We start from the raw sequence: 72,089 nt of genomic DNA, 5'->3' as shown, positions 1-72,089 counted from the left end.
CACACTGTGCGCTTGTGTCACCCTGGCCTGGATGCCACAAATATAATAAAGCTGTGTATGAGAGCAGGGGGGAGGTTCTCTGGTCAGGGGAACATTAGCATGCAATACCTCCTGCCTCAGGCCAGTAGGGGGAGCAGGCTGCCCCTATAAAAGCTGGAACTGGGGGCAGGGTTAGGGAGAACTGGACGACCTGTCTCAGGACTGAGAGGTGTCCCAGAGCAGTGAGGGACAGTTGTATTGCACCCTAAGAGGACGTGTGGCAGTAGGAGAGCCACAAGCCAGGGACAAGAGGTGAAGTACGCCTGTCCTGGCAGATAAAGAACCAAATTTACCAGACTTTGGCGTCTGAGGCTGTGAGGATTCCACGTCCTACAGCAGATAACCAGTCCGCAGGGGACTGTACATTCCTTGGCCTAAGAAGCCCGGAGGTTCCGCCACACCAGAAGGGACCAGCAGAGCCGTACCAGGCCGGGAGTAGAAAGGGACCCACGTTGCAAACCATACGGGCGAGAGGACACGGTGAGCTCGGGACCGTGGGCTGTTACCCTACCAGGAGGAGATAGCCAGAAGGAGTGCAGAGAGCACGGTAGGCCTACACCCTCACCCTGACCAGGGCCAATTTCCCAATTGCTCTAGCCGGGTCTGTTTGTGGGTCAGTTCACCTGTTCTAGTAAAGACCCTGGACTGCAACCTGTTGTCTGTGTGCTCCTTGCTCCTCCAGCACTAACGGTACTGGGACGCCCTACACCATCACCCCCCCCATCCATTGCACTGCCCTGGGGCCGCACTCTTCCTGTGAGGAGTCACACTATCACAGCTGCATACATCATCAGCCCCAGCGGTCTACCTGGCAGCGGCGGTCCACACTGACCGCAATCCATGGGTGGCGTAGTCGGACATTATCAACAGCACATAGCAGAGTATCATTGGTCTGACCACCCTGAGCCACGGAACCAGGTCACCACCACTACCCCCATCGTCTCCCTATTGCCCGGCTCTGAGTGCCCCATGGCCCAGGGGGCGAGTCAGCTTTGGCGTAGTCAGCAGGATAGTAAGCAACCCGCCACAAACGGGTATTGCATGCCTGAAAAAGAATGTACACGTACCTGAAGAAGAGGTTTCCTGCCATCCGGAGCCGTTTCCCGCCATTTTCAGCCAAATCGCGCGAGACTCAAAGCTCCGCCCCACGCACCGACGCTGCGCAAGGTCCTGGAAGGGAGAGAGAGCGACGATGATGTCACCAGGACGCGACGCAAGGTCCTCGTCCAGAGGAGCACGAGCGGAGCCGCGGCCTACAGAAGAGGATCGTCGGAAGGTAGGCCACGCTTAACTTGGGGGGAGGAAGATGTCGGACACAGAGGCGCCCACTACCACCAGCGCAGCTGCAGCAGCGGTGATGCCATTTTCCCTGCCTTACATCCCTGGAGGGGCCTGGCTGCCTAAGTATTCAGGGGAGCCCCATGCCCTAACTGACTTTAAGGAAAGGCTGTACAGTTTGTTCCAAGTTTACCCCCTGACAGAGGAACAGAGGATTAGCATACTGACAGGGCAGTTAACTGGCGCAGCCCAGCAGGAGGTAAAGTCATGGCCCGCTGAGGAGAAAAGAACTGTGAAGGGTAATCTGGCCCGGCTGCGGGGTACCTTTGATACACGTACCTCCGCTGAAATTAAAATGAGGTTCTATGGATGTAAGCAGCGGACACAGGACAGCATCAGAGACTATGCCCTAAATTTGCAGGAAGCCTTGAGGGCCATCCAACAAGCTGTCCCTGGCAGCGTGCAGGATACGGATAAGCTACTAACAGAACAGTTTATAGAAGGTCTGCTGTCTAGCGCCCACAGGACCCAGCTGCGCCTCATGTTCTTTCAGAACCCTGATCTGACCTTTGCCCAATTTAAGGACAGGGCCATAAGGGTGCTCCGTGAACTCGCAACAAGTGGTGCTACAAACCCCGGGCGCCCTGCTCTCACCTACCACCAGGAGGCGGCGCCCTCCTCTATGGACTCTGTGGGGGCCGATGCACAGGCCCTGAACCAAGCCCCATCGAAAGATCTGCATCACCAAGTCCAGGAGCTGACCAGGAGCGTTGCGGCGTTGACCAGGACCGTCCAGGCGTTACAAGTGGACCCGTCAAGACCCATCGAGCTGGCTTCAAGTCCGGAGGATGTCCCGTGGCGTCGACAGAGGAGGATCCCGTCATTCCGAGGGAGGCCCACAGACCGCTGTGCAGAGGATGGACAGCCCATTTGCCATCGATGCAACCAGCCCGGACACATTTCCAGGTACTGTAATTTAAACGGGTCCAACCTGGGGCAGAGGGCCAACCCCCAGGCATAAGATCACCAGGCCCTTACAATTGGTGTAATAAGTATGTTGGGGGGCGCCCGGTTTTACCCGTGGTCCTGGACGGTATCCCCATGAGCGCCTTGCTGGATACCGGGTCGCAAGTAACCACTATCCCTTATGTACTTTTTAAGCAGTACTGGACTGATGCTGATATAACACGGTATCCAGACAGTGACTTGAGCATCATCGCCAGTAATGGCTTGCCCGTGCCGCAGATGGGGTTCAAAGAGATGACCATTAAGATTGGTAAAGTTGAACTACCGGCACAGGGAGTGATTATTGTGGACATTGACCGTCGTGAAAGTCACCCTAAAATAACTGTGGGTACTAACGTGATTGAAAATTGTCTTTCAGAGGTAATTGTAATTCTACAACAGGTGGCGGTGAATGCTAGTTCCAGCCAACAGAGAGTCCTTAACAAGGAGATAAAAGCCCTGATGAGACAGCAGCAGGTAGAACTGTCTGGTGGTGAGATCGGTAGCGTAAGACTGAGTGACCCATTCCCCATTTCCATGCTTCCCAAAAGTGAAATGATGATCTGGTGTCGGACTGCAATCGGGTTGAGAGGTAGAGACTACCAAGCCATGGTAGAACCCGTGTACTCAGACAGCAGGCCCACCATTTTGACAGCCAGGGGGGTGGTTGATGTCCGCCATGGGAGGGTGCCCGTTCGCATTCTCAACATTGGGGAGAGAGAGGTATACTTACCCAGGTATGCTACACTTGCCAAACTGTTTGTTGTCGAACACAAAGCTATCAGGGCCGTGGAGCCTTTGCCTCCATCTCCACAGGCGGAGGGTAATGGCTCCCAGAAACAAAAGGAGGACTGGTGCCAGAAACTCCATGTGGGTGCTGACTCCACTCCCCTGCACCAAAAATTACCGGGTGGTACAGGAGTATGAGAGAGTCTTTAGTAAGCACCCGCTAGACTTCGGCAGAGTAAAAGGGATAGAACACCATATCCCCACAGGGAGCCACCCACCAATAAAAGAGAGACACAGACCTGTACCCCCTGCACATTATCAGAATGCCAAGGGTATGCTGCGGGAAATGAAAGAAGCTGGGGTCATTAGAGATAGCTGTAGCCCCTGGGCAGCCCCCCTGGTTCTGGAAAAAAAGAAAGACGGCACCATGAGAATGTGCGTGGACTATAGACAAATCAACCATATCACCCACAAAGACGCATATCCGCTGCCTAGAATAGATGAGTCTTTAGCCACACTAAAATCAGCTAATTTCTTTTCTACTTTGGACTTTACTAGCGGGTACTGACAGGTTCCTGTGGCAGAGGCTGACAAGGAAAAGACCGCCTTCACCACCCCGATGGGACTGAGCGAGTTCAACTGTATGCCCTTCGGGCTCTGCAACACACCAGGGACCTTCCAGAGGCTGATGGAATGCTGTCTAGGGCACCGAAACTTCGAGACGGTCCTCCTTTACCTGGACGACGTGATCGTCTATTCGAAGACTTACGAGGACCATCTAAAGCACCTGGCCGAGGTGTTCGAAGCCCTGGCAGGCTATGGCCTGAAGGTGAAACCATCAAAGTGTCATCTGTTGAAACCGAAGGTCCAGTACCTAGGGCACGTGGTAAGTGTGGAAGGAGTAGCCCCCGACCCTGACAAGGTCACGGCAATCAAGAGCTGGCCAAGCCCTTCGAACATCAAGGAAGTGAGGCAATTCCTCGGGTTGGTAGGCTACTACCGACGGTTCATCCCCGGGTTCACTAAGATGGCAGCTCCTATGCAGGACCTCCTGATAGGACAGTCTAAGTCCAGAAGCCAAAAGCCACCCTTCAAGTGGGATAAACCGGAAGAGGAGTCCTTCCACCAGTGGAAGATGGCCCTCACAAGGGATGAGATCCTGGCCTACCCTGATTATGGCCAGCCTTTTATTCTCCACACAGACACCAGTAATGTGGGACTGGGAGCCGTACTGTCACAAAACCAACAGGGCAGAGAAAGGGTGATCGCGTACGCCAGCCGGAAGCTGAGGCCCACCGAGAGGAACCCGGAGAATTACAGCTCCTTCAAGCTAGAATTCTTGGCGGTGGTGTGGGCCGTAACGGAACGCTTCAAGCATTACCTGGCCTCCGCAAAGTTCACTGTGTACACGGACAACAACCCGTTAACACACCTAGACAGTGCAAGACTTGGTGCCCTGGAACAGCGGTGGATGGCCCGTCTCTCCAATTATGACTTCGTGATCGAGTACCGGGCAGGCAAAACCAATGCCAACGCTGACGCCCTATCGAGAATGCCTCACTTACCTGAAGCTGATGAAGACCCAGAAGAGCTGGAGGAGGTAGAACTCCCCGCGTTTCACCGGTATGGAGCCACTCAGTACTCCCACCGCATGAAGGAGGAAGATCTAACAACCGTTATGATCAATCCCCTACCTCGCCACAGCTGGGCCGAGACCCAAGGTAGTGACCCTGCAATCCGCCTGGTGAAAGATCTGCTGACCCAGGAAGACGCCTGCTTAGATCCGGATGCCCCAGAGGAAGCCAAGCAGCTATGGAAAGAGAAGAGCAAGCTGTTCCTCTATGAAGGCAAGCTGTGCAGACGACTTGTCAACCACCGGACACACGAGGTGACCTGGCAAGTCGTGGTCCCAAGGCGGGATGCAGCTATGGTCCTGGGGGCTTACCATGACAGAGCGGGGCACTTCGGTTGGAAGAAACTGGAGTTCCTGCTAAGAGGACGGTTCTTTTGGGTCGGCATGAGAGGGGCTGTAGAGAAGTGGTGCCAGGACTGTGGCCCTTGTAACTTAAGGAGAAAAGACCGCACCAGCCAGAAGACACCCTTGAAGCCCATCGTCACCCAGCAGCCTCTTGAGCTGGTAGCTCTGGACCACGTCAAATTGGCTCCAAGCCGGTCAGGGTACATCTACGCCCTGACAATCGTGGACCACTATTCCCATTTTCTAGTGGTGGTCCCTGTAAAGGACTTGACAGCCCAAACGGCGGCCAGAGCCTTCCAGCAATACTTCTGCCGTCCACACGGGTATCCGGAACAGGTCCTGACGGACCAGGGTCCAGCGTTCGAAGCTGAAATCTTCCAAGAGTTTTGCAACCTCTATGGCTGTAAGAAGATTCGGACAACGCCTTACCACCCACAAACCAACGGGATGTGTGAGAAAATGAACAATATAGTCATTGATCTCCTGAAGACGTTGCCCCTGGAGGAACGCAGCCTGTGGCCAGAAAAACTGCCGGATCTAATAGACTTATACAACCATATCCCGGTGAATGCTACAAACTGCACCCCGGCTTACCTGATGCGAGCTAGACCAGGTAAGCTGCCCGTAGACCTGGAGATGGGAGTCCTAACACCTGAGGACACCTCCCCGGATGCGGACTGGGATACGGAAAGGCAACTGCAGTACAAGAAGGTACAGGAGAGTGTGGAGAAGAGCCTGGCCCAGGTGAGAGAGAGGCAAGAAAAACTCTTCAACCAACACACCCCTGCTGGTCCCTAGAACCTGGTGAGCAGGTCCTGAAGTGAAAGAGAAGGCTTCACAAGTTGGACGACCAGTGGGAAAGGGAACCCTACACCATACTGCAGTCTGACCACGACAACCCGAAGGTGTGCGTGATCACCAAGGATGGAGGAGAAACCACTAGTACCGTCTCCAGAGACCACCAAAAAAGGTGCCCCGAGCAACTCTGTAGTGCAGAAGAGGATCAAAGTGACCTTGAACCCGCAGAGGACAAGGAAGAAATGATCAGCACCGTTCTCGGAGAGTTTCCTCAGTCCTGGACTCGAATAAACGATGCCATAGTGGTACCCGTCCTGCATTTCCTGCAACCGGCTCAGCAACAACCTACACCAGAGCCGGAAGGTGAAGAAGAGCAAGCAGCTCCAGAGGCAGAAGAGCCTGAACCAGCAGCCCAGGAGAGTCAACCCTCTGCTGACAGTGAGCCTGCCATGCCTGCGGTAAGCCAAAGGACCCGCAGACAGCTGCCTGCCCTACCTGTACACCCAGCTGGTAGCTGTACCCCTAATGCTAGTGGTGAAAGCCAGGTTGGTCCACCACCAGACAGTGGGTTAAGGAGGTCAACCAGGAGCACAAAGGGGCAGATACCCGCTCGCTGGAGAATATTGGGTGCACTAAAATTGTAAATAACCCTGTTGCCAAATGTTGAAATGTTTGCCAAGTTACCTGCATGATTATTAATAGTGTGTTTCAGTTTCTTGCAGTTACCGTACGGACTCAAAGGTTATGGACTTTTAATAACCAGGACTTTGTATGGACTGCGTTCGGAGCCTAACCAAGGAATGAACTAAGACTGTGAAGGACTTGGGGTAGGACATACCCCACCTGGTTAAGGCTCCCCGTTGTATTGGTGATATGGACACCCGGTCACAGACCACACTGTGACCTTAAGAACTCAATCTGTGCGTCACTTTCCTGATAATGTTTTATGGTCATGCATATTGTCTTTGTTTATTGTTTAGTTCCGGAGTACTAAATTTTACTAGGGGGGAATGTGTCACCCTGGCCTGGATGCCACAAATATAATAAAGCTGTGTCTGAGAGCAGGGGGGAGGTTCTCTGGTCAGGGGAACATTAGCATGCAATACCTCCTGTCTCAGGCCAGTAGGGGGAGCAGGCTGCCCCTATAAAATCTGGAACTGGGGGCAGGGTTAGGGAGAACTGGACAACCTGTCTCAGGATTGAGAGGTGTCCCAGAGCAGTGAGGGACAGTTGTATTGCACCCTAAGAGAACGTGTGGCAGTAGGAGAGCCACAAGCCAGGGACAAGAGGTGAAGTACGCCTGTCCTGGCAGATAAAGAACCAACTTTACCAGACTTTGGCGTCTGAGGCTGTGAGGATTCCACGTCCTACAGCAGATAACCAGTCCGCAGCGGACTGTACGTTCCTTGGCCTAAGAAGCCCGGAGGTTCCGCCACACCAGAAGGGACCAGCAGAGCCATACCAGGCCGGGAGTAGAAAGGGACCCACGTTGCAAACCATACGGGCGAGAGGACACGGTGAGCTCGGGACCGTGGGCTGTTACCCTACCAGGAGGAGATAGCCAGAAGGAGCGCAGAGAGCACGGTAGGCCTACACCCTCACCCTGACCAGGGCCAATTTCCCAATTGCTCTCAGACGTCCAGGCCCCCTCCTAGCCAGGCCTGTTTGTGGGTCAGTTCACCTGTTCTAGTAAAGACCCTGGACTGCAACCTGTTGTCTGTGTGCTCCTTGCTCCTCCAGCACTAACGGTACTGGGACGCCCTACACCATCACCCCCACCATTGCACTGCCCTGGGGCCGCACTCTTCCCGTGGGGACTCACACTATCCCAGCTGCATACATCATCAGCCCCAGCGGTCTACCTGGCAGCGGCGGTCCGCACTGACCGCAATCCACGGGTGGTGTAGTCGGACATTATCAACAGCACATAGCAGACTACCATTGGTCTGACCACCCTGAGACACGGAACCAGGTCGCCACCACTACCCCCATCGTCTCCCTATTGCCCGGCTCCGAGTGCCCCACGGCCCAGGGGGCGAGTCACGCTCACTTTCATTTTGGAGCAGAGCAGCAGCGTGCTACATGTGCATTGGGACCCTGGACAGGCAGGTTGACTTCAGCAGCGGCGGCAGGAGGAGGTAGGCAGACTGTGTGTCAGTGTCTGTCTGTGTCTGTGTGTGTGTCAGTGTATGTCTGTGTCAGTGTCTGTCTGTGTGTGTGTCAGTGTCTGTCTGCATGTGTGTCACCCAGGGGGATATAGGGGGCTCGGTACCCGAGCTTTTTACCTTGCTTAGGATGTCACGGCAGTCGGCTCCCGGGCCCGTACTCTGGGCTCTCTCTTGAAAAAGGGGATTTTTAGTGTATGGTTTGTTTCGTGACGCCACCTGTGGTTTCCAGTAACGGTTACCGGCGCTGCTGCAGACCTCCGGGGGTGATGAAATGGCAGCTGGGATGTTTCTGCTCCCCACAGGTGGAGCGAGCCCCCGGGGCAGTGTAGTATAGATGATGGTGGTGCTGGGGCTTGTGGTGCAGGAGAGATGGCGCAGTTGAAATAACTGTCGGAGGCAGTGGAGTGCAGTCATCTGAGTTTACTCACAGTTCTGTTCAAGTTCCTCAGGTACACTGTACAGGTGTCAGCCTCCCGCGTCGCACTGCGTCTACCAGATAAGGGGTCCAGCACTTTCTCAAGTATATCAGGAGCCCTTGACGGAACCCCACTTTCTTTATGTTCCTTACTAGACCGACTTCTCGCACCGGTCTTCTCCCTCCTGCCCTGCGCTTTCCCACACACAGTCCCGATCGGGTGCTCCGAAGTCCCTCTGGGCAACCTGGAGTTCCCGGACCTACTTGATGCCCTTCACGGTGACTAGGGTGAGACTGTGGCAACTGCACCATGGAAGTGCAGAAGCCTCCGGTTTTCCAGCCGAGACCTGGAGTAACACGGCTGGTCCAGGGACCGGTTCCCTTCTTGTGGCCTGATTCCTCTGACACCTGGCAGATTCGGGCATATGGGTGCCGTCCTGCACTCACCGTACCCCCTGTGATCCCTTCTGTCGATGGAGCCTTCCATCTCTGCTCCCCTCCTGGGCCTCTATTACTAGGCCCCTTATGGAGCAGAGCTCCTAAAGAGACTCTGCTCCCCTCCTCTCCTTGCTACTCACTCTCTGTCCTCTGCACTACTACTCTCTTGCCACCCTAAGATGGCTTCCCTTATATAGACCTATTATGGTGCTCCCCTACTCTACATCCTCCACCCACACCCACTGCTGGTTCTCCCTCTTTTTGGTTCCCCCCCACTCCAGCCAGGGTCAGGGCTCAGCGGAAACACAGTGCATCTTGCCCTTCCAGCCGGCCTGGAGTAGTGTAGTGTTGAATGCGGGTGTTGGGGTTCCGGGCAGCACTCCCTCCTTACCTGAGAGAAGGAGACACCACACCTCTGGGTGAGGTGCCGTACCTCTCCGGCGACTGAACCCTCAGGGGCGCCACACATGTCAGTGAGGAGGCCACAGCGGCAGCAGCAGGCAGTGCATGTATAAGGACTGGGGGAGGCTACTGGGGGGTTTCTGGCCCTGTGAGGGGACTATTTCTGGCCTTGTGAGTGGGCTATTTCTGGCCCAGTGAGGGGGCTATTTCTGGCCCAGTGAGGGGGCTATTTCTTGCCCTGTGAGGTGGCTATTTCAGGCCCTGTGAGGGGGCTGTTTCTGGCCCTGTGAGGGGGCTATTTCTAGCCCGGTGAGGGGGCTATTTCTGAACTGGGGACGGGGTTGTGAGGGGGCTATTTCGGGCCCGATGAGGGGGCTATTGCTGGCCCGGTGAGGGGGCTGTGAGGGGGTTATTTCTGGCCCTGTAAGGGGGCTATTTCTGGCTGCAGAGTAGGGGGTGGAGCCTGGGCGGATTCTCAAGGGGACCCCAAAATGTTACCAGTATGGGTCCTGAAATTCCTAGTGGCAGCCTGGGAAAATGTGATACACTCTGCTATAAGTCAGCTACTACGTTAGTGGCGGTGAACTTCAGCTGTTTTCAGAGTAAAAAAATATATTTTTTCTGTTGCTAGTCACAGTCCACCAAAGATTTTTTTGCGTCACAAACGTGATACACTCTGCTAAAAGCCACCTACTATTTTAGTGCTGTTGAAGTTGGGCTGTTTTCAGAGTTAAAAAAAGATTTTTTCTGTTGCTAGGCAGAGTCAAAAAAATTTTTTTTTTGTCGCAAACGTGTTACACTCTGCTATAAGCCACTTAGTCCTTTAGTGGCGGTGAAATTCAGCTGTATGCAGAGATTATGCAGAGTAAAAAAATCAGTTTTTTTGCTGTTCCTAACGTGATACAGCAGGCTAGATCTGAGTTTGAAATAGTTTGGAGAATATCTCGTATGTTATACAGGCCTCATCCGCACTAAAAAAATACTTTCTTCTGTTAGCAACGTTATACAACAAGCCATATCTTACATTGTCATTTAGTGCCGCTGAAATTCAGGTGTGTGTAGAGCTGTTGCAGAGGAAAAAATCTAATTTTGTTTTGCTAATAGCGTGCTCCTACCACAGTATCTGAGCAACATGAGTGGGTAAAAAAGAGGTCGTGGTGGAAGGGGGAATAGGCTTGGTGTTCAAGGTATACGTGGGTTAGGTGGTAATGTTAGTGAAAGCACTAATGAACCAACACCATCATGTCCTATTCGAAAATAACGGATAACTTCTGTTACTGGACGGGCTACTCCACTTCCTTTCCTTGACAGCCGTACAGCGATACGAATTGTTGATAAGGGCCAGAAAGAGCAAGTGCTCCAGTGGATGGCAAGCGCTACTTCAAGTGGCCTCTCCTCTTCTTCCTCCATCTCAACATCACACACAGTACAGTCCACAGAGGTGGCACCCCATTTACCCTTGCTTCCCCCCACGTCACAACTGTCCAACTGCCCAACTGACTGTAGAGAACCACAGATGGGTGAGTCTGTAGAACTGTTCACCCATTCTATACCATGGGCATCAGAAGTGTGCTCCAAACATTCACAGAGTCAAGAGGAGGAAAATATCTGGACTGATACCCAACATTTTTTTAGGTTGGATTCGGGGCAGGACGAAGTAGGGTTGGAGCAGGTTCCTCCTGACCCTCGTCACCAGATGTTAACCACCGAGGAGCGAGGTGATCCTGATGAGACTCAGATACCTGAGGCTTATGTGGACTGTACTGTGCTGTCAGGACAACAAGAGGAGAAGGTTCACTCTGAGGGAAAGGAATGGGATAACACATTAGATGATGATGAGGTTGAAGATCCTACTTGGTGTGAACCCAGAGTCACGCAGCTGAGCAGCTCATATAAGGAGGTGGAGGAGGAAGACAAGGAGGTTAGATTTCGTCCTACGGCGCAGACACAGAGCAGCACTGCATCCTTAGCCACTATGTGGCCAGCAGCGGTCGCGGCTCTGCAGCTCACAGGGGCGGCAAGGGTTGCCTAGCCTGGGCCGTTTTTGTCACAGCAAAGGATGAGCCAACTCACGTTATCTGCAAACTTTGTGATAAAGATCTCAATAGAGGGAAAAACTGCAATAATTTGACTACTACATGCATGAACGTTCACATGCGCAAACAACATGCGTTACACTGGGAATCTCACCGCACTGAAATGCGGACCAGCGGACCTCAACAACCATCAGCTGCCCCATCAACCGCATCTGCAGCTTCTTCCTCTTCCTCTGTTACCATGCCTAGTATTGTCACGCAGGTCTCCCACCTCAGAACATCTGGTTTTCTACCCTCTCCAGTCAGGCTGAGTGAGAGCCCGTCCGCTGTAACAGACATGCCTGCTGTGTTTGTTTCACCAAGCACACCACATGTTTCTCAATCCACCGTAACATCTGCACCTCACTGACGGTCCCGCAGTTTGTCCGTTTCACCGTACTCCGCGCTCTCTCAGCACTGCAGCCAGCCCTCGGTCCTATAGCTGTGGTCACGTAAAAGATTGTTTCCTCCTATTCCTGACAAAGCTAAGAGGTTGAACTCCACCATCTCCAATCTGTTGGCCACAGAAATGTTGGTGACAGGCCCTAATTTTTTTGAACTGTGAACAGTCCTGTATGGCTGCTTTTTCACTGAGGAGGAAACCGGAGAACCTGGGGGAAACCCCCGCAAACACAGGGAGAACATACAAGCTCCTGGAAGCTTACTGTGATTTAGGCTCTCAGCAGATTTGTCCCGTGCATCTCCCCTACTGTGATAACGCTGTACCAAAACACATTAGACTGTCGCCTACCGTGGAAACCTTGAAAGGAAGCTGAAGATCCACTTCTTGTGACAAGCGTACAATCTGCGGTAAGCCTCGCTCCAGCATACCGCTGCACGACTAGCTGTACCCTGACCTACTGTATCCTCATCCATCCCTTGTAGATTGTTTGTGCACCCTCGCAGGCAGGGTTCTCTCTCCTCTTGTACCAGTTGGTGACCCTTTTCACATGTAAAGCACCACAGAATAAATGTTGCTGTAATAATAATAATAATAATAATAATTATAGTATTTGTACTCTGGGTCAATTGATGGCACTTTCCTGGTGTCTACCCCTAATTTTATGTGTTTTGGCAGCTTTTGGGCCCGTTTGAAGGTGTATATGCGTTTTTATTTGTCCCCCATTGAATCCTATGGTGGTCGGAAATGTCCAACGAACATTCGGTGAATAAATTCGGCGAATGTTTAAATATTCGACGAACATTTCCGAACCGAACATTAAAATGTTCGCTCATCTCTAGTAAGGGACACATACAGTTATCTAATCAGGCTCTTTTCCACTATATCATGATGTTCTCAGATTACATAGCATAAACCTGTTTACAGATTCTCTATAACTCCACTGACAATTCTCTAGATCCCCCATAAACAGTAGACTTTCATCCAAACCCATTGAGTGGGCTCGGATGACATTAGTCTTAGTCTTATGGATGATGGTTTGGGATTAGTCTTATATGCATGGGGGTTTTGGCGAACAAAAGGATCTGTAGTCTGAAATTGGCCATACTGGATCCTTATTTTCCACAAATATCACTTGTCAGGGGTCCACATACACATTAGACTGTCGGCCAAACCAGTTGATATACTGTATGTGAGTTTGGCTAATGTTAGTTTTAGGCTAAGTGCCCACGATGCAGAAATGCTGCAGAGCGTTTCTGCATCTCCCTGGCAGAAAAAACGCATGCGGATTTTACATGTGTTTTTTCTGCCAGGTAGAAGCGTAAGTGAAGCGTTTTCAACATACGATTTCGCATGCAGGTTGTCAAGTGCTTTTCCAAGTGATTTTAGCATCACTTGGAAAAGTGCTTGACAACTTGGTCACACTATATAAATCCATGCAACCAGCATGGATTTATATAGTGTGACCAAGTTATGATGCTGCAAATGCAGCATCAATAGTAAAAAAAAGAATAAAAATGATGAAAAATAAAAAAAAAACATTATACTCACCTTCCGATGGCCCCTGGTCTCCTTCTCCGGTATCTTCGGCAGCTCGCGGTGGTGTAAAAGGACCTTCCATGACGTCATTTAGTCATGTGACAGGTCACGCGACCGTCAACGTTAGTGGTCGTGTGACCTGTTACATGACTAAATGACGTCAGGGAAGGTCCTTTTACCACCGCGAGCAGCCGAAGAGCCAGCAGCACCATCGGGAGCAGACAGGGGGCCATCAGAAGATAAGTATATGTTTTTTTTTTTTATTAGAATTTTTTTTGAACTACAGGTACTATGGTACCTGGGTCTGGAGGAGAGTCTCCTCTTCTCCAGACCCGGGTACCATCCATGCATTGAACCGCATAATATCCGCATGTGCAAGTGTAGTCATGTGGATGTTATGCGGTCCAATACAAGTCAATGGCAGCTAGAACTCCGCGATTCTGCAAAATTAATGGACGTGCTGTGGATTTTTCCACAATGATAATCCGCAGCGGAAATTTCTGCAGCATGTGCACAGCACATGCGGATTATCATTGGGGACCATTGCAGACCTATTAACAAGCATTTTTAAGCGTTTCCGCGGCTGAAATTACGCTGCAGAAACGCTTAAAAAATGCATAGTGGGCACGCAGCCTTATTGTGTATGGGGGCCTTACCTGCTAAAATGGCTCTGGTGAGGATGCCTGAGTGACTGACACTAAAAACAATGAAACAACAAAAAAAACAGTGCAAACAAGTAGAGATGAATGTATTGATTTAATGAGAATCAAATAAATTTTGCATTAGTAGGAATTTGCTCAATCCGGCGATTTCAAAGAATTTGCTATTTACTTAGTATGTATCACCTAAATTGGCAACCTTCATTTTACGTATTGAAAAAGATTGCATCAGCTAGAGAAGGCTCACTTGACCTTGAGCAATGCCAAGTGGACTTCCGCATAATGATTTACAGCAACACTTCACATGGTGTAGCACAGCCAATCAGGAGGGATTATAGGCTGTATAAAAGCAGAAGCAGGGAATGCAGCAGCCAATATGGGCTGAATCTGGATAGTGAATGATTTCTCCACATCCCACAATACAGATAATGTGTGACAGCACAGCAGTAAGGAACAGTTACCATTTATTTATATTACTAAATCTATATTTGCATTAAAGTGCTTGTAAGTGGTTGGATACAATCCTATGAAATTTCTTTTCAGCGTAATTGGTATTGATGTCAAATCCATTCACAACAAATTGATTTGTTGCAAATCACTTTTTTTTAAATTTGATGAAGCTGGCAAATATGATTTTCAAAAAAATTGGTCATCTTTACATCGTAGAACCAGAACTGTGTCATATTCAACTGTCCTACTATCACGCAGTACCTAGAGACTGTGGGCACTAACCAGGTCCCTAGAACTAGGGGTGGTCTAGTCTATCCCTGCCTCTGGATTACTCCTGAAGGTGAAGAGACCGGGTTCATGTGCCTTACAAAGCTCCTAAATTAACCCATATCTGCCCCCCCCACCCCAGAGATATGGGAAGGTGAAGTGCATAGGAATACACTATCCAGACAAAGAAAGTAAGATGGACAGGGATGAATGAGAATAACAATCATACAAAATACACTCACCAAACAACAGAGTGGAACACAGGGGAGTAAAAGGAAGTATAAACTAAATAGAAGAGGATAGGGATGTGCACACAAACAAAACTCCAGGCAATAATCTCCTCAACAAATCTCCAAACGCCAACTTCTACCACAAACTAGACCTCCAACTCCACACCAGGCAGAAAGAACTAACACTGCCAATTCCTAAGTGCCAGAGGCGACCATATATAGCAGACTGGAGTGGCCAACATTGAACAGCCAAGACAATCCAGATAGGAAAGCTACAGGAGCTTCAACTGAACAAATTAACCCTTGCACTGCTAGCAAGAAAAAAAACTGCTCTGTTTAATACGATGGTGAAGTACTTCTAACCAGTGCAGGAGTTCAGGAAACTAGATGCCGCAATCGTCTGGCCCCTATCTGTCACAGTATCCCCGTGACAGTACCCCCCCCCCTTCTAAGAGGGACCTCCGAAACCTCAGAGCCAGGTTTATCTGGGTGAGCTGCTTGAAAAGACCGGACCAACCTGATCGCATGAACGTCAGATGCTGGTACCCACATTCTCTCTTCAGGACTGTAACCCTTTCAGTGTACCAGGTGCTGAAGAGATGGACAAACCAAGCGAGAATTGCTAATCTTAGCTATCTGAAATTCCATATTCCCATCAACAATGACTGGGGAAGATGGAGGTGGAGATGGTTCGGAGGAAGCAATGTATTTTTTGAGTAGAGATTGATGAAACACATTTTGAATCCTAAAAGTGTGTGACAAAGCAAGGCGAAATACTACTTGATTGACGATGGCCAAAATCTTATAGGGACCGATGAAAGTGGGTCCCAATTTCCAAGAAAGAACCTTCAACTTAATGTTCCTCATGGACAACCACACCAAATCACCAACACACAGGTTTGTACCCACCAAATGTCTCCGATCAGCTAGACTCTTATATTTGGACCCCATCTTCTTCAAATCATCAAGAACATCGTGCCACACTGATGTAATAGATAAAGAAAACCATTCCTCCTCTGGTACCCCTGAAGAAAGTTTCCTATGGAAAGAGCAGAATTGAGGATGAAATCCGTGTGCCACAAAGAACGGGGACTTACCAGTAGATTCATGACAATGGTTATTCACAGTGAATTCACCTAGAGGTAAGTAAGAAATCCAATCCTCCTTATTCTCAGACAAAAACACCTAAGATATGTCTCAGGATTCTGGTTCACACATTCAGTTTGCCCATTAGATTATGGATGAAAGGGGGATGAAAGATGGGCCTCCAAACAAGCACAAAATGCTTTCCGAAATTTGGAAATAAATTGCACACCCCCGGTCAGAAACAATATCAGTAGCAATACCATGTAACTTTACGATTTCTTTGATAAAAATTTGAATTTGCGCCAAGGACATTAGGTAAAGTGGGTAGCGCAATAAAATGAGACATCTTTGCCGAATCTCTCCTCCACCACCAATATAACAGTATTACCTTCCGACACGAGTAGATCAGTGATGAAATCTACAGACAAATGAGTCCAAAGTCTACAGGGAATCTCCAAAGGTTGAAGAGCCCCAGACGGACGAATATGTGGGGTCTTAGAATGTGCACAAATACTACAGGCAGCTACATACTCCCGAACATCCTGGTGCACCCAAGACGAGACCACCAAAAACAATGAGCAAAAAGATCTGTGGTGGTTTTAGTACCAGGATGTCCGGCCAAGACAGAATCATGATGCTTGCTTAAAACTTTTAGGCAGAAATGCACAGGAACAAACAATTTATCTGAAGGACAGGTAGCAGGGGCATCCCCCTAGCCTCTATGGCCTCCCCCTCCAGATCAGAACATGTAGTTGAAATAACTACCCCTTTCTGTAATATAGGATCCGGTTCACAATTATCTCCTCCCCGAGGAAAACAACCTGATAAGGTGTCTGCCTTAATGTTCTTATCCCTCGGCCTATACATCACAAAAAAAATTGAATCTGGTGAAGAACAATGACCATCTTGCCTGTCTAGGAGTCAGACGCTTTGCAGATTCCAAATTAAAAGATTTTTATGATCGATGACTACCATGACGGGATGTATTGCCAAGAGTTACCTATTACCTATGTCATAGTTTTTCTCAGAGTTTCTTTGAAAAGTAAGCACATGGACGCCATTTACTTGGAGATGCACCCTGTAACAATACAGCCCTCACCCCCACTTCAGACACATCAATGTCTACAATGAATGGCTGAGTGACGTCAGGCTGTATAAGAATCGTTGCAAAAGCAAAATATTTCTTTAAGGTATCAAATGCCTCACTGGCCATACTGGACCATTTGGAAAAGTCGATCCCTTTCCTGGTCATATCCATTAGAGGTTTGGCCACTCCCGAAAAGTTCTTGATGAACTTACGGTAGTAATTGGCGAAACCTAAAAACCTTTGTAAAGCTTTTAAGCCTTCAGGATAATCCCAATCCAGTACAGCTCAGACTTTCATCGATCCATGTGAAAACCGGTGGACGATAGGTAATAACCCAGAAAAGGGGTCTCCTGGACCCAGAACATACATTTCTCTGGTTTGACAAATAATTAATTGTCTCTGAGTATCTGTAAGACCTGCTTGACATGTACCTGATATGACTCGAGGTCAGGTGAATAAATCAATGTCATCAAGATAGACTACCACAAATCTACCTGCCAAGTGACAAAAAATGTAATTTACAAAGTGCTGAAAGACGGCGGGAGCATTAGTCAACCCAATTGGTTGACTTCAGGTGTATTAAAGGCTGTCTTCCTCTTATCCCCCTCTTTAATTCAAATGAGATTATATGCCCCATGATTTCCAGTTTAGAAAACCATTTTGCCCCGACGATCTGGGTAAAGAGGTCCGGAATGAGAGGAAGAGGATATGGATCCCGGACTGTAATCTGATTAAGTTTGCAGAAATCTAGGCAGGGGCATAACCCCCATATTTCTTTCTAACAAAGAAAAAACCCGCTGCATAGGGGGAAATGGAAGGTCTGATATGACCCTTTGCCAGATTTTCTGCAATTTAGTCCTTCATGGCATTCCTTTCCGGACCAGAAATATTATATAACCTGCTCTTAAGCAGCTTGGCTCCAGCAATAAGATTAATGGCGCAATCATAAGGACGATGAGGAGGGAGTTCTTTACACCCCTGTTCCGAAAACACATCCCCGAAGTCAGACAGGTATTCTGGCAGAAGGGGTGCTTGGATGGTGTGTGGATACTGCCATGGCATCTGGTCTGTATTTTCATCTACTGTGTATTTGACTTATGTGGAGGAATACATATTTATTATTGATGGTGACAATAGGCAATATATACAATAACTATATCTCATGTAATCATGCAATATACTCTTTGATGGTAATCTAGCCTACTTATTGAATTATAAACTGCATTTTATGTGTTATTATACCCTCTGAGGGACTGTTTAAAGAAGTCTGCTTGTAAGTTCACTATTACTGACACTGTCGGGTCTTATACTCTATGGGATTGTGCAACAAATAGTGCATGCAAATTTATTATTATATATTGGCAATGATGTTGTATACTGGGTCACCCTGTATAATGGACTACAGTGGAAGGAATCTGATATAGACCTCCCGGTATTTAATCAAATGCACTAGTTTACATTATGCAGTAAATATACTGTTGATGTTGATATATATTAATTGTAACTGTATAATGTATTACCTTTTGCCAATAAGATAATGGTGGACCACACCACCCTTGTGGTTTTATGGGAAATTTTTAGGGGCTGTGTTTTTTAATTCTTTCCTGTTTTGCTGTGTTGAATAAACTTTAATAAAATATTTGCTATGAAATAACAGATGACTAATTTGTCTAAATTGCTTATTATACTGTAAGGAGGTATTGTATATAAACTTTATCAATTTGGGTCACTCCTTATGATTTATCTATGGATCTATATATCCTTTATATGGTTATTAGGTATTCTGGCAGAGACTGGGTATGCACCCTGGCAGTACTCGCTCCACCTTACCACCTCCTGAATCTGTCAGTCCACTACGAGACAGTGCATAGTAAGCCAAGGCAGTCCAAGAACCACAACAGGGGGCAAGCCCTCTAGCACATACCAATCAATTAATTCAGAGTGCATGGCCCCTATCTGCAGATGCATCACTCGAACAAGCTGAGTGAAATACCCCTGGCTCAAGGGTGCAGAGTCAATGGCGACTATGGGTATCAGTCTAGACAGTTTATGTGGCTTGAGACCCTGATCCTAGATGAACCTGGAGTCAATCAGATTAAACTCCGCCCCACTGTCCAGAAAGGCTGCAGTAAACACCTTACTTTTGCCAAAATGAATCTCAGCCGTTAAAAAAAATTTAGACCTACCCACAGAGGAAATATGTACACCCGGGTTGCTACCCCCCCCTCTCCCCACAACCCAGGCTCCCTAGTTTTCCGATGCCTGTTTGCGGTTAGGTATGGAAGGACAAGTACCCACAAAATGACCTTTGCCACCACAGAAAAATACACTCCCCCTTTACGCCGAACAACAGGAGGACCTATAAAACGAGTCGTCCCCCCCAACTGCATAACTGCATGGGTTTCTCGGTTGGCTCAGCCCTAGTTTCCCTTTACCACAGGCCCCTCGAAAATTGGGATGTCTTTTTATGTCTCTTGCGAAGCCGGCAGTCCACATGGATAGCTAGATACATGGCTGCCTCCAGGGAAACCAGGGTCTCATACAGAGCAAAGGCATCCTTTACCCCCACAGACAGCCCCTGACAGAACAGACTACGGTCATTCCACTTAGTATCTGTGGACCACCTACAGAACTTGGAGCAATATTCCTCTGCTGGTCTTTCTCCCTGCTGAAGCTGACATAGTTTAGATTTGGCCAGATAGACAAGGTCGGGGTTGTTGTATATATGACCCAGAGCCAGAAAAAAATCCTCAACTGTCCGAAGCGACTGAGAGTCCAAAGGGAGAGAAAATACCCAGGCTTGGGGGGACCCTGGAAGAGAGATATTACATTCCCCATTGCTCCTCGGTACCTGAGGAGTGAGGACGTAATTTAAAATAGAGTATACAGGCTTCCCTGAAAACAACAAACTTATCCTGACCCCACAAAACCTATCCGGTAGAGCAATCTTGGGCTCCACCAGGGGTTGCCCGAGAGCTGCGGGCGCTAACCCTGAACTGTTTGAGCGCTACAAAACAACAGTGCGCAAGTCTGCCACCTCCAGACTGAGGTGCTACAGTTGGCCTGCCAGTGCTGCTACCGGATCCATGATGGATCAAAAAAGGTATGGGCCAGTGTTAATGTCACGCTGTACCAAGGGACTGTGGGCACTAACCAGGTCCCTAGAACTAGGGGCACCCTGGTATATCCCTGTCCCCTGGATTACTCTTGAAGGTGGAGAAGCCTGGTTCACGTACCTTACTAAGCTCCTAAATTAATCCTTATCTGTCCCCTCCCCCTCAGCGAGGTGGGAAGCTGAAGTGCATTGGAAGACATACTGATAAAGAATTTAGATTGTGAGCCCCAATGGGAACAGTGCCAATAATGTCTGTAATGCCTTGTGGAATTAATGATGCTATATACCGTATTTTTCGGACCATAAGACGCACCGGACCATAAGACGCACCTAGGTTTTAGAGGAGGAAAAAAAATAAAAAATTTAAGCAAAAAATGTGGTCATAATGCACTTTTAAGGGGGAGGGGGTCTTCTGCTGACACTGGTATAGGGGTAACGTCCCCCAATTCTGACAATATCCCCCATCCTGGTATTTATGGCCCCCCCTTCCTTTTATACGTGGTCCCCATCCCCATCCTGGTATGCCTGGCATCCCTCCATCCTGGTATGCATGGAACCCCTCCATCCTGGTATGTATGGCACCCCTCATCCCTATCCTGGTATGCATGGCACCCCTCATCCCTGTCCTGGTATGCATGACACCCCTAATCCCTATCCTGGTATGCATGGCACCCCTAATCCCTATCCTGGTATGCATGGCACAGCAATCCCCATCCTGGTATGCGTGGCACCCCTCCATCCTGGTATGCATGGAACCCCTCCATCCTGGTATGTATGGCACCCCTCATCCCTATCCTGGTATGCATGGCACCCCTCATCCCTGTCCTGGTATGCATGACACCCCTAATCCCTATCCTGGTATGCATGGCACCCCTAATCCCTATCCTGGTATGCATGGCACAGCAATCCCCATCCTGGTATGCATAGCACAGCAATCCCCATCCTGGTATGCATGGCACCCCTCATCCCTATCCTGATATGCATGGCACCCCTCATCCCTGTCCTAGTATGCATGGCACCCCTCATCCCTGTCCTGGTATGCATGGCACCCCTCATCCCTGTCCTGGTATGCATGGCACCCCTCATCCCTGTCCTGGTATGCATGGCACCCCTAATCCCTATCCTGGTATGCATGGCACCCCTCATCCTTACCCTGGTATGTATGGCCCCCTCATCCTTATCCTAGTATGCATGGTCCCCCTAATCCCCATCATGCTGCACATAAAAAAAAATAAACACTCCTACTCACCTTTCTTCTCTCCTCCAGCGCTGCGTCCTGTCTGGCTGCACTGATCTCTCCATGTGAGCCGTGCATGACGTCACTGCCATGCGCGGCTCACAAGGAGAGATCAGCTGCTGGAAGTCACTGCTCCCCACGCCGGGACTGTGTGCGCGGGGAGCAGCGACTTCACTCTCCTTCATAGCCGGCATAGGTGCTGCGGCACCTGCTGCTGCCGGGCTATAGCGTGTGCCCGCTTATTAAAGGGCATGAATATTCACCCCCTCCCCACGCCCATGGGCGTGGAGAGAGGTTGAATATTCTTGCCCTTTAACACAGGCGATTCCGGCAGCAGCAGGAGCCCAAAATTTTGGAGGAAAAAAGTGCGTCTTATAGTCCAAAAAATACGGTAAGTGAGTAAAATAAAAAAAATAAAAGTAAAATGTTCTTCAGCTACTGTTGTATTTTGTTTTCGCCACTCTGAGTGGGTAGCCCGAGCTATACAGGGCACACTACTAAACACTTTAAGGGACACACTATACCACCAATGCACACCCCTTACATACATACAAACACAACATATTTGTACATACAGTTGAGCCAAACATTTGTTAGTGGGTGAATTAAAGCCTGTAGCTGTCACTTTAGTGACCATCCGACAGCTATCATGCTGAACATTCTGAAAGACTGAGGGTGGGAAAAACATGTTAAAATCCCAGCCTTAGGCACCAAGAGTCTATCCTTTTACTATGTGGGTATACAAACGCAAACACTTTTCATACAGATATTATGTACTTCCTAGGTACATTGCAGAGTCAGACATATTCTTTGCCCACATGTAGAGTAGATATAGTTAATGTGTTTATTTTTCATATCTATATTTTAAAGTACATTGAGATACTGTTCAATTTGACCTTATATGACTGTGAAACCAATGCAATTCAAGTAACTATTGAAGAATTTTAGATCTGTGTAAGGAAAATATTACCCTCTCCTGATAGATTTTTAATAAAAGCATGTTATCTTGACTAAATTTACCAAATTTGCCTGAATAATAGCAGAATAACCTTATAGTACCATAGTTAAGCTGAAAAGTTAATGTATACTTCCTTGTTTTTTACCCTGATAATCCTAAAAGCTATATGTCCCAAATATGAATATAACAGGTTGTACTCATCACTGGGTTCACATATATAATTTTCATCTGGCTCAGTTGTTTCTGCCTGATCTGATGACAGATATAAAAAGTATTAGTTATAACCAGGTCAATGTAAAAGTCAACATTTGGTGAATATGTTTTTACTTACAAGAATATTGGCATTTTTCAAAACTGGCAACAAAAAGCACAGTCATAATGGTCAGACTTACTGAGCAGGGGGTGAAGAAACTTTTATGCTATTAAGACTCCATTGCAGCTCTCACTGTAGTATATGGGAAGACTAATTAACACTTCCCATAAACTACAATAAAAAGTTAACTGCACTCATGCAGATCCACCTCTCCGCCTCATTTATTCTTCCTTAACTCCAAAGAGGAAAGGACACCTAATTCTCCCAATATGGTGTAGGGGGCTGCTGGGTGATGAAGATGTTGGGTCAAGAAGGGGTTGTTAATTGTCTTTATATTTGTTACAGGTTTATGTGATTTATGATAAAGTGTTTCTTGTGTGAAATCCCTATGGCCGATTATTGTGTGCCGGTTCTCCTATAGGCTTTGCCTAAGGCCGTCCCTGGGATGCGGGAGGTCTGCCCAGTAGGGGGAACCATACAATACAGATAGTGATTTAGTACACTACACTGCTTAGACACTAGGTAGTTAATACAGGGATTACATCATTAGCTGGGAGGAGTTACAGCCTTTGAGCAGTTTTTATAGAAAAACATTTCCGGGTTGCAGACAGTCTAGTCTAGGATGGGAGAGTGAATAGTGAGGAGCATTAGGCAGAATACGCCTGCCGTCAGGGGAGGGCTGTGTCAGGTCACCTCAGTCCTGGGTTCAAGACCCGAGTGCACAGAACTGGGGTAGGTTCTGTTCCATTTCCTGAGAGAGACAGTGTAGAGGACGACTGAGCAGATAGGAAAGCAGACTCCATCAGCAGTATCAGCAGTGAAGCAGTGTTTTACTGTTTTACTGGTGCAAGTTATCAGAACAGAATGAGGACACATTTGAGACAGAATGTGGATGCCGACACAGTCCCAGGCTCATGGCCTGTTAGAGGTGCTGAAGGCGATGCCTCTGTATCCCTAGAGGGGAGATTCTCAGCCGGGTCCCAGAAGAAGTAGAAGATATTGCGCCTCAGGAAGGGACGAGGGCAAACACTGGAAAGGCACATAATCAAGGGTACTTCACTAGCCAAAGAACTTGTCTTTGTCTGTATACTCCAGCCGTGTATGGAAGAATTGCACAGTAAAAGTGAGTCTGTTAACCCAGATCTACGATCTCCTGTCTTGCTTGAAGTCGGTGTCGGTTCCATGAATGGTGTAACAGTGGGTACAGTAAATCCTCCATGGCAGCACATGCTCCGGTCTCAGTCCTTAATAGTAGAGGTGGCATTGGACGAAGAAAAGATAGTTTCGGCACACAGCGTGATGGTAGCGGCCCCGTGTTCTCCCCTCTACAATGGGGCTCTTAAAGATAGCCATCATTACTTACAGTGGCTTGCGAAAGTCTTCACCACCCTTGGCTTTTTACCTATTTTGTTATATTGCAACTTGTGTTTAAATATTTTTGTAATCCGATTTGTGTGGGATGCATCAGCACTAAATAGTCTAGGTGAAGTGAAGTGAGAAAAATATAGGCATTAATTTAATTTATGGGATCAAATAACTAAAAATTGACATGTGCATATGTATTCACCCCTTTTGCGAAGAAGCCATTAAACATTTCTGGTGCAAACAATTACCTTCATAAGTCACATGCTTAGTGAAAGGAAGTCCACCTGTGTGTAATCACACCAAGTGTCACATGGTTTGTCAGTATATACACACCTTTTCTGAAAGGCCATAGAGGCTGCAACACCATTAAGCAAGAGGCACCACTAACCAAACAACACCATGAAGACCAAGGAGGTCTCCAAACAAGTCAGGGACAAAGTTGTTGAGAAGTACAAGTCAGGGTTGGGTTCTAAAAAAAATATCCCAATCTCTGATGATCCCCCACAGCACCATCAAATCCATTATTATCAAATGTAAAGAACCTGGTACCACAACAAACCTGCCAAGAGAGGGCCGCCTACCAAAACTCTCAGCACAGGCAAGGATGGCATTAATCAGAGAGGCAGCACAGAGACCAAAGTTAATCCTGAAGGAGCTGCAGAATTCCCAAGCAGAGACTGGAATGTCTGTCCATATAACCACAATAACCTGTACTCTCCATAGAGGTAGCCTTTATGAAAGAGTAGGCAGAAAAAAAACTTTACTTGCACACAAAAATTGTAAGACTCATTTCGAGTTTGCCAAAAGACATGTGGGAGACTTCCCAAATGTTTGGAGAAAGGTGCTGTGGTCAGGTGAGACCAAAATTTTACTTTTTGACTACCAAGGTAAGTGCTATGTCTGGCGCCAAAACAACACAGCTCATCACCCCAAGAACACCATCCCCACAGTGAAACATGGTGGTGGCAGCATCATGCTATGGAGATGTTTTTCAACAGCAGGGACAGGGAAAATGGTCCGAGTCGAATCGAAGAAGGATGGTGCAAAATACAGGGATATTCTTGAGCAAAATATGTTTCAGTCTGTCAGTATTTTGAGACTAGGCCAGAGGTTCACCTTCCAACAAGACAATGACCCAAAGCATACTGATAAAGCAACACTCGAGTGGTTTATGGGTAAAAGTGTAAATGTTTTGGCGTGGCTTAGTCAAAACCCAGACCTTAATCCGATTGAGAATCTGTGGTCAGACATGAAGATTGCTATTCACCTGAAGAAACCATCTAACTTGAAGAAGCTGGAGCAGTTTAGCCTTGAGGAATGGGCAAAAATTCCAGTGGCAAGATGTGGAAAGCTCATAGAGACTTATCCAAAGCGACTTTCAGCTGTAATTGCCCCAAAAGGAAGCTCTACAAAGTACTGACTTTAGGGGAGTGAATAGTTATACACAGTGAAGATTTCAGTTATTTTGTCCTATTTGTTGTTTGCTTCACAATAAAAAGAAAACCAAATGTTCACAGTTGTAGGCATGTTCTTTGCATAAGCTGAGGCAAACCCTAAAAAAACAGTGAAATTCCAGGTTGTGAGGTAGCAAAACACGAAAAATGTCAAGAAGGGGTGAATACTCTGTATCTGTTGCTGATTCCATACTGTGTGCCAAACAAATTCTCATTGGCAAGGAAAATACAAGCAGCCCCTTGACATAGAAAAACATGTATGTGATATCTGCCTTAGAATTAACTTAACTAGAATTAACTGGACTTTGTAAAAAAAAAAAAAAAAATGCCTTAACTTGAGCCCCAGCTCCGGATCCATGCTGCCTAACTGGGGCAGTTGGCTGTCAATCAGCATGACGTCGGCAGTCACTCCCCGTCGACAGGACAGGGAATAAAAGAAGACATGAGGTCAACAGAGGCAGCTGAACTGCCGGCAAGATCGGTCTATGACCGCTTTGTGCCGGGGAGGAACGGCGCCGGCCACAACAGGCAGGTAGGAAGCAACTACCTGCCTGTTATTGTTTAGGTACATTTTTTTTTACTAAGTCCCCGATATCCTCTTTAATCAAAGTAAGTCTAAGTTACTTTGGTATTAATAGAATGGACTACCAATATGACAATTAAAGAGAACCTTTCACCAGTTTGAACATGTTAAACTGTCGATACTATGGAAAAATGACTGCAGAACTTAATAAAACTGAGTAAAGGTTAGGTTATAAGTTATGTTAAGTTCAACAATGCGTTACCAGAGATTTTTATCTGCTGTCATGTACTTCTTTCCCTGAATATTGTTGACCAATCATTAGCAGGGAGCAACATACTGGGGGGAAAAAAAAACACATTCCCGCAATAGCTTAGAGCAAGTTTCTCAGCGTGAGACATGTAATGACAGAGAGTGTGCTCTCCACACTGATCTCACTATAGAGCTGTACAGTATGTGATTACAAACACCTTTAAGCTCTCATCTCATGGCAGTTAATGTGGTGGTAAGTGAATGCAGCTGAGCTGACAAAACTGTGAGAGGAGAGCTGCAGAGGTGTTTGTAAGGTCAGATAGATGTACTGCCCCTCCTCCAATACTAACTGCTGAGAGTTGATAGTTGGAGGGTATATATTCATATTCAGCTCTGTTTTACTCCTTTGTAGTCATACACAGCTTTGCAGTGAGATGGGTATAGAGATCAGGTTGTCTGTCATTACATGTCTCACACTGAGAAACCTGCTCTAATCAATTGTGGGGTGTGTTCTTTTTCCGCCAAGTCAGTGCCGAGAGGTGGGCGGGACTATGGGAATGGAGAGCAGTGAATATTCATTCTCTTTAATAGCTAATCGGAGGCCACTCTTAGAGGAGGGAGTACTGTCACGGATGTGTCATGAGTGACAGACAGTCGCACTGCAGTTGGTTGCAGGAGATCTATAAGTTTGGTAATGCAGACACCTTCTTAGAGGCTGTCTCTTTAGGACCCAGCAGCTACCTTCCTCTGGCTAATTAACACCCTGGCCTGGGTGTATAAATACCTGCTGTCTGCCAGAGGGAGGTGCTGGTGATACTCACATTACCCTCTGTGAAGGTTTGGAGCAAGTGCATTACTTCATCCTGTCTGGAGCTATGAGGTCGGGTGTTAATCTCTCTGAAGTCAACTAAAAGCTAAGCTATCTTCCCTTGTTTTTTCCCCCTTGTTGTCTTTAGTGATCAGTGGGGATTGACTAGCGCTCATCCCCTCCCTTCCCTAGCCAGGATCAAACGCCAGGGAAAGACAGGGCGAGGTTCATGTGCTGCGATTGGTGAAGAGCCAATACAGGGAAGTTAGGGGAGACAGGGTAATATTAGATCAGCCTATGATGTCTCCACTCCCCTCTTTCCCTAGAGTATGGGCTCCCTATCCCTCTGCCATTTGTGTTACACTAAGTCTTTCCCACACCTTGCGTTACAGGTTTATGTGATTTATGATAAAGTGTTTCTTGTGTGAAATCCCTATGGCCGATTATTGTGTGCCGGTTCTCCTATAGGCTTTGCCTAAGGCCGTCCCTGGGATGCGGGAGGTCTGTCCAGTAGGGGGAACCATACAATACAGATAGTGATTTAGTACACTACACTGCTTAGACACTAGGTAGTTAATACAGGGATTACATCATTAGCTGGGAGGAGTTACAGCCTTTGAGCAGTTTTTATAGAAAAACATTTCCGGGTTGCAGACAGTCTAGTCTAGGAGGGGAGAGTGAATAGTGAGGAGCATTAGGCAGAATACGCCTGCCGTCAGGGGAGGGCTGTGTCAGGTCACCTCAGTCCTGGGTTCAAGACCCGAGTGCACAGAACTGGGGTAGGTTCTGTTCCATTTCCTGAGAGAGACAGTGTAGAGGATGACTGAGCAGATAGGAAAGCAGACTCCATCAGCAGTATCAGCAGTTGGTTGCTGGAGATCTATAAGTTTGGTAATGCAGACACCTTCTTAGAGGCTGTCTCTTTAGGACCCAGCAGCTACCTTCCTCTGTCTAATTAACACCCTGGCCTGGGTGTATAAATACCTGCTGTCTGCCAGAGGGAGGTGCTGGTGATACTCACATTACCCTCTGTGAAGGTTTGGAGCAAGTGCATTACTTCATCCTGTCTGGAGCTATGAGGTCGGGTGTTAATCTCTCTGAAGTCGACTAAAAGCTAAGCTATCTTCCCTTGTTTTTTCCCCCTTGTTGTCTTAAGTGGTCAGTGGGGATTGACTAGCGCTCATCCCCTCCCTTCCCTAGCCAGGATCAAACGCCAGGGAAAGACAGGGCGAGGTTCACGTGCTGCGATTGGTGAAGAGCCAATACAGGGAAGTTAGGGGAGACAAGGTAATATTAGATCAGCCTATGATGTCTCCACTCCCCTCTTTCCCTAGAGTATGGGCTCCCTATCCCTCTGCCATTTGTGTTACACTAAGTCTTTCCCACACCTTGCGTGACAGCATCTGGCTGCAGAAGGTCACTGCGTTTGGCATTGCAGACGCCTTCGTAATCCTTCTGATTTTGGACCCAGCAGCAACCTCCCTCCTGCTCTGATTGACACACCCTAGTCTGGGTGTTTATAAACTCTTAGTCTGCTTCAGGGAGTCGCCAGTGATATTCTCATTTTCCCTTGTAAAGGCTTGGAGCTATAGTAGTCGGCTAGCTTCCTCTCTGGTGCCCTTGGAGGACGTTTGGTGTTATACCTCTGGTGTCTACTCAAGCTAAGTTTTCCCCCCTTTGTTTGTCTCCCTTGCTTTCTTTAGTTTATAGTGGGGACTGACCAGTGCTCACCCCCCTCTCCCTATCTAGGACCTAGCTGTAGGGATATACAGGGCTTAGGTTTCCTGCTCAGTGATTGGTGTGAAATCAATATAGGGATGGTAGGGTAGGCAGGGCATTATTAGATCTGCCTAGGGGTCTCCACTCCCCCTTTCTCTAGTGTCTGGGCTTCCTTCCCCTCATCCCTTCGTGTTGCACTTAGTCTTTCCCACACTGAGTGTGACATTATCACCGGCAGTGCATACATAGAAAAAAAAAAACCTGACACTTTTTTTTTTTGAGAGATGCCACTGCGCATGCGCGGGTGGCAGGGGCCATTTTGGGGCATGTAAATTTCATGTTTGCCACACAAATTACACAGGCAGTATTTAAAATTGTAGGGAGATCACTGAAAGCACAGTGACCTGTCAGAAGGCAGAGATAGGAATACATAAGCAGAGCACCAGATAAAGCTACTCCCCAAAGGCCCGCCCTGAAGCACGAGCAGAAATGAAAATAAAAATTATAAAAGAACCACTGGACGGATTTCATCAACAAAGGTATCATTTTACTCAGTGTAACGGTGCTCACCTGACAGTGTATGTGGTCTACTAAGCACAATCCTGCTGACAGGTGTGCTTTAAGTACATAATATGGAATATCTCCTGAAAAAAATGAATCAAGTGAAACAGTTTTTTTGTATAGAGCACTCGTGTTAAATACAAAAGAGCAAATGATAAACAATAATTAAAAAAAAAAACAAGGAGAGGGAAAAACAGAAAAACCTAAAGCTTGCTGTGTCACTGGTATTCGCACCCTTTACATTAAAGGAGTTGTTCACTACTTTCACATTGATGCCCTACTCTTGTTGAAATCAGGACGATGTCCACAGGCAAAAGAATGGGTGAGATTCACACATTTTGTTAATGTTTTATATCACTTTATTATTATTATTATTATTATTTAAGTTATATATTGATCAGGACTAGATTAATACTGTTGGCTTCTATTAACATGTTATGTAAGGGTTGCCACATATATATATTTATCAGGACCGAACTAACATTGTTGGCCTCTTCTAATGTGCTATATAAGGGGTCATTTTTGGTGTCCTGATTTCAATAGGGGCTAATGAGCAGTTAATATTAGACATTGGGGGTATAAATTATTTTAGAGATGTAATAAAAGTTATATTTTAAGTGATTCCTCTTGGCTGTTATATATGAAGCCATTTATTGTCAAACTACTGTGTTTTCTCTTTTTAAATCTTAATGACAACCAAAAACATCCAAATGACCCTGATCAAAAGTTCACATATCCCAGTTCTTAATACCATGTATTGTCCCCTCTGACATCAATGACAGCTTGAAGTCTTTTGTGGTAGTTGTGGATGAGGTTCTTTATTTTCTCAGATGGTAAAGCCGCCCATTCTTCTTGGCAAAAAGCCTCCAGTTCCTGTAAATTCTTGGGCTGTCTAGCATGAACTGTGCGCTTGAGATCGCCCCAGAGTGGCTCAATGATATTGAGGTCAGGAGACTGAGAAGGCCACTCCAGAACCTTCACTTTGTTCTGCTGTAGCCAATGACAGGTCGACTTGGCCTTGTGTTTTGGATCGTTGTCATGTTGGAACGTCCAAGTATGTCCCATGCTCAGATGATTGCAAATTTGCCTCCAGTATTTGCTGATAATGTGCTGCATTCATCTTTCCTTCAACTTTTACCAAGTTACCTGTGCCTTTGTAGCTCACACATCCCCAAAACATCAGCGATCCACCTCCGTTCTTTACTGTAGGAATGATGTTCCTTTCATCATAGGCCTTGTTGACCTCTCTCCAAATATAACATTTATGGTTGTGGCCAAAAAGTTCAATTTTGGTCTTATCACTCCAAATTACCTTGCTCCAAAAGTTTTGAGGCTTGTTTCTGTGCTGTTTGGCGTATTGTAGGAGTGATACTTTGTGGCATTTGCGCAGTAATGTCTTTCTTCTGGCGACTCGACTATGCAGCCCATTTTTCATCAAGTGCCTCCTTATTGTGCATCTTGAAACAGCCACACCGCTAGTTTTCAGAGAGTCCTGAATTTCAGCTGATGTTATCTGTTTTTTCTTTGCATCTCGAACAATTTTCCTGGCAGTTGCGGCCGAAATGTTTGTTGGGCTACCTGACCGTGGTTTGGTTTTTACAGAGCCCCTGATTTTCCATTTGTTAATCACACTTTGAATGCTGCTAACTGGCATTATCAATTCCTTGGATATTTTTTGTATCCCTTTCCTGTGTTATACAGTTCAACTACATTTTCCCGTAGATCCGTTGACAATTCTTTTGCTTTCCCCATGACTCACAATCCAAAAACATCAGTGGCTGGATGAAAAATGCAAGAGTCTGTCTGGATCCCAGAAACTCACTCAGCTTTTATGCACACACACGGATTACAAGCAAACAGGTCACAGGTGAGGATGTTACCTTTAGTAGCCATTCAAACCCATTTGTGTCAAATTCTGAGCATGTTATCAAGCCAAAATCAACGGGGCATGTGAACTTTTGATCAGGGTCATTTGGATGTTTTTGGTTGTCCTTAAGATTTAAAAAGAGAAAACACAGTAGTTTGACAATAAATGGCTTCACCCAACCAATAACCATGAATGGAGAAAAAGTTTTTTTGTTATCATTCATATTCTCTGAAACAAGGCCAAGAAATGAAAAATTCTGCCAGGGTATGTGAATGTGATGCCCAGCTGCGCTTGGTATCACAGATCCTAGAGGGGTGCATTGGCAGATTCCTCCACAAGACGCCCTCATAAGCATTCACACACCTCCACCTTCCACCTCAGACCACCAGAGGGAGCCCGTTAGGGATATATAAAGGGAAGGTGGAGCCAGGCAGCCCAGAAGGAGATTCAGCAGTTTCCTGCTCAGACACAGAAGGACTCAGTGCAGTCGAGCCAGAGCCTAGCAGTTCCTGCAGAAAGAGTTCAGTACAGTCTGTAGAGTGATTCCAGACTAGAACTCACAGAGCTCAGGATAGAGAGCTAGGAGTGTGCCGACACTCTGAGAGCGGCGAAGAAGAGCAGTGTCCCGGCTGCAGTGTGTGTAGTCTAGTGAGGGCCCCGAGCGGGGCCGAAGGTGAGTGGAAAGTGAGTAACATAGGGGGCAGAGGAGCTTAACCAGCTCACCCCGAAGTTTACACCGAACACCGGGTCCGAAGCTTACCGGGATCTCTATGACCCAGTAAGGCATAACCGGAATCCCTGGAGACCTACAAGTCCCAGGATCGCTAAAGTGCTGATACGTAACAGAGCCAGGAGACACATAGGCCCCGCAAGCAGAGGAATGTGTACTCCAAGAAAAGGCCCTACCACAAGGTCAGCCAGCGCAGGACAGAGACAAAGTTAGGCCTAACTCCAGGCAGGTCAGAAACTTACTACGCAGAGGCAAGAAACAGGAGGCCCTACACCCGCTCATTGGGGAGGATCCTGATATGCACCCTTCACCCTACAGTGCTCCGGGATGTGCCTGAATTTCCATCAGTAAAAGGTACTGAAGTGACCATCGTGTCTGTCCCCGTTCTTGCTCTGACCCGGCTGGGTCTCGCCTGTCCTGCATCCCTTTTCCCGTACGCTGCCCTGAGGCCTAGCTCCACCTGTGGGGAGCTATACCATCGAGCTGCCTTATCACCGGCCTCAGCGGACTGCCGCAGCGCTGGTGATTCTCACCAGAAACCACAGGTGGCGTCACAAACTTTTATAAAATTAACAAATATCCACCCTTTTAAAGAGTGACCCCAGGGTATGGACCCGGGAGCCGACCACCGCGACATCCCCAAGGCCAGGCAAAGGCCCGGGTACCGAGTCACCCCCATCCCCTGGGCTGGTCATGAACTTTTGAGTACAACTGTATGTTGATGATTTTCTATATTTTAAAGGGAATTTGTCAGCCGGTTTTTTACTATTTAACTTGAAAGCAGCATAATATACGGCAAGTGAGCCTGATTACAGTGATGTGTCACTTTTTAGCCTGTGTTTTGTAGTTTCAATGCAATCAGTGTTTTATCAGCAGGAGATTATCATTGCCTGCCTAGGTCTCATGTGCAGGGCAGTCAGGCTAATTTGTGTAACCCCACCCCCACCAATGACTGGCACCTTGCTGACAATGTACAGTGTTCACAGGAAGCTGCCAATCAGGGGTGTGGGGAAGTTATATATAGTTTATCATTATGACTACTGCTGCATCTACAACATAAAAGACAGATTCTATCAAAAATACACCAAGCAGTCAAGTAAGTGATGCATCGCTGGAATAAGGCTATCTTGCCCTATATCATGCTGCTCTCAGATTACACAGCAAAAACTTGTTAACAGATTCCCTTTAAATATTTGCCATTGGTGCAAGTAAAATAAAGATGAAGCTTTATTTACAGCTTGTCCTGCCTCAATTATTGCTCTGCACATTGAGTATTATAGGTATCACACGCTTCTGTGTTATTGTTGCATCTGATTTACATCAATTACTGAAAAGTTTAATGTTATAGCTGAGATTAAAAGATTTTCTTTCAACTTCATTTCCTCTTCTCCACCCAAAAAAAGTAACTCAAATCGTCTTTTGTCCAAGCCACATTGGATTTATTCAAAGATTACATCTATGATGCATGCCTTATTCCTAGACTTCACAAAGAGACAATTGAGTTTCAAAGAACATACTGGCAGGAAACAGTCAGATGAGATGACTCTTACTTGGGGAAGCTCTATACAAAGAGAATATTGTATGAGATATTAAGGAGACTTTTTTTGAATCAGCTGAAGGAGAAATCAATGTAATAAATATTGCCTGTGGAAACATGGGCTTTTGATAATACATGATGCCTAAATTAATGAGTGACAGCTATGTTCATAATGCGCAATAAAAGTGGTAATCCGAGATGTATAGCGCTGTGAAAAGTAATTGCCCCCTTCACAATTATTTCTTCTATTATTGCAAAAATTTCACATTTAAATGTTTCAGATCATCAAACAACTTTTAACATTAGACAAACATAATCCAAGTAAACACAACATGCTGTTTTTAAATCATAATGTGACAGCACTTTGAACACATTTTATAAGTGGTCATAAACTTGTAAAAAACTCATGAAAGAATAAAGTTACATTAAAACCAAGCACACCATTGTTTTTCTTATGAAATTCTCAATAAGTTTGATGTGTCACATGACCCTCTTCCCATTGAAAAAAATAAAGTTGGATCCAAAATGGCCGACTTCAAAATGGCCACCATGGTCAACAGCCATCTGGAAAAGTTTTCCCCCTCCCATATACTAATGTGCCACAAACAGGAAGTGATATCACCAACCATTCCCATTTAATTTAGGTGTATCCATATAAATGAAAAGCATACAAAAAAAGTTAATGTCTGCTCAGCACCTCCTGGAGCGCACGGATCCTGCGGTGCGGCAAGTTTTCAGAACTTAGAAAGGAATAAGTCCAGCGCTATAAGTCCATTAAAAATCCATTCTTTATTTATTTCATAAGTTCAAATGGTATAAAATCCATTAAGTCACAGTCCAGACATTAAAATCATACGCGTTTCGACGCTAAGCAGTGCGTCTCAATCATTGACAAGAATCTTATGGCGACTGAACATTTTAAACTAGTTCACCATTCAGTCCCCACTCACCAGATCCGGCCACTAGATGGGAACAGCTGTGCAGAGAAACCTGGCAGGGGATTAACCCCTTACAGACTGAAAACATACATTACATCAAATATGCATATCTCTATTCATAGTGGTAAATCAGATCCTGCCTGACATTGATACCATGTGGTACCCTAAGTGTTCAGCTGGTAGATCCACCAGGTTTCCTGGCTTATTAGTTTTCTTTTGATATCACCACCCCTGGATGGAATTTTAACCCTTTCTATGCCTGACACTTCAAAAGAAGACACATCACCTCCATGACTATTAATAAAATGTTTGGAAATTGCTGAACTTTTGTTAATGATTTTGCTGATGGCATCTGAGAGGTGACATCTTATCCTGATTTTCAGCGGCCCCCCTGTACAACCGACATATTGAAGGTCACACAGACCGCATCGCACAGTACACACCACGTTGCTTGTGTTGCAGTTTATGTATGAATTAATCATATACTCTTTTTTATTTGCACAAGAGACAAATGTTTTAGTATTCTTCATATACTTGCAACAGGTGCATATATTATGCCCGCACTTGTATGACCCTCTAGTACTGAGCCAATTCTCCTTTTTATTATTGTTATCATTGAGATAGAGGCTGGGAGACAGAATCTCTCCTAAACTGGAAGCTTTTTTGCAATAAATTTCACAGGATTTGCCAGGATTTTCTCTAGTCTTTTATCTTGATATAATATAGGTAATTTTTTTTAATAATGTTAGTAATATTTGAGAAGTGTAGACTATATATGGTAGAAAAAAACTACTCCTTTGATTTTGTCACATAGAAAACACCTTCAAAGGTGTTCAAAAGCTGACAAACTGCTCAAAAGACACTCTCTTTAAAAAAGCCGGCCGGCAATTCAGCATCGGTACCCGACAATTTAGAAAAGAAAGAATAGAGCATCGCACATAGATTAGATAGATAGAAACATATCAGTCACATATATAAGAAGTACAGTGACAGTGTTGGTTACTGTACTTGTCATTTAGTGTTAAAGGATTTATTTAAAAAAATAATAGTGTTTTCATGCACTGTCTCTTTAAAAAAGCCGGCCGGCAATTCAGCATCAGTACTCGACAATTTAGAACAGAAAGAATAGAGCATCACACATAGATTAGATAGATAGAAACATGTCAGTCACATATATAATAAGTACAGTGATAGTGTTGATTACTGTACTTGTCATTTAGTGTTAAAATAAAGGATTTATTTAAAAAAAAATTGGCGTGGGGTTCCCCTTAATTTCAGTCTCTAGCGGAGGTTAAGCAGACGGCTGGGGCAGATGTTTGAAGCCTGGGAAGGGGGAAATACCCACGGAGCTTCCCAGGCTACTAATATCAGCCCCCAGCTGAATACCTAGCCTTTACTAGCTATTAAAATGGGGGACTCAAAAAAAAAATGACGTGGGGTCCCCCCTATTTTAATAGCTAGCAAAGGCTAGGCAGACAGCTGGGGGCTGATATTAATAGCCCAGGAAGGGTGTCATGAATATTGGCTCCCTCCCAGGCTAGAAACACCAGCCGTCAGCCGCCCCAGAAATGGAGCATCCATAGGATGCGTCAATTCTGGCACTTAGCCTCGCTCTTCCCACTGCCCTGTAGCGGTGGCAGTGGGGTAATAGGGCTGGGGTTGATGTCAGCTTATAATGCCGGCTGACATCAAGCCCAGGTTAGTAATGGAGAGGCATCTATAAGACACCCTCATTACTAACCCCATAGTCAAAGTTAAAAAAAAACACAAACACCCAGAATAAAGTCCTTTAATTGAAATAAACACACAATTCTTTAATGTTCTAAATTAAACCATACTTACCGTCACGCCCATTCCAGCTGAAGCCAACGATCTCCTGCAATAAAAGTAAAATAATAAACCAACCTCATCCTTACCTTTCCATGGTTCCCTGGACAGCTTCAGTTCTGCTACATTCACATGACAGGCTGGATCGCAGCCGAAAGCTGCCATCCAGCTTGCCATGCCGCAGACACTGAGAAGCGCAGGCATGCTTGCGCTCCTCAGTGTCTGGCTGTGACGGCATCCAGATGAGCCGAGTTCATGTCCAATGAACTCAGCTCACCTCATGCACATCACTGACAGCGTGGGAAAATTTTCCTGCGCTTGCCGTGAGCGCAGGAGATTTCTCTCACGCTCACCGCAAGCGCAGGAAAATTTTCCCACGCTGTCAGAGTATTACCCCACTGCCACCGCTAGCTATTAAAATAGGGGGGACCCCACGTCATTTTTTTGGGGGGTCCCCCATTTTAATAGCTAGTAAAGGCTAGGTATTCAGCTGGGGGGCTGATATTAGTAGCCTGGGAAGCTCCGTGGGTATTACCCCCTTCCCAGGCTTCAAACATCTGCCCCAGCCGTCTGCTTAACCTCCGCTAGAGACTAAAATTATGGGGAACCCCACGCCAATTTTTTTTTAAATAAATCCTTTATTTTAACACTAAATGACAAGTACAGTAATCAACACTATCACTGTACTTATTATATATGTGACTGACATGTTTCTATCTATCTAATCTATGTGTGATGCTCTATTCATTCTGTTCTAAATGGTCGGGTACCGGTGTATGCCGCTGCTGAATTGCCGGCTTTTCATGTTTCACTATGAGCACTGTTCCCATCGATTTGTTCAATCACTGTAATGCCACAACCACCATGGATGTGGCATTACAGTGAGTGGCAGGCAATCCCTGCATGATGTGAAAAAATCCAGTTACGCTTTTGGTGCACGAACAGTTATCGAACATAACCTCGAACAGCCAAATTTTTTGCAAATCGTTCGCGTTCGTCGAACGACTCGAACACCGCCCAAAACAGCTCGAATTTGAGATTGGCGAACAGTTCTAGTTGAACACCGCTCATCTCTACTGGTGAGTGGGGACTGGATTGTGAACTAGTTTAAAATGTTCAGTCGCCATCAGATCCTTGTCAATGATTAAGACGCACTGCTTTGCATCGAAGTGCGTATGATTTTAATGTCTGGACTGTGACTTAATGGATTTTATACCATTTGAAGTTATGGAGTAAATGAAGAATGGATTTTTAATGGACTTATAGTGCTGGACTTATTCCTTTCTAATATCCATATAAATGGCCCACCCTTTAAAAACACGTGCACCAATTCTGTATTTATCACCTACTCCTGGTTTTGGCTTAGAAATACTGAGGTAAAATACTGACCAAATACTGAACATGTGATCATGGCCTTACAAAGATATTGTCGTATTGTATTGTATTGGATGTCACAGCTCGGATCTGCTTCTAACAGTTGCAGGTGGAGCTGAGCTCTTCCCATGACTGTTAACCTGTGAAATGCTGCTGTCAATGTACATGGGAGTGCATCATTTTGTGTGCCCATCAGTGATGCGATTGCCAGATTCCGATGGGTTGCTATGGAAGCCAGGGTTCTGCTGAAGACCTCCATAGCTGTCATTACAAAGGTCCGTTGACATCCAGCCTGTGGCTGGGCTTCAGTGGAGAGTGTGATTTTTACTTTATGCAGCAATAGGGTGGTATTGCTGTGTACAGCACAAGCAATTGGATGTTTGCAGGTTCTAGTCCCTTATAGGGACTAACAAATACAAAAATCTGTAAAAAAAAGTTTTAAATATATGAAAAAAAAATCAAATCACCCCTCTTTTCCCCATTAAAAATAAAGATATAGTACAAATAAAGAAATAAACATACAGTACAGACCAAAAGTTTGGACACACCTTCTCATTTAAAGATTTTTCTGTATTTCCATGACTTTGAAAATTGTACATTCACACTGAAGGCATCAAAACTATGAATTAACACATGTGGAATTATATACTTAACAAAAAAGTGTGAAACAACTGAAAATATGTCTTATATTCCAGCTTCTTCAAAGTAGCCACCTTTTGCTTTGATGACTGCTTTGCACACTCTTTGCGTTCTCTTGATGAGCTTCAAGAGGTAGTCACCGGAAATGGTTTTCACTTCACAGTGTGCCCTGTCAGGTTTAATAAGTGGGATTTCTTGCCTTATAAATGGGGTTGGGACCATCAGTTGTGTTGTGCAGAAGTCTGGTGGATACACAGCTGATAGTCCTCCTGAATAGACTGCTAGAATTTGTATTATGGCAAGAAAAAAGCAGCTAAGTAAAGAAAAACGAGTGGCTATCATTACTTTAAGAAATGAAGGTCAGTCAATGCGAAAAATTGGGAAAACTTTGAAAGTGTCCCCAAGTGCAGTTGCAAAAACCATAAATCGCTACAAAGAAACTGGCTCACTTGAGGACCGCCCCAGGAAAAGAGGACCAAGAGTCACCTCTGCTTCTGAGGATAAGATTATCCGAGTCACCAGCCTCAGAAATCGCATGTTAACAGCAGCTCAGATTAGAGACCAGGTCAATGTCACACAGAGTTCTAGCAGCAGACACATCTCTTCAACAACTGTTAAGAGGAGACTTTGTGCAGCAGGCCTTCATGGTAAAATAGCTGCTAGGAAACCACTGCTAAGGACAGGCAACAAGCAGAAGAGACTTGTTTGGGCTAAAGAACACAAGGAATGGACATTAGACCAGTGGAAATCTGTGCTTTGGTCTGATGAGTCCAAATTTGAGATCTTTGGTTTCAACCACCGTGTCTTTGTGCGACGCAGAAAAGGTGAACGGATGGACTCTACACATGCCTGGTTCCCACCGTGAAGCATGGAGGAGCAGGTGTGATGGTGTGGGGGTGCTTTGCTGGTGACACTGTTGGGGATTTATTCAAAATTAAAGGCATACTGAACCAGCATGGCTACCACAGCATCTTGCAGCGGCATGCTTTTCATCCGGTTTGCATTTAGTTGGACCATCATTTAATTTTCAACAGGACAATGACCCCAAACACACCTCCAGGCTGTGTAAGGGCTATTTGACCAAGAAGGAGAGTGATGAGGTGCTACGCCAGATGACCTGACCTCCACAGTCACCAGACCTGAACCCAATCGAGATGGTTTGGGGTGAGCTGGACCGCAGAGTGAAGGCAAAAGGGCCAACAAGTGCTAAGCATCTCTGGGAACTCCTTCAAGATTGTTGGAAGACCATTTCCGGTGACTACCTCTTGAAGTTCATCAAGAGAATGCCAAGAGTGTGCAAAGCAGTCATCAAAGCAAAAGGTGGCTACTTTGAAGAACCTAGATTATAAGACATATTTTCAGTTGTTTCACATTTTTTTGTTAACTATATAATTTCGCATGTGTTAATTCATAGTTTTGATGCCTTCAGTGTGAATGTACAATTTTCATAGTCATGAAAATACTGAAAAATCTTTAAATGAGAAGGTGTGTCCAAACTTTTGGTCTGTACTGTATGTGTTTTCACTATGTCCAGATAAGTCAGATCTATCAAAATATAAAATGAACCCAATCGGTAAACACTGTAAACAGAAGAAAAATTATAATTGCTAAAATTTAGGGTTTTCTTGGTCGCCACTACAGAAAAAGGCAGTAAGAAGCAATCAAAGCATCATATATATCCCAAAATTATATCAATAAAAGCGTTGTCTCACTCTGCAAAAAACAAGGCTTCATGCAGCCTCATGAACCAAAAAATAAAAACGTTATGGGTCTCGGAAAATGGGGACACAATAACATTTTTTTTTTTTTTTTTACAAATTTCAATTTTTTTCACCACTAAAATAAGAAATACTTTGACAAGTTTGGTATTGCAGTAATCCAACTGACCTGGACAATTACGGTGCTAGGTCATTTTTACTGTATAATGTACACCGTAAAAACAATTCCCAAAAAACAATGCCAGAATTGCCTGTTTTTGACAATTTTACCACACTTGGATTTCTTTACCATTCTCCAATACACCTTGTGCTAACATGAATGGTATTGACGCGCCCCCTGGGCCATATTCTTTAGGGGAATACCCGGAGCCGGATCAGATGGGGGTTGTAGTCTCCGAGTGGCTGTGACCCGGTCCGTGCCCAGGGTGTCAAGCTCAGAGTATGTGGCAGTCCTACAGATGTTACAAAGTTCGTTATGTCGACTACGCCACCCGTTGGATTGCGGTCACTACGGCCGCCGCTGCAGCAGGGTCCGCTGAGGCTGATGGTGTTGGTGCAGCTTTAGATGGTATAACCCCCAACGGGAGGGGTATGGCCTCAGGGGGTCAGGTGCAGAGGATGGGAGTTGTGGTGGTGCAGCGTAGATGATAATTAAAGACAGAGTCGGGTTGTGCAGTTCAGGGTGTTTACTTACTGCAGATATTCCGGTCACTCCGGCCTTAAGTGACCACCCGAGCCGTGCTGCGTCCACCAGGTCCTGGATTCAGCCAACCCCCAAGCAAGTCCGGAGTGTGTCCCTGAGCCCTCCTTCTTGTCCTTTCTTCTGGCCGTCCCCACCAGGGATCCACCTAGGTCCAGCTCCCTCGGGCCTTCTGTTGGGAGACCCTTGGCCTTGGGTTCCCTGACCCTACACGTGGTTTGCCTTCAGGGTGGATGTGGTGGGTGGCCGTGGCAGATCCTGCCCACGACCTCCGGTCTCTGGCTGAGGTATGCTTTAGCCCCCACCAGTTTGGGATCCGGTACCCTGTTGCCAACTCTTCACCCTGTGTTTGTATTTGGGTTCTCAGAGTTCCTTCTGTCTCCCCCTCTGGGTCTTTCTTTCTCCTCTCTCTCTCTCTGGGCCTTGGAGCTGCTCCTCTCCTCTGCTCTCTTCCTCTGCTCTGCTCTGACAAAAGGCTGACAGACTGACCCTGATCTTAGATGGTGCCCACCTTAAATACTCCCTCTATGTGTGAGCTCAGGTGACCAGCACCCAATGAGCTCCTATCTTTACCCAGGCTGCTCCCCCTATCTGCCCCTACACTACTGGGATGTGCCACCCCCCTCCCACTCCAGCCAGGAACAGACTCGGTCGTACCTGCACATTTCTAAGTGGGAGTACCGTTGGTCTGTTCCTCGGAAATGGGATGTGTGTAGTGCATGCAGCCTTCTGAGCTCAGTTCCACACTCCATCCTTACCCGGGAGTGGAATATCACACCTCTGGGTTGAGGTGCAATACCCCTGTAGCAGCCGAATCCTCAGGGTGCTACATTCCCCCCTGGTAAATCACAGCACGTCCTCGGGCTGTAAGATATAAAAACAACACCAAAACATACAATTTTTGCATAAACAACATAATAAAAACATATAAAACATATATATCAGCAATAAAACTTTTTTTTTTTTTTTCATAAATAACATTCTCGTAGACTTCTCTTGCTTCTAGCTCCTCCTCCGGACACTGTGCAACGTGTACCCGGGAAAAGTGCAACAGTTTCTCTAGAAAAATGGTCTTCCTATAAAACCGGTAGGGGGCGCTTTAGGAAGCGCAACTATATACAAGGGGATATGGCCGCTCTCAGTCCTCGGCCAGGTAATGGGAATAGGGATGACCGCTCTCAGTCCTCGGTCAGTGGAAATAAGGGAAATACGGGTAACAGTTCAATTCTCTGGTCCCAACGGGGACTATAATAGCAGCAACGGTTCACTGTGCCCCGACGGGCAACTATATACAGCTTCTACTCCGCTGTACTCAACGACGACGTCCTCCTGCTCTTTCTTTGTGGTTAACTTTAGCTTCAGACCCGTCCGGGTCCTCTTGCTCCTCCTCACACCGCAGCTCCTCCTCCGTCAGGCGATGCACATGGAGGGCGTAGGGTCCTTTGGCACACATGTGCCGGGTGAAGGTGACCTCGTCCCCTACATACAGGTCACGTCCTCTGTGTCCCTCCGGTAGGTGGGACTCAACGTCTCTTCTTGTCACGAAGACGTCGCCTGGGGTGCGGTGATCTCGGATGAAGCCCCACCCGTGCTGCATATTAAACTTGATCACAGTCCCGGTGGAAGGGTGACCATGAGCTGCACGGGGACTCCTCCTGGCCCGGCTCTTCTGCTCCGCGCTCCTTATTTGGGCTTGTTGTTCCCGGACCCGCCTCTCTCTCCGCTCCCTCTCAAAGACCTCGAGCTGCTGCCGGCAGCACTCTGCACGCTCCGCTGCAGCTGCCCGGGTCTCCTGAGTGAACCCCATGAGATCTTCTCCGGTGGGGTCCCACTCAAACTGTGCCTCCTCTAGCGGGGGCGAGGTCCTTTTTACGGGCTTTGGAACCGGAATCAGGGGCTCGTCTAGGGGTCTCTCTTTCCGGAGTCGGGGATGGTGAAACTCCGGTGGCCATATAAAGGGCTGCCCATCCGGGCACGTATGTTGGGCGAACAGATCTTCTCCCAGATGCGGCACTCTTGGTTTTATGGGCGCGGTGGTGGTGGCGCCCGGGTTGCCCAGGCCTTGCGGCCAGGCCTGGGGCACCTGGAAAGTGAAGGTCACCGTAAGGACGGCGGCGCCCTGGGCTACTTGGCCCTGCGACCAGGCCGGTGGCTCCGCGGAGGTAGGGGGCGCTGTTGGTATTGCGGCGCCCGGGGGTACTAGGCCCTGCGACCAGGCTGGTAGTACTTCCTGCTTGGTCACGCTCGGGGTCGAGGCGTGTGACGTCACAGGGGTCGCGGCTGCGGCTTCCGGTTGAGGCCTAGTCTGTGGCGGTGACGTTGCGGTTACGGGCACGGCAGGGGGTACTTCGGGCTCTGCGACGGGGAGCTGGGGCAGGTGCGCGGTTTCCCGGTTTGGGGTAGAGACGTCCCCTTTACCTGCCTCCTTTCGTTCGGCTCCCTTCTCGGCGCCGTCTCCGGCCTTCAGTCCTCCTGCGCCATCCTCAGAGGCGGTCTGTCTCCTCGTCTCGGGTGGCGTGCTCCGCTGACGGGTTCTTGTCTGCTGGGCCATCTCTCGGCTCCACTCCGCTAACGTCTCTCGCTGCACCCGGGCCATCCTCCGTGCGAGGACCTCCAGCGCGGTCTGTGCACACTCCCGATCTCGGGGGAGCTGTGTTAGGATCTCCAGCAGGCCTTCTGGAGTGGCGACCTGCAACAGGCTCCTGACCACTGGGTCGGTGCTGCCTGGAGTGGCGGCCCGCATCAGGCTCCTGACCACTGGGTCGGTGCTGCCTGGCTCTCCCTCCGTTGTCTCCAGCAGGCTCCTGGCCAGCGGGCCGGTGCTGCTCTGCTCTTCTTCCATCTCCGGGTAAGCTTCTTCTGGACTCAGCTCTAGGCTTCTTGTCTCCGGGTGCGCTCTCTCCAGACTGCTCCAGGCGACACCCATCTTTGCTCTCTCCTTCTCAGTCCTCCCACTTCGAGGGCGGTCCCGGGGCCACTTGGTGATTGTCAGCTCCAGGGGCAGTTCTTTCACGCTGACAGACACCTCTAGCATCACAGTCTCTGTTGGTGGGGGCGGTTTCCACTTTTGGCGCCATTTTCGGTCCTGGCCCACGATGGGAGGCGGCCTCTTGCCATCCTCTGGCACGCCCATAATGGCGTCCGCTCTGACAAGGCGGGAAACCTTTGGAAATGGCGGGAATCGTCTCCCAGTGGCGGGAAACTCTGCAGATGGCGGGAAAAAGCTGTTAATGGCGGACAACCGGCGGGAATCGATCTGTGACGGAGTCCGATGGCGGGGACCCTCCGGAACCGGCAGGAGACTTCTTTTTGAGGTAAACTTGTTCTTTTCTTCAGGCACGCAGTACCCGGTTGTTGCGGGCACGTAATCCTGCCGACTACGCCAAAGTTGACGCGCCCCCTGGGCCATATTCTTTAGGGGAATACCCGGAGCCGGATCAGATGGGGGTTGTAGTCTCCGAGTGGCTGTGACCCGGTCCGTGCCCAGGGTGTCAAGCTCAGAGTATGTGGCAGTCCTACAGATGTTACAAAGTTCGTTATGTCGACTACGCCACCCGTTGGATTGCGGTCACTACGGCCGCCGCTGCAGCAGGGTCCGCTGAGGCTGATGGTGTTGGTGCAGCTTTAGATGGTATAACCCCCAATGGGAGGGGTATGGCCTCAGGGGGTCAGGTGCAGAGGATGGGAGTTGTGGTGGTGCAGCGTAGATGATAATTAAAGACAGAGTCGGGGTTGTGCAGTTCAGGGTGTTTACTTACTGCAGATATTCCGGTCACTCCGGCCTTAAGTGACCACCCGAGCCGTGCTGCGTCCACCAGGTCCTGGATTCAGCCAACCCCCAAGCAAGTCCGGAGCGTGTCCCTGAGCCCTCCTTCTTGTCCTTTCTTCTGGCCGTCCCCACCAGGGATCCACCTAGGTCCAGCTCCCTCGGGCCTTCTGTTGGGAGACCCTTGGCCTTGGGTTCCCTGACCCTACACGTGGTTTGCCTTCAGGGTGGATGTGGTGGGTGGCCGTGGCAGATCCTGCCCACGATCTCCGGTCTCTGGCTGAGGTATGCTTTAGCCCCCACCAGTTTGGGATCCGGTACCCTGTTGCCAACTCTTCACCCTGTGTTTGTATTTGGGTTCTCAGAGTTCCTTCTGTCTCCCCCTCTGGGTCTTTCTTTCTCCTCTCTCTCTCTCTGGGCCTTGGAGCTGCTCCTCTCCTCTGCTCTCTTCCTCTGCTCTGCTCTGACAAAAGGCTGACAGACTGACCCTGATCTTAGATGGTGCCCACCTTAAATACTCCCTCTATGTGTGAGCTCAGGTGACCAGCACCCAATGAGCTCCTATCTTTACCCAGGCTGCTCCCCCTATCTGCCCCTACACTACTGGGATGTGCCACCCCCCTCCCACTCCAGCCAGGAACAGACTCGGTCGTACCTGCACATTTCTAAGTGGGAGTACCGTTGGTCTGTTCCTCGGAAATGGGATGTGTGTAGTGCATGCAGCCTTCTGAGCTCAGTTCCACACTCCATCCTTACCCGGGAGTGGAATATCACATCTCTGGGTTGAGGTGCAATACCCCTGTAGCAGCCGAATCCTCAGGGTGCTACAGTATCATTCAAAAGTACAAATTGTTATACAAAAAGCAAACTCTCATGCATCTATGTGGACCGAAAAATAAAAATGTTATGGCTCCTGGAAGAAGGGGTGCAAAAAACGAAAATGCAAAAATCGAAATTGGCCATGTCAGGAAGGGGTTAATAGGGCAGTTCATGCTTGAAAAGCCTCCAATGTAGCCAGATTAAAACAATTCTGTAATGAAGAATGGGCAAAATTCCTCCAAATTAATGTAAAAGACTCATCACAAATTATTGCAAACATTTCCTTTCAGTTACTACTACCAATGGCCAGTTATTAGGTTTGGGGGTTGGGAGGGGAACTTTAGGTTTTGAATAAATATTTATCTTCAATAAATAAAATGGTCATTCAAAGAGCAGCAATTGTTTTAATTTTTATTTCATAAATCAGTAGTACATATGAAAATAAGAAACTTTGTCATATATCATATCAGAGAAATCTGCTTCTGATCTTTCACTCTCTCAATTCAAGGATAAAATCTGTATTTCAGTGATGACAGATTTTCCTATTACTGAGATAGGAGATGACAGTCGGTGCTTTTAAAATTTTATGGATAAGGAAGGAAGAGGGATGATATGGAGGCAGACACAGACGTTTCACTGCAAGTTCTATAGAACTTTATAAAAAATCAACTGTAACCTTCTATCTCAGTCATAAGAAAATCTGTCTTCATTGAAGACAGATTTTACGCATGAATTGAGAATTTTGAGATTGAATGATCAGTTCAGGAGGAGAAAAAAGCAGATTTCTCTTATAAAATATATTACAAAGCTTCTCATTTTCTTATGCATAAGTCTCTTTACACTGGCTTTGCACTCTCCATAAGGAGATATGTTTTCCCTTAGACCCCAAATATAACCACAAGCCAAATAAACTTCTGAGATATCAATCTGATTGTAAATCAATTTTATCTCTTTTTTAACAAACCACCTGCAGCCCCTTTAAGTTGCACGGTTAGCCCAGCACCTCCAGAATTTCACATCGCAAGAAGGTCTACGGTATCTCTCAGCATATGCTCAATAGTATGAAGCCTATACCAGAATATGGTCTTTTACATGAGGAGAGCTTTTACATGAGGAGAGGCATCAACCCTGCAGTATGACATTCGGCAAGTTATTAGTGTCCACGTTGCTGACCAAACTGTCAGACAGAGACTCCATGAGGAGGCATGGGACCTGTGTACAGCTCAGCAGATCGATTGGCATATGCAAGCAAACATCAGAATTTGCAGATATACCAATAAAGCCTTGTTCACTTCATAGATGAGCACAGGTTGACCCTGAACGAATGTAATAGATGTAAAAGAGTCTGGAAATGCTGTGATGAATGACATGGTGCCTCCAACATCATCCAGCATGACCGGTTTGATGTTGAGTCAGTGTCGATCTAGGAAGGCATATTCTTTGAGGGTCACACAAACCTACACATGTCAATTTGGCAGCAGCTCTCATCTAAAATAAAGAAGAGTGCTGATAAACACCTACGGTTGTTTCCCAACATCTCTTCTGGTGATGAAGTTTGTCTTTCTACCAAAAACATTTGTTTTAAAACTTATTGCAAGAAGATGGTGTCACAACTCTGTTGTTGGGTATCCTGGGGTCAGGGGCTCCTTCCCTGTCACTAACGCTAGGGGTGCCCTAGCTATCCCTGTTCCCCGGATTACTTCTAATGGTGAAGATGCCAGGGCCATGTACCTTGCTGAGCTCCTGAATCCACCCTCAGTCTGTTCCCTCCCCCCACCCAGGGAAGAGGGCAGTACTAGTGTATCACAATACACCAACCAGACTAACAAGGTAATATGAACAGGGATAAAGGAAAATACCAATCATACAAATATGCACACATAAACAACAAGGGAAAAAACGGGGATTAAAGGATGGGTAAAACCAAAGTAAGAGAAGGAGAGGATTTGCACACAACCAAAATCAAGCAATAGTCTTAGATAAATACACCACACACCTTCTCAAACAACAAGACTACTCCAAGCTACTAGCCCTGGCAATGCCTGCTTGCCAGAGTCCAGTATATATAGGAGAGGGCAGTGGCCAACAGTGAACAACTGAGAGTCATAAGGCAGGTAAGCTTCCAGGAGTTCTCAACTGAGCAGATTAACCCCTGCACTGCTAGAAGAAACCTGCACCGTTTAATATGAAGGTGAAGTTCTTCTAGTCAGTGCAGGAGTAGGAGAAATCAGACGGCGCGGTCTTCTGACTCCTTTCTGTCATGGTAAACTTGGGACAGATGGTTTCCAAGTTCATTGGTCTATTATCCAAATTCTGGGCTATAAGAATGTTTATTGGAATGTTTTCTACTTGTTGCACTAAAAGATATACATTTCCAAAAAGACGTGCTTTGTCCCTAAAAAGGATATTAACCCCTTTAAAGCCCATGATGTACTATTCCGTACCTGCGCCCTGGGCTTTAAGAGCCTGGTACGGAATAGTACGTCATGGCGATCGCGTCTGCACACAGGCAGTGCGGGCGCGATCGCCGCTGGGTGTCAGCTGATTGTCACAGCTGACACCCGGTACTATGTGCAGGGAGCGGTCCAGCACCGCTCCCGGCACATTAATCAAAGCAATGCTGTGATCGAAGTCGATCGCAGCATTGCGGTGGCAAGGGGAGGTGATCGGGATACTCACCTCCACTTCCGGCCTCCAGCGCTGCCTGCCGCGGCTTCCTGGATGTTGCCATGACGACCCGATGTCATCATGACAACATCCGGGTCACCAGACAGCGGTAAGATAGTTTGGTCATGCGCAGTGCATGACCAAACGATCTTCTCCCTGTGCAGCGCTGACAGCCTGCATAGCACAGGGATGGTGCTCCATTCCTGTGCTATGCAGGTGATCAGAATAAAAAAAGTGAAAGTCCCATAGTGGGACAAAGTATAAAAGTAAAAAAAAAGTATCAGAAAGTGAAATTTTTTTTTAAAAAATATTGTAAAAATATAAAAAAAAAATAAAAAAATAATCCATCAAAAATAAAAATATAATGTACCCATCAATAAATATTATTATGAAAAAAAAACAAACAAAATAATAAAAGTACACATATTTGGTATTGCCGCGTCCGGAACGACCTGACCTATAAAATTGTCCCACTAGTTAGCCCCTTCAGTGAACACAGTAAAAAAAAAAAAAAAAAAACGAAGCAAAAAACAATGCTTTATCACCATACCGCCAAACAAAAATGGAATAACACGCGATCAAAAAGACGAATATAAATAACAATGGTACCGCTGAAAACGTCATGTTGTCCCGCAAAAAACAAGCTGCCATACCGCTCCATCAGTCGAAAAATAAAAAAGTTCCAGCTCTCAGAATAAAGGGATGCAAAAAAATATTTTTTTCTATAAAATAGCTTTTATTGTGTAAAAGCGCCAAAACATAGAAAAATTATATAACTCATATGTCAACTCATCCTGCAAAAAACAAGCCATCACATGACTCTGTTGGCCAAAATATGGAAAACTTATAGCTCTCAAAATAGGGCGATGCAAAAACTAGATTTTACAAAAAATGCGTCTTTTAGTGTCTGACAGCTGTCAATCATAAAAACCTGATATGAATCTGAAATCGCTGTAATCGCACCGACCCGAAGAATAAAGACATCTAATAACTTATACCGCACGAGGAATGGCGTAAAAAATAAACTCTCGGGTTAGGGTTGTGCTAGGGCTAGGGTTAGGGTTGGGGTTAGGGTTAGGGTTGGGATTTTTTTCAAAAGTAAAAAAAAAAAAAAAAGATGACGATATGGCGACTAGTGTTGAGCGGAAGTGCTCGCTACTTGAGTTTGCATCGGGTGCTCGGGTATGCACTGAGTATCGCGGGTGCTCAAGTGACATGCTCGAGTCTCCGCCCCATATGCTTCGGGGCCAAAAAATCCTCGCGGGGATTACCTGCTATGCACGAGCGATCCCCGCATGTTTTTTTTGGGTGTCTAATAACCGTGAAACATGTGGGTGGAGACTCGAGCATGTCACTCGAGCACCCACGATACATGGTGCATACCCGAGTACCCGATGCAAACTCAAGTAGCGAGCACTTGCGCTCAAGACTAATGACAACTTATTCAATATGTTGACCTAATGTTATCAAATTCTGTGTCGTACCTCTGGGTCCAAAATGTTCACTATGCCCTTGATAAAATCCTTGAAGGGGGTAGTTTCCAAAATGGGGTCACTTGTGGGGGGTTTCCAATATTTAGGCACATAAGGGGCTCTATAAATGCGACATGGCGTCTGCTCTCGATTCCAGACAATTTTGCGTTCAAAAAGTCACACAGTGCTCCTTCACTCCTGAACCCTGCCGTGCGCCCAAACACTGTATTTTCCCCACATATGGGGTATTGGCGTACTCAGGAGACATTGCACAAAGGTTTTTGGGGTCCATTTTCTCCTCTTACCCTTGTGAAAATAAAAAAATTAGGGCTAAAACATCATTTTTGTGGAAAAAGTTAGATTTTTTTATTTTCACGACTGTTATAAAGTTCTGTAAAGGACTTGGGGGTTCAAGGTGCTCACCACACATCTAGATAAGTTCCCTGAGGGGTCTAGTTTCCAAAATGGTATCACTTGTGGCGGTTTTCCACTGTTTAGGCACATCAGGGGCACATCCGCTAATTATTCAAGCAAATTTTACATTCAAAAAGTCAAATGGCATTCCTTCCCTTCCGAACCCTGCCGTATGCCCAAGCAGTGGTTTTCCCCCACATATGGGGTATCTGCTTACTCAGGAGAAACCGCAAAACAAACTGCATGGTGCAATTTCTCCTGTTACCCTTATGAAAATGCAAAATTGGGGGCTGAAAAACATTTTTGTGGGAAAAATGTGAACATTTTATTTTTACGGCTCAATGTTATAAACTTCTGTGAAGCACCTGGGGTTAAAGGTGCTTAACACACATCTAGATAAGTTCCCTGAAGGGTCTAGTTTCCAAAATGGTGTCACTTGTGGGGGGTTTCCACTGTTTAGGCACATCAGGGGCTCTCCAAACGCAACATGGCGTCTGCTAATTATTCAAGCAAATTTTACAATCAAAAAGTCAAATGGCGCTCCTTCCCTTCCGAACCCTGCCGTGCGCCCAAGCAGTGGTTTTCCCCCACATATAAGGCATCTTCTTACTCAGGAGAAATTGCACAACAAACTGCATGGTGCAATTTCTCCTGTTACCCTTATGAAAATGCAAAATTGGGGGCTGAAAAACATTTTTGTGGGAAAAATGTGAACATTTTATTTTTACGGCTCAATGTTATAAACTTCTGTGAAGCACCTGGGGTTAAAGGTTCTCACCACACATCTAGATGAGTTCCCTGAAGGGTCTAGTTTCCAAAATGGTGTCACTTGTGGGGGGTTTCCACTGTTTAGGTACATCAGGGGCTCTCCAAACGCAACATGGCATCCGCTAATTATTCAAGCAAATTTTACAATCAAAAAGTCAAATGATTCTCCTTCCCTTCCAAACCCTGCCGTGCGCCCAAACAGTGGTTTTTCCCCACATATGGGGTATCTGCGTGCTCAGGGGAAATTGCACAACAAATTTTGTGGTCCATTTTTTCCTGTTACCCCTGCGAAAATAAAAAAAATTGGGTTTAAAATAACATTTTTGTGAAAAAAGTTAATTGTTAATTTTTTTCTTCCACATTCCAAAAATTCCTGTGAAGCACCTGAAGGGTTAATAAAGTTCTTGATTGTGGTTTTGAGCACCTTGAGGGGTGCACTTTTTAGAATGGTGTCACTTTTGGGTATTTTCTGTCATAAAGACCCCTCAAAGTCACTTCAAATGTGATGTGGTCCCTAAAAAATGGTTTTGTAAATTTTGTTGGAAAAATGAGAAATCGCTGGTCAACTTTTAACCCTTAAAGCTCCAGCTGATCGGCAGGGGTGTCGAGTGTCTGACCCCAACAGATCAGATATTGATGACTTATCCTATGGATAGGTCATCAATGATAAAGTAGTGGACAACCTCTTTAATGCTCCAATCTTAACCAGGATCCTCTTTCTTCTGGGAGTGTCACCTGTCACGGCTCGAACACAGGGCCTTACTCCATTCTCTTATGGTCGCCTCCATTTTCAGTACATGCTTTCATTTTTAGTACATGCTTGATTTCTCAGGTAACCCAGCGAATGCCTCTGACATTATCACCCTAAGACTTTTAAGGCATCTCTGGCAGAGTTCAGATTTTTTAGTATTAAGTAGTATGGTCCACAGCTTCCTCAAGTTTGTCAGGAGTTTGCTCCTACTTGCCTTTGTGCAGCTCCAGTAAAGTATTTAATCATCTCCTCTGCTACTCCTGACTTCCAACCTACAATCAGTGTTATTTCAAAGCTCAGTCCAGCTTACTTTGTTGTTGCCATCTACTTCTCAGTCAGGAAGCAAGTTACCAGCCTCTTGCAACTGTTCTCAGTGCTGTTTACTTATGGCCTCTGCAAGAAAGTAATGCATATCTTCAAGTGAGTCTCCAGGTTTCCTTCTAACTTCACTGCTTTTCTGCAATTAATCATTTCCTTGCTATAAGTCTCAGTTTGCATATTCTAATAACCATTGCCATGCTGAAAGATACCAGACTGCATTTAATTCTCTGTTGTTTCTGTACTTAACCATTGCTCCATTGGAAAATACCAGACTGCATTTCTGTGAATAGCTACATCCCTGCCGGAAGATAGTAGTTTCCTATGCAGTTATTCTTCCCTTGTGTATCCACATACCTGGCTCTGCTTAATCTCTGCTACCCGCTCCGCTTGTTTGCCTCCAATGCTTCATACTGTGCTGGCCCGATTCACATGTCATCCGTCAAGTGCCTCCACTGCACCATCGCCTTCTGTCCAGGCTGCTCATCCAGACTTCCAGCTCAGAGAATCCCCCTCACGAGGTGAACCCATAACACATAGTTTTTGCTTATATGGTTACTTTACATTTCTCCCTTTTAGTTTAGTCTTGAGGGGTGGTGCATGAATCAGGAGATGCAAAAGAAAAAATGCTAAAGTAATGCACTATTGTTTTAAGACCCCATTGAGCATTGGACTAACATTGGCCAAACCCTTCCATATCAACAAGATCAACCCACAGTTTGATGTGTATGGATGCTTTGTGACTCTCCCAATTAGATGATATTGGTAGAGGACCCAGCATGTTAGATTTCGGATCACCAATACTTATGTTCTCTGAGACAAAAGCAGTTCACAGAAGAGTCTGTAAGGGGCTCCCATAGAGAGGGTGAGAATGGGGGAGTCGTCAGATAGCTTTCAGCCATTTGTTCACCCAACAGCTATATATTGTGTGTGGGGTGCTATCGTTCCTGCACTAGGTATAACACTGTTGTATATGTCAGGTTCTGCTGGAAAGTTTATTAACCAAGCTACAGACGTTTTTAAGATATATTAGCCATTCAAACTTCAAGTCCATACAGGATAATAGTATAAAATAATGACACATTAAAAAGAAAAAACAACGTATCAACAGCAGCCTTTTAACAGTTTTGAATCAGGAATTGCAGGAAGTAAACAATAATGTGTATTAACTGCAATGTTCCTGTCTGGCAAAAGTGAACATGAGTATTTGGGCTGAGCAGGTTCAAGGACTTTCTTTGTCTGGTCAAAAGTGATAAGTCTGCAGTCAGTCTGAAACCAGCGAATCCTTGCAGTGTACAGTACATGCGCTGGGGGGATTCATAAGTCTACAGTCACACAGAGTGACTGCAGACGTATCACTTTTGACCGGAAAACCCCTTTAAGTATGTACACCAAATTTCGCGGATTCCCTCTACTCTGTACAAATCACATAATTAAAACATGTTAAAATGTAAGTACGCTTTAACAAATTTTCCAAGTTCCCAGGCTATTTCAATCACTAATGCTTCCAACTATCTCTTTTTGTGTCTTTTGTTGAATAATTTCACTAGCCATGGTAGCCCACATGTTTATGCACTTGAAAGTTGCAACACTATTAAATAATAATGGATAAAAAACTGTTATGCGACTAGGTATTAGGAAGATGTCTAGGGTATGGTCTTATCAGGTCCAATACACAAATAATTATTGATTTTATTTATGATATTACATTATATACATTTTATATATTATTTGTATGTTTGTTACTGTACATAACATGAACACATCAGTCTGTAGATTTAATATGATAGCTATATTTAAACTAGTCAAGTCAGCAGTAATGGAATTTCAATGATTACATTTCTTTTACCATGTTGTGTTTTCATTATAGCAACTTTCTTCAGGCTACTTCCAAACACCTGGCCTAATACATATGCAAGATCCCCTTAGATAATATCCCAGTGACTTATCACATGTATCCCATTTGCAATTTTACTAAATTCCAATTCACCCCATTAAAGTCATTATAAAACACATTGCATTAAAATAAATATCGTAAAAGGAATTAGTATATGAAAGTACAGTCATATCATTATAGCTTAGGAACTGATAATCTAGAAACCATGACTGCCTTGCATTCAAGACTATGGGCCCTATCCATAATTTGTGTTTTTTTATGTGGTTAATGAATTTTGGGCAAAATAAAAACTACATTTTATTTTTGTTTTTAACCTTTTTTGCGACTTTTTACAGCAAAAACTTGCAAGTTTCACTAAAATGTAACAAAATATGTGCAAAAAATTAAGGCGTACATAAAATCACTCAAGTGTGAACTGGAGTACATTTTCACAAACATTTTGCGACTTTTTAAAATGTCTGGAATAGATTAATTAGCCTGAACTATCTGAAAACCCCAAATCCCACCCACTATGACAAGGATTTGGGGTTTCCAGATGTTTTCTCATCAGGTTTGCACTGAATGATCTGTAATAGACTGCTCAGTGTGCATAGGCTGCCATTGTTCTAGGCAGCGCAGGTACTGTTTACCCAGGACAATGTATTGCCGAGACTAGTGGTCTTTTGTGCCAACCAAAAGAACATTTCACCTGGTGAACGTTTGTCGGGAGATCTGTAGCCTTCTATGACTGCACAAATATTGTGAACAAGAAGACTTAAAATGGACTTTTAAACACTCATCCTCATTGACTGTCAAATTTTGCAGGTAACATGGGCTAGATGGGCTAGATAATATGTAAAATGTGGTCATTATAAATTCATAGGGTGCATTGGAAGCCATTTGATGTTCTTATGTGACTCAGTATGGTTATGAGGTGGCTTTGAAAAATTATCCGCATCAGAGAGTGTGACTTGATCAAGGAGAACTACAAAGGTTACATGTTGTTATGTTAGAGACTCTCTGAATGTGGCAGGTAATTGTAGGGAGAAGGGGATTAAGGATGTAAAAGATTAACATTTCCCAGGGGCTAGTTAAATATTTAAACAGTGTTCAGACTGGCATTAATAATGTTAGTGTATGAGTATACTGAAGTCGGATTACACCTTTTTATGGTTTGCAGATATTAAACAACGAAGGTTGAATATGTTAGTTGGCTACAGTGGATAAAAATGGAAGTATAAGGCTCTTTAATCTTCCCTCTTTTAATAAAATTGGTATGCACATCTACTCAAATAAAATGGTAACTATAGAACAAAGAGCAGTTAACTTTATAAGCCCAAACAGGCTAACAGCTCACTACAGGTTTTGTTTTACTTGTCCAATATACTCAAATGTTTACTTTTCTGCTTTGTTCTAAAAAATGGCCTTTAGATAAAGTCTGTGTACATGGATCCTTTGGTCATCTGATGGTGGAAAATAACTATTTTGCTTACGATTGGCTGGTAATGGCTGTCATTATGGCTGAAACGCCACAAGTTAATATAAGTAGTCGACAGTCGATCTGCGACTTTATATCTGGCATAGACTTCTATTGATGGGATGCACTTCTACCATTTTGCATGAATGACTTTCCAATGAGTGCACCCAAAAATGAGCAAACAAAAAAAATAACTTGGCAAATCAACTCTTCCTCAGATGTCCACTTTGGTTGGCAGAAAACGGTGTAAAGTAGTCTATTTGTCTGCCTAAGACTGTCTGACATTTAATGTATATGTATGTCACATGTCTGTTATGGGTGTATGGAGTAGACTCTGGAGCCGAACCCATTCCATACACTGTGGGTGCCAAGTGTGTTCTACAGCAGAGATAATTAAGTATTCAGCATCGCAATTGTAAGGTGCCGATGGGTTGCCATAGCATCCGGGTTCCTACTGAAGGTCCGTGTCACTGTCGATAAACATGTGTGTATTGGAGCAACACAAGAAACCAGATAAAAAAGCTAAATTGGACATAATTTCACAAAAAAACCCAAAAATGGGCTGGACAAAATTGTTAGCAACCTCAACTTAATATTTGGTTGCACACCCTTTGGAATAAATAACTGCAATCAATCACTTCCTATAACCATCAACAAGCTTCTTACACCTTTCAACTGGAATTTTGGTGTACTTTTCTTTTGCAAACTGATCCAGGTCTCTCATATTTGAAGGTGCCTTCTCCCAACAGCAATTTTAAGATCTCTCCACAGGTGTTCAATGGGATTTGGATCTGGACTTATTGCTAGCCACTTCAGAACTCTCCAGCGCTTTGGTTCCATCCATTTCTGGGTGCTTCTTTAGGTATAAAACCTACAAAAGCTAATTGGATCAACCAAAAATAACCAGAAAGGATTTCTATTTATTGCACAAATAATTTCAAATTTTATTGAGAGACACCACACACGAATTAAAAAACATACATAGTGTAAGGTGGCGGCTGGACAGGTCGTGGACGGGAGGTATGTGTCCCCGAAGTGCCAAGCTTCGGTGATGTAGGACCCGGAGAAGCAGGCTCCAGCACACATAATGCTGAGAGGAATTTAATGGGCCCGGATTACAGGGCCAGGTTTTACGAGCAGCTGAAAGAGCTGGGGGGGAACAGCTGCTCACTTACCTCCAGTCCAGGTCTTGGAAGGCTAATTTAAGACAGCTGCGCCTGTCTCTGTCTGTCTGTGTTTGTTGGGCAAGGTGAGCAGACCTTGCAGGTGCTTCTTAGACTCTGCAGGAGGCAGAGAAAAGCACCTTGTTTAAACGGCTGAAGCCGTGCTGCATGGACTTATTATTTTGAGCTTTGTTCTGTTATTCCTTTTTGTGCCAGGAAAAGGCTGTCACTTTTGTTTCTTAACTGGTGTATGGACACTAAAATAAACCACCAGTTTGTTTGAACCCGCGGACTGCATCCCTGTGTGAACCCGTGCCTACCTCCAACGCGGCTCAGTGAGGACAAATCCCTACAATTTGTGCTAGAAGCACGGGCACAGATCCCAAGCTGCAGTGTGACTGCTACAAGAAGACGTATATGTCCTGGGTGAAGTCGGCCGTAAGCCAGCAAGTGTCGCCGGAAAAATTGGAGGACCTGCTTAAACATCTGTTGCAGGCACAGCAGGTGCAACAAGCGCAGCACCAGCAGCAGCAAGCGCAACACCAGCAGCAGTACCTGCAGAGCCAGCAGAGCATGCTGCAGCAGCAGGAAACAAATAAACTTCTGATGCAGCAGATCCAACAGCAGCAAAGACAAATGGAAATCTTGGCAGAGCAGATCCGTGGCAGGACGACCGCCACATCCTCAGGTCCAGGTGATGACTCACACGTCAGGAAGACGGTAAGAAGAGCATTACAAAAGATGACCCCGGGTGATGACGTTGAGGCGTTCCTGACAGTCTTTGAGAGGGTGGCAGAGTGGGAGAAATTGCCTTCAGAGCAGTGGGCAGAGGTAATAGCGCCATATTTGACAGGCGAGCCGCAGAAGGCCTATTATGACTTGGCCTTGCAGGACGCGAAAGAGTACGGTAAGTTGAAAACTGAGATTTTTGCGCGCTTGGGAGTAACTCTGACTGTCAGGACGCAACGTGTGCACCACTGGGCCTATTGCAGTGGCAAACCTCCCCGGTCCCAGATGTTCGACCTCCTATACCTGGTCCAAAAGTGGTTGCAACCTGAATCTTCTTCCCCAGCACAGATGGTGGAGAAGGTTGTTATAGACAGGTTTATACACTCTCTCCTGAAGTCAGTGAAATCCTGGGTTGCCCAGGGAGAGCCCCATAATGCCGATGACTTGGTGGGGTTGGTGGAAAGATACCTGGCGGTTGAGAGTCCATTGGGAAAACAAGGGGTCATAGCCTCTCAATACTGGGGTTCTCAAAAGGCGGCGGACACCCAAAAGAAGGGAGCTAGCGCCACACCTGTGGGGCGTTCTAGAGTTTGGGATGGGTCTGAGTTGCTGCCCAAGGTCCCACCCCTTAATATAGTGTATTGGAGATGTCATACCCCTGGCCATATTGCCGCCCGGTGTCACATAAACTTTGAGCCAATGGACTGCAATATGGGCCGGCGTTGCTCTTATTTTGCCTACCCCGCCTGCAGCGCAGTTCCTCAACATGGAGAGGGCCCTAAGGCATGCTCAGTGTCAGTAAACGGGGCACAAGTCTCTGGACTATTGGACTCAGGAAGTTTGGTGACCCTGATAAGGGCCACACTCCCTCATCGGCTGGTTCCTGGGAAGGTGGTGGGTGTCTGGTGTATCCATGGGGACGCTAAGAACTATCCTGTGGCCCAGGTGGATGTAAACACGGACTGTGGCACCACATCTCATGAAGTGGAGGTCGTTAAGGACCTATTGCATCCCATAATAATTGGACGTGACTTTGCATTATTCTGGGAGATGTGGGGGAAAGCGGGGACGCCTGGTTGCTCGGACGACAGCCAGATCGCCCCAAGGGAAACTTACCCGCAGAATATAGTAGATGAGTTTCCCATGTGTGTGCTGGTGGGCGATGAGGATGAAGTAGCATCCCCTGAGACCCATATCCCTGAGCTGGAGGTGTCTGAGGGAAACTTTGGAACTGCCCAACTCAGGAATTTAACTCTGAAAGGGGCCTTTGAAAATGTTACTGTGTTAAATGGGGTGCTTCAGGAACCGGGGGCTGACACTCGGTTCCCTCATTTTGCTGTGAATGGGGATTTGCTGTACAGAGTAACCAAGCCAAGGGGTGAGGTAATAGAACAGTTGCTGGTGCCAGGGCCCTATAGATGCAGGGTGTTAGACATGGCTCATTCTCATGTGTTGGGTGGTCACCTGGGTGCAGACAAGACTCAGGAACGGATCCTCCAGAGATTCTACTGGCCAGGTTGCTATAGAGAAATAAAGAGTTATTGTCGTTCCTGCCCCACATGCCAGATAACCTCCCCAGTGGCCTACTTCCGCAGTCCCCTAGTGCCCCTACCCGTCATCGAGGTTCCATTCGAACGCATAGCAATGGATCTAGTGGGGCCTCTGGTCAAGTCTTCCCGAGGGCATCAGTATATCCTGGTGGTATTAGATTATGCTACACGGTATCTGGAGGCCGTACCACTACGAAACTCCTCTGCCAGGTGTATAGCCCGGGAGTTAGTCCACATGTTTTCAAGAACGGGGTTGCCTAAGGAGATCCTAACAGACCAAGGAACTCCATTTATGTCGAAGGTCATGAGGGAATTGTGCAAGACACTGCAGATTGCACAACTGAGAACCTCCGTGTACCATCCCCAGACGGATGGACTGGTCGAGAGGTTTAACAAAACCTTGAAAGCAATGTTGAGGAAAGCAGTGGAAAAGGATGGCCGAGACTGGGATTATCTGCTTCCCTATCTGTTGTTCGCCATCAGGGAAGTTCCCCAAGCTTCCACAGGTTTCTCCCCATTTGAACTACTCTATGGACGACACCCTCGAGGACTCCTGGATGTGGCGAAAGAGTCCTGGGAAGCTGAGACCACTCCCTACAGGAGCATGGTGGAGCACGTTGCCCAGATGCAAGAGAGGATTGCCCACGTGATGCCCATTGTGAGGGACCACCTCCTCAAGGCACAAGAGGCACAGTCCAGGGTGTATAATAGGTCGGCCAGGGTGAGATCGTTCAACCCAGGAGATCGAGTGCTTGTGCTAGTGCCCACAGTGGAGAGCAAGTTCACGGCCAAGTGGCAGGGCCCCTATGAGGTGGTAGAGAAAGTGGGGGAAGTCAACTATAAAATCCACCAACCAGGGAAGAGGAAGCCCTACCAAATTTACCATGTTAATTGATTAAGCCATGGCAAGATAGAGAGCCCACGGAAGCTGCCTGTTTAGTGGCTGAGGCCGATGTGAAAGAGGTCAAGGTGGCAGAGTCACTGCCACGTGTCCAAAAGCAACAGTGCAAAGAGTTGTTACAGCAAAATAAAGACCTGTTTTCGGAGTTGCCAGGACTCACTCAGGTCATAGAACATGAGGTTCTCACAGAGCCTCATGTTCGCGTCAATCTAAAACCATACCGGATCCCTGAAGCCCGCAGAGAGGTGATCTCAAAAGAAGTAAGGTGGATGCTTAACCTGGGAGTCATTGAAGAGTCCAAAAGTGGATAGTCCAGTCCTATAGTCTTAGTGCCGAAACCAGATGGGGAATGGTGGTTTTGCAACGACTATAGGAAGCTGAACTAGGTCTCAAAGTTCGACGCCTACCCAATGCCTAGGGTAGATGAGCTTATCGAAAGGCTAGGACCCGCTTTGTACATCACCACTCTGGACCTCACCAAAGGATATTGGCAAATTCCCCTGTCCAAAGAGGCCAAGGAGAAGACAGCCTTCTCGACACCAGACGGGTGTTATCAATACGTCAGGATGCCGTTTGGGTTGCAGGGAGCTCCGGCCACCTTCCAGAGAGCCATGGACCGGATCTTAGCACCCCACAAAAAGTATGCAGCGGCCTACCTAGATGACATCGTCATATTTAGCCAGGACTGGGAAAGTCATCTGGACAAAGTTCAAGCCATACTTGATGCCCTAAGGAAGGCGGGCTTTACTATCAACCAGAAGAAATGTGCCATGTGGATGGAGGAAGCCAAGGACCTAGGGTACGTGGTTGGTAGAGGGGAAATAATACCACAAATAAATAAGGTCGAGGCAATCTTGAACTGGCCACAGCCCATCTCGAAGAAACAGGTCAGGGCGTTTCTAGGCATTGTGGGCTACTATCGAAGATTTGTCCCTAACTTTGCCCAGATAGCAGCCCCGCTGACGGATCTTTTGAAAGGGACGAAGTCAGCTATGGCCAAGTGGTCCCCGGAAGCAGAAGCAGCCTTCCAGGAATTGAAACTGGTCCTCTGTAAGCAACCAGTCTTGGTGGCGCCCAACTTCTCCAAGGAGTTTGTGGTCCAGACGGATGCATCGGATGTTGGGCTTGGAGCAGTGTTGTCCCAGGAGATTAACGGAGAAGAACACCCTGTAATATACCTCAGTCGGAAGCTCTCCGCTTGTGAGAAGAACTACTCCATTTTATAAAAATAATGTTTGGCCATTAAGTGGGCTTTAGACACTCTGAGGTATTACCTTTTAGGTAGAAGGTTCAGGTTAGTGTCAGACCATGCCCCACTGAGGTGGATGCGAGAAAAGAAGGGGAACAATGCCAGAGTGACTAGGTGGCTCCTGGCTCTGCAAGATTTTAGTTTCCGCGTAGAGCATAGGCCTGTGAAACAACATGGGAATGCTGATGCCTTGTCAAGGGTTTATTGTATGGTGACAGAAGGTGCCAAGCCCCCCGTCTTAGGGCAGAGGGGGGGTATGTAAGGTGGCTGCTGGACAGGTCGTGGACGGGAGGTATGTGTCCCCGAAGTGCCAAGCTTCGGTGATGTAGGACCCGGAGAAGCAGGCTCCAGCACACATAGTGCTGAGAGGAATTTAATGGGCCAGGATTACAGGGCCAAGTTGCACAAGCATCTGAAAGAGCTGGGGGGGGGGAGCAGCTGCTCACTTACCTCCAGTCCAGGTCTTGGAAGGCTAATTTAAGACCGCCGCGCCTGTCTCTGTCTGTCTGTGTTTGTTGGGCAAGGTGAGCAGACCTTGCAGGTGCTTGCAGGTGCTTCTTAAACTCTGCAGGAGGCAGAGAAAAGCACCTTGTTTAAACGGCTGAGGCCGTGCTGCATGGACATGTTATTTTGAGCTTTGTTCTGTTATTCGTTTTTGTGCCAGGAAAAGGCTGTTACTTTTGTTTCTTAACTGGTGTATGGACACTAAAATAAACCACCAGTTTGTTTGAACCCACGGACTGCATCCCTGTGTGAACCCGTGCCTACCTCCAACGCGGCTCAGTGAGTACAAATCCCTACAATAGACAGAATTAAAAATGTGTGGATATGTGTGGGCTATGGAACAATTACACCAACATGATATCATATATAGAGCATAGGGTCTCCATGTATAAATATATATATATTTAAACAAAAATATGAATCAATATAATGTGCATAGTGCAAAGATGATTTGGATGAAATACATACTTAGCAAATGATGTAATATACCATTAATGTATCATCCTGTATTTAATATAAGACCCTGATATAGCTATTATACTAACCCAGACTCATGTTGCTAAAGTGTCCACATCTGCCCCTCACTTCTACGCGCGTTTCACAGCGTGCTTCCTCAGGGAGTGGTAAAGGAAAAGGAGATCAGGTGCAATTAATAAAGGCACAGGGGTGATCCATCAACCAATGGGGAGTGTTTGTTGTCAAGTGCAAATTATGTGGCGCATAACACTACTTGCCAGAAGAAGCCGCGCATCCATCTCCAGGATCACAGTCACGTCACAAAAAGGCGCCAGGGTGCCTGCCGCGAGGTCACAGGTGATCCCGAGAGAGACCAGCGCTCACCTCCGGAAAAGACGCGATGCGCGCAGCACTGACTCCGCCATATTGATTATGGGCAAACTGCAGGGCAAATGCATAGTCAATATCAGTCTATGGCCACTATTAATCAAACAAATACAAGCAACATAACAAATTGTGAGCACTATTACATAGGAGTACATCCATAGTGACCATATTACGGACAGCAATAATCAACTACAGTGGGTACGGAAAGTATTCAGACCCCTTTAAATTTTCCACTCTTTGTTTCAAAGCTGCCATTTGGTAAATTCTAAAAAGTTCATTTTTTTTCTCATTAAAGTACACTCTGCACCCCATCTTGACTGAAAAAAACAGAAATGTAGAAATTTTTGCAAATTTATTAAAAAAGAAAAACTGAAATATCACATGGTCATAAGTATTCAGACCCTTTGCTCAGACACTCATATTTAAGTCACATGCTGTCCATTTCCTTGTGATACTCCATGAGATGGTTCTACTCCTTCATTGGAGTCCAGCTGTCTTTAATTAAACTGATAGGACTTGATTTGGAAAGGCACACACCTGTCTATATAAGACCTCACAGCTCACAGTGCATGTCAGACCAAATTAGAATCATGAGCTCAAAGGAACTGCCCAAGGAGCTCAGAGACAGAATTGTGGCAAGGCACAGATCTGGCCAAGGTTATAAAAAAATTTTCTGCATTACTCAAGGTTCCTAAGAGCACAGAGGCCTCCATAATCCTTAAATGGAAGATGATTGGGATGACCAGAAGTCTTCCTAGACCTGGCCGTCCAGCCAAACTGAGCAGTCGTGGGAGAAGAGCCTTGGTGAGAAAGGTAAAGAAGAACCCCAAAATCACTGTGGCTGAGCTCCAGAGATGCAGTAGGGAGATGGGAGAAAGTTCCACAAAGTCAATTATGCTGCAGCCCTCCACCAGTCGGGCCTTTATGGCAGAGTGGCCCGACAGAAGCCTATCCTCAGTGCAAGACATATGAAAGCCTGCATAGAGTTTGCTCAAAACACATGAAGGAATCCCAGACTATGAGAAATAAGATGCTCTGGTCTGATGAGATGAAGATAGAACTTTTTGGTGATAATTCTAAGCGGTATGTGTGGAGAAAATCAGTTACTGCTCATCACCTGCCCAATACCAATCCCAACAGTGAAACATAGTGGTGACAGCATCATGCTATGGGGGTGTTTTTCAGCTGCAGGGATAGGATGACTGGTTGCAATTGAAGGAAACATGAATGCGGCCAAGTATAGAGATATCCTGGATGAAAACCTCTTCCAGAGTGCTCTGGATCTCAGACTTGGCCGAAAGTTCACCTTCCAACAAGACAATGACCCTAAGCACACAGCTAAAATAACAAAGGAGTGGCTTCAGGACAACTCTGTCACTATTCTTGACTGGCCCAGCCAGAGCCCTGACCTAAACCCAATTGAGCATCTCTGGAGAGACCTGAAAATGGTTGTCCACCAACGTTCACCATCCAACCTGACAGAAATGGAGAGGATCTGCAAGGAAGAATTCTCAAATCCAGGTGTGAAAAACTTGTTGCATCATTCCCAAGAAGACTCATGGCTGTACTAGCTCAAAAGGGTGCTTTTACTTAATACTGAGCAAAGGGTCTGAATACTTATGAATTTACCAAATGGCTGCAATGAAATAAAAAGTGAAACATTTAAAGGGGTCTGAATACTTTCCATACCCACTGTATATCGGTGAAAATACAACGATCCGAGCATATATATAGAATGCTTATTAGAAATGAAAGCACTCCATTTGCAGGTCATATAAAGATTATAGACTAAAATGACAAAGTTCTAATGAAATAATAAGATAGAATACAAATAAGTTAGATAGGTATGTAGATATTACTTGTATAAAAATATATATATTATACCCATAAAAATATATCTATATATACACCGTAATAAGTTTTAATAACATACTGATAGCATAGATTTAGAATGATTAGTGACATAAATTTATATAATTGAAATAGATGAATCAGAATGAGAAATACAGTCTCATAATCATATTAGTAATCCAATCCAAGATGCCCTTAGTCAGTCGCCCAGGAAGACCATACGGAAGTCAGATAGTCAGAGCGATTAGTAGTATATTCAGAACAGTTTCATGTCAATTAATATAATTCAAAATGAAATTTCCTAAAACAAAAAACTAAAGGTCAATTTCAATAAATATTAATGAACATAATATTATTATTGCACATCTGACATATCACAGCCATACCCAAGCCTATTGCACTGCCCAATCTCCATATACAGTGAGGGAAATAATTATTTGATCCCTTGCTGTTTTTGTAAGTTTGCCCACTAACAAAGACATGAACAGTCTACAATTTTAAGGGTAGGTTAATTTTAACATTGAGTGATAGAATATCCCCCAAAAATCAAGAAATTCACATTGTATAAATTAGATACATTTATTTGCATTTGTTCTATATATATATATATATATATATATATATATATATATATATATAAATATATATATGTTAAATAGTCAATATATGTTCTATAAAAAACTAGAAAAGCCCCATTGGTCGTTAAGACCATATGGTTTCATTGTATGAAGTGTAGTGATCCATTGGCATTCGTTCCTCGCTAATCTATTCATAATATTACCTCCGCGAATCCCCAAATGGACCACATATATCCCTCTCACATGAAGAACGATAGGACCAGTACGATGGAACACACGGTAATGAGCAGGTAGAGTTTTTAATTTAGGAAGTTCTTTTTCCTCTTTGTCACCACCATCTTTGATCATTCTCAGCGTTTTTATATCTCTTACATCTTCTAGGATGCGTACACGTAATTGCTTGGAGGTAAGACCGATATAAATTAAATTGCAAGGACACGTATGATAGTAAATAACCAAAGTTGTTTTGCAATTAATAAAATGGACAATCTTAAACTTACATTGATTAGTAGAGTTGGTAAAGGAGTTACTTTTCAATCATGTATTACCGCGAATCATCATAGCAGATGGAAGGAGATGTCAGGAATTCTTAATCGATTCTGGCCTATTCTTTAGCAAGATCCGGAATTGGCTAAATTAATTGAGGATAAACCTCATATTGTAGCAAGAAAAAGCAAAACAATAGATGATACACTGGTACACAGTCATTACGTCTCTCCCAGATCAACCTATATTTTCGAGTCAAAAGGACCCAAGTGGGGTTCCAGAGCTTGCGGGGACTGCAGTGCATATCAGTACATGGTGAAAAGTGACTCCTTTACCAACTCTACTAATCAACGTTCGTTTAAGATTGTCCATTTTATTAATTGCAAAACAACTTTGGTTATTTATTATCTCACATGTCAACAGACATCGCGCGTCGCAGCCCAGAATCCACCAAGCGGTGGGAGCCCCGCCCACAGCCCATCAATCAGGGGGTCATGCCCAGCTGCAGCTGGAACTTGACGTGACATCAGCGAATGTCAGAGCCGACTGCAGATGGGGTCACGTGATGCCTGGTGAGCGATCAGTGATAATGCCGCTCACAGGGAATAATCACAACAGAAGGTATTTACAAAAAAACTTATTTCTACCATTTAAATAAAATAAAAACAACCCCAGATAAGGAATTATATGTATACTTAGGTGCTCAGCCAAAAAATATCGACTGTGCAACCCAATCAAACTGCATATGTAACAATGGAAAATTTGGAGAAAGATATGTAGTATTATAGACTCAGATAAAATAAATATTTATTAGAAGTATTTTAAAATACACATATTAATAAGTACAGAAAAGACAGAACAGACAATAAATTTATAAAGTCGTGTACAGCCCCAAGTATCACCATTTAACATATCTAATGGAGTCCCACCAAGCCTGTAGTAGACAGTTAAGATACAGAATATATTGCCAAGGCGGAGGGTAGAGCCATATATAGCAATTTCCCACACTTGAGATGGTAAAACATAATGACTCGGCCTCTATCTCTCACACAATAAGCAAGAAAAGTCCATAGGTAAGTGCATTTACATAGTATAAATCAAGTGATATGTTCTCAACCTACCCAGGTAGCCTAAAGTAAGGGAGGCTGACACACAAGATCCTCCTAAGAGACCCCTAAGCGCGTTTCACTTCAAGTATTTGCCGCTTCATCGTGGGGGAATATTTATTTTATCTGAGTCTATAATACTCCGTATCTTTCTCCAAATTTTCCATTTAAATATAATGGGGCATTCTCTATAGTAGTGGACAACCTCTTTAACTGCCCCAGTAAATGTTTGCTTGTTGCAATGAACTTTGTGGAACCTGAATTGTGTGCAGCGGCTCCCGAGGACGGAGGCCTGGAGACAGGGGAGGCCTGCAGCCTACAAATTAGTGTGATGCTCCCCACACATGACAGTACCCTGGGACTGGGACACTGTTTTCCTGTAAAGTGCCAGAGTGAAACCGGACAGCAGCTCGGCCATGACTACCGCTCTTGGTAACTTTGCACAGACTTCACTCTCCCCGCCTTCTGACGAATCAGACATCAAGAGGAAGTGAAGGCTGCAGCCGCTCACTTCCTCTTGATGTCTGATTTGTCCGAAGGAGGGGAGAGTGAAGTCAGCGCTAATTGGGCACAGGGCTTTAGTAATAACAATGTGACACGTTCCCTGGGAAAGCGAGTGCCGACATCGCTGGAACGGTGTCAGTACCAGAGATGGGTATAAATGTTATTATTTTACAGAGGCAAACATATTGACTGAGAAAAGGTTGTCTGAATAGTGGACAACCACTTTAATGTGTGACTAATATAATATATGATGTCTGAGAGAAAAGGAGAACAAGACTGTAACTGGAATATAGAAACAATTTTATTAATGATTATAATGACATACACAAATCTTTATATAACATCATAAATGCAGGCAATGGAGGTGCAAAAACCGGGGTCTGCAGGGCAACAGGACACATGGGCCTGAAGATTCATCCGCCATAGTGGCAGGCAAGCAGTATAAATTGTAACCACAGGAGCCACATACTATACGCAGAATTACTTTAAATACGTCCAAGTGGATTAGAGAGTCAAGACATATGCCCCTGGGATCTTACCAAAATCAGGCCAGCAAGGGTCCTGGAGAGCTGCAGGTAAGGGTTCTAATTGGACTTGCCTCAACGCGCTTTTCGGTATATGGTCTTAGAGCTTTATCTAGAGGCTGGAGAGCAAAAGGGCCTTTAAATATGCCCATAGAGAGGTCACGTTTATCGTCATGTGGCCGACAAGACGCGAGTGGCAATTCAAAGCCGCCCACAAGAAGCGCTCAACGCCGCATGTGCCGGAAAACACACATCACCACTGTGCGGGCCCAGGCCGTCACACCGACTGCGCATGCGCGGGAGCGCAGTAAACACCGGAGCTCCTGAGGACGCGCAGGAGGCAGAGAGGTAGCCGGGCACGCGCGGGGCGAGGGGGACATCCACTGTGCAGGCGCACCGCACCAATAGGTAAGTGTGTGGGGGAGAGCAATGACATGGTTTAAAAATTATATATATATAAATATACCTGTGTCTCTTGATCCATAATCAGCACTATTAAATCACCCACATTAAGGAGTGAATATTGGCAAGATTGGCAGCGTACAATGAAGCTTTAAGTTTTGCACCCTTTTTATAATAATGGGTGATTTGCACACACAATTATATTTTCAGTGCAAACTCTGACCAATAGCTTCCACCTTTTTGTGGTATTTTAATTTTGTTTTTAATCCTTTTAATTCTTATTTCTTATATTTTCATCCCATTTAGTGAGGTGTTGAGCGGAATGATCTTTTTACCGCTATAGCATCAAGGGTTGAACTAGGACATCGATTTCTACAACTATATCATCACCATCATCCTTTGCTCGATTTGGCTTTATATTGCATATTTATTACTGCGATTATTGTACTTATTGTGCTTATTATATTGATATGTACTGAATAAATGTTTTAATGTTCATGGATTTTTTGTTTGTGTTACGTTAACTCCATTTATTATTGTCATTATCTTTGACTCTATGCTTGTACGCTGCCAATCTTGCCAATGTTCACTCCTTAATGTGGATGATTTAATAGTGCTCTTTATGGATCAAGAGACACAGGTATATTGATAATTTTATATATAATTTTTAAACTATGTCCTCGCTCAAATTAAGGATACTTCTGATGACATTGGTTCTGGTGGACAGGGAGATGATCAGAGTTTGCAGGAAAATATCACTAGATTCAAAAACCTCCTTAAAAGGAGGACCCGAATCTGGTGGAATCACGCATTTCTTGTTAAATATATTGATAAAGCTCTCATTTCTAGGGGCTTACGGGTGCAAATCTTTCCTTCATTCCCCATAGAGGATGAGATTTTTAAGAATAGGTGGGAATCCTTGGCAGACACCTGTTTTATGGGGTTCTTAAACCTCCTCAAGGAAATGAATGAGGTGTCTCTCAAGGAGTTAGAAACTGAAATTGAACAACTTCAAATCTAATTTAAGAAAAATATGACTAACGATAACCTCAAAAAATTAAAAGATGACATTGACGGGGAATCCCAGAAATGGGTTAAGGAAATCTACCATAAACTAAAAAATTCCAACGCAACACACGGGATAAACAAACCCAGTGGGTCTACAAATGGAGGATTCCTGTTGATAGATCATGACCCCGATACAGGAATAATTCCTACTCACGGTCCAGGTCAGCTTCTACTGTATCAGTGACTTCAACGGACGACAAACCACCTTCTGAGAATCCATGTCCCTACACTAGACCTCCCACTCAGCCTCAACCTAGGATCCAAACAAGACCCAACAAGGGTTTGAGTGGCAAGATGATTTCAAATTAGCCTCCATCAACGTGGAGAGTCTTCACACAAGATTCCGCACTGCCTCTATGTTGAATATCCTTTCCAACACTGAAAGAAGTGAGGACTTTATCTCTTTCATATGTGATTCCATAGAGTTCATCTTAACTCATAATTCACTTAAATTTATGGATAAATGGTTACTTCAGTGCACGGGAACAGCAATGGGCACACCAGCCGCATGTGCCCTCGCTAATTTATTTTTAGCCACATTTCAGTAAAGATACATTTTTTCTTCTACTAATCCTTTTCTCAAGTATCTAAAAATGTATACGCTATGTGGACGACGTGTTCATTATTTGGTCTGGAAGTGACAGCCAATTTGGGGTTTTTGTCGCCCATATCAACAAGGAAAATTATATAAACATGTTGTTCTCATACGTGTTTGGGGGTGCAGAGTTGAATTTTTTAGACGTCAGGTTAAGTCGACGGGTGGTATTTTGACCACGGAAGCCTATAGAAAGTCTACAACATGAAACTCCCTCCTATATTTGAATAGCACACACCCGATGCACACAAAAAAGTTCCTTACCCTACAGCCAATTTCTTCGCTTAAGGAAAATTAATAGCACTACCTCCTCTTATGTTCAACAAACTTGGGAATTAAGAGACAGATTTAAACAGAGGGGCTATCCTGGGGACCTTTGAAATAAAGCCTAACAGCAGGCTAGCCAGTTTTCACAAACTTTTGCATTCGTCTCGGGGAAAGGACAACCAAAACAGTAGTCACCCTAAAAGATTTGTCTTTAATTTTGAATTTGGCCCTATGGATCAGACTATACGGTCAGCCATCTTTAAAAATTGGCATACTCTATGTGCGGATAAAGAACTGCAACGTGTTATGATAGGAAAACCGTTAATTACATACTGACGGAGCCCAAACTTAAAAGATAGACTGGTAAGAAATTGTATAGAAAAGAATCCTGGTTCTAGTTGGCTGAATAAATCACTGTTAACAAGGAACCACAAATGTGGGTCATGAAACTTTTGCAACTTTCATCTAACCTGTAATCCCAGCAATTTTGGTGCCATCAGTCATGTAGTGAGGGATTTTATCACATGCAGAACACAGTACATAGTCTATAGAATTTTTTGCCCTTGTGGCAAATTTTATATTGGTAAGACCATCAGACCACTGTTTGTCTGCTTTAGATAGCATTATAATTCTATATACTCAGGGAAAGGTTCAAGAAGATTGATAGAGCATGTTCGCACTGTGCATCACGGAAATCCTGAAGCCCTGCGTTTTGTACACTTAGAAAAGTTAGTGCTACCTAATCAGGGAGGTAGTTTGAATAAAATTCCTCTCCGTAGAGAGGCAAAATGGATTCTTTGGTCTGAGGCACAGGGTCCGCCTGGTTTGAATGAGCAACTAGATATGGCGGTACTCCTCTGATTTTATGTTATGTTTTTAATATTGTGTATTCCTTTCACTCAGGTGTTGTTGATGTAAATGCAGGGGTGTAGTTATTCTATTTAAATTTCTTCCCATCTCCCAAAGTCTTTACTTACCGGTGCCAGTTATTACTCTGTTGCGTGTGACATTAGGATAGGTACCAGCAGAGAGAAGCACCTTATCATGGCTGCCGGGTACACATGAATTGGCCAATTTATGGGCTAATTATTCTCAATTTTTTCTATTTTCTAGAGCAATAATGCTATTCAAATTTCATATATTTCATTTTTGCATGCTATAGCACTACAGAGTGCTACTTTATGTGTTAGTACTGTATGTAATATACTATATGCACAGACATGAAATATTATATGCAGGATAATATGCGACTGGTATAATATCGAATCGCAATATATCATATACCAGAGATGAGCAAATTGATTCTCACAACACTAGTCAAACAGTTATGTCAGTAGTTCGTGGCCACCAGACCAGAGCCCTGCGAGATTACTCCTACTTGCATCTTGAATCCTCTTTTGATTTATAGTCCTTGTGTGATGTCATCTTTGCGGCATGACACATACATGACAAATCAAAGGAAGAGAAAGAGGATGGCGTCAGGAAGGAGGTGGTCACAAGGCTCCTATCCAGCATGCACTTAACATTGTTCTGACCACTAGACCACGGTCCTGCAAATTAAGTTGTTTGTCTCTGTATACTAGTCATATATTCTCCTATATATATATTGTACTGTATGATATATATATATATATATATATATATATATGCACACCGTTTGCACAGACATCAGATGGTATACATAAGTGACTGGTACATCATATATTATAACATTTTTTCATTGCTGTGGAGTTAAAGTTTACATTGATGACTTCGTTAATCAAGTATGATTGAAAAAATACATAAGAAAAATATTCATAGGAGTCTGTCTAATAGACCTATGCTTATGTGTCAACGCCTTTACTCTGTGGATATGTTTTTTTTAGAGTGTGGAAAAGCACAGCATACCTTGCTTTACTACACCTCTGAAAATGTATATCCTGCTTAAAGGTAGTGATGAGCGAGCATGCTCGCCACTGCTCGGTACTCGCCCGAGCATCTCAGCGCTATTTAGAGCACCAATCATGCAGGGATTGTCTGCCACTCACTGTAATGCCGCAGCCATGGTGGTTGTGGCATTACAGTGATTGCCCAAATCGATGGGAACAGTGCTCACAGTGAAACATGAAAAGCCGCCAATTCATCAGCAGCATACACCGGTACCCGACAATTTAGAACAGAAAAAATAGAGCATCACACATAGATTAGATAGATAGAAACATGTCAGTCACATATATAATAAGTACAGTCACAGTGTTGGTTACTGTACTTGTCATTTAGTGTTAAAATAAAGGATTTGTTAAAAAAAATAATAGTGTTTTCATACACCCGTCTCTTTAAAAAAGCCGGCCGGCTATTCATCATCGGTACCCGACAATTTAGAACTGAAAGAATAGAGCATCACACATAGATTAGATAGATAGAAACATGTCAATCACATATATAATAAGTACAGTGACAGTGTTGGTTACTGTACTTGTCATTTAGTGTTAAAATAAAGGATTTATTTAAAAAAAAATTGGCGTGGGGTTCCCCATAATTTTAGTCTCTAGTGGAGGTTAAGCAGACGGCTGGGGCAGATGTTTGAAGCCTGGGAAGGGGGTAATACCCACGGAGCTTCCCAGGCTACTAATATCAGCCCCCAGCTGCATACCTAGCCTTTACTAGCTATTAAAATGGGGACCCCAAAAAAAAATGACGTATGGTCCCCCTTATTTTAATAGCTAGGAAAGGCTAGGCAGACAGCTGGGGGCTGATATTAATAGCCCAGGAAGGGTGCCATGAATA

This window comes from Phyllobates terribilis, unplaced genomic scaffold (genome assembly GCF_046119375.1).
Source record: "Phyllobates terribilis strain yellow unplaced genomic scaffold, ASM4611937v1 Scaffold_4__5_contigs__length_816908805, whole genome shotgun sequence".
Lineage (NCBI taxonomy): Eukaryota > Metazoa > Chordata > Amphibia > Anura > Dendrobatidae > Phyllobates > Phyllobates terribilis.
Note: the sequence above shows the minus strand (reverse complement) of the source record.